Here is a 72,089-nt window from a genome sequence, read left to right as displayed (position 1 = left end):
GACTTGGTATAGGAGACTTGGTGGTTAAGTCTCTGAATTAGGATAGACTTAGGAGTCCTAGGGAGTAGGAAGCTGATTCCTTATCCCATGAGGTTCCTTGGAGGCCAATCTACAAGGATTTATATCCTCACTAGGACTTATCTTAATAGCTATTTTTCTCCATTATTTATTAATTACGAAATTAATAAATAATCAGGGTTTTTGGGCCTTCTTTGTTCCATCAGGCCTGATCTGGTCCATCAGGCCTGATCGACATGTTAACCTTTCTAGTCTTGAATGTCACACATCTTCTTATTGGGCCTTGCAGCCCAAACTATTATGTAATCAGGATTTATTTATCCCTATCATTTGCCCCCCAACTTTTGGGAAACATTGATTAGGTTTCGCAGAAGTTAAGTCTATTCATTCCCTTACAGGGATTCGTTTTTGCGTAAAGTGTGGAGCGACCTACACGTTTACAATGATTGTTCCTTTTGTTCAGGAATTATCTTAATTTCCAGGAACTTTTCCCTTAATTTCGGGATTTTTCTCTAACTTTCTGGATTTTTCCCTTAATTTCTAGGATTTATCCTTATTTTCCTGGATTTTTCCCTTAATTTCTGGGATTTATCCTTATTTTTCTGGATTTTTCCCTTAATTTCTGGGATTTATCCTTAATTTCCTGGATTTATTCCTTATTTCTGAAAATATTAGTATTTTTCAGAAAATATTTTAAGGAATTTCCTTATTTTTCTGTAATTTTCCAGGAATTTTTCCTTCTTTTTTCTTCTTTTTCTTTTTTTTATACAGATTTCGACCAGGAATCCATTCGACCAGGATCCTGGTCGAATTAACCTTCAGATTTCCGTGGTCGACAGGGTTTCGAGCAGGATGCTTTCGACCTCAATTCCTGGTCGAATTTCGGCCAGGATTTTCACCCCCTTTTTCTTTTCTTTTTTGTCGACTACGAATTTTCATCCCTTTCGGTCAGGATTCTTGTGTTTCTGACCGAATTAACCATCTTTCTTGCCTTGGTCGAAGCTATTTCGAGCAGGATTAGTTCGGCCAGGATTCCTTCGTGTTTCTTGGTCGAATGGATCTAAATCATGATCGAATTAAGTCTGGTTTTGAGCCTTGATCGAATTCTATTCGACCTCAAGCATTTCGATCAGGAATTCTTATGATTTCTGGTCGAGCTGGGTCAAGAAGCAGGGTTAAAAACTATTCCGGTATTTTCGACCAAGAAGTTTGGTCAGAATTCTTTTCTTGACTGAATTAGCCCCTTTTTTCAGCCTTGGTCGAAGGAAATTCGACCTCAATGCATTCGGCTAGGATCTTGGTGCTAGTCCTGATCGAATGGGGTCAAGAGTTCAGAATATATTTATTCTGACCTTGATCCATTTGACCTGGGCCCTTAATTTGGGCTGAATTTTCTGGGACCAACCCTTCAATGGGTTTTTAGCTAATTGGGCCCCTCCCTTATTGGGCTAACTTTTGTTTTTAACTGGGCCTTTTTTTTCACCCCTAAAATCATTTCGGCCTAATACAAAGGCCTTTTTACCTGGGCTTTTTAAACACTTGGGCCCTTAACTGGGCTTGATTTTTTCAAGGTTTTTCTAGAATTGGGCCTCATTTTTGAGCCCAAATTCCAAACTCTTCTAATATCTTTCTGGATTCTTCCAGAATCTTGAAAAAACCCAAGTTTTTCTTTTGATTTTTACTAGAATTCTCTGGATGTTTCTATATAAAGGTGGGGGGGGGAGTGTATCATTCACACTCTTTACTCCTCATTTCATACACTTCTCAAATTCTCCATCTTTCTCCTCTCTCAACTTTCCTCCCTTAGCTTCCATCCCTCTTTCCTTCAAAGTTTCGAAGCTTTTCCAGCTTTACTAATGGCTGACAAGAGTTCCGAGAGGGCGGCCAAGATAGCCTTGGCTTTAAAACGAGGTAAGGATATCGAGATTCGTTCTTCGTATATGTCTCTAATCGATATGATTAACACTAGGGGGGATGAATATCCCTCTACTGCACATCTCGATTGTTTTAATCATTATAATACTTGGCACAATATAGATTTCGATAAACTAAATGCACGTTATAATGTCCTTCCTCCTCTTAGATTAGTTCCAGTCTCTGGTGGTGACCGTACTTGCCATTGGAGACCCGACACTCTCTTCACTTACACAGATGCCCTTAATGCTGGGCTTAGGTTTCCTTTCCACCCTTTTATTCCTCATCTTTTAGCTGATTTACAAATCAACCCGTGTCAGCTTCCTCCAAACGTTTGGAGGAATATTTTATGTTTTATGGTCTGCTGCCTTAGGGAGGGTTTTCCCCTTTCCGTAGCTGTTTTTAGGAAGGTCTTTCAGTGCTATAATAGCTCTTCCAGTATTTGTGGTTGGGTCTATATTAATCAAAGGCCCAAAAGTAAACATATCTTTAACAGCGCCTCCATTCCTGATAACAACCAAAATTGGAGGAATAGTTTCGTTGGGTTACGTTGGGAGAATGGTGACTGGGGCACACTTTTTCGATCTTCCTTCGGGAAGGTCAGTGATGGTAGCCTCAAATCCATTCACTTAACTCATGAGGAAACTATTATTTATAATGGGCTTACTCAGGACGATGGCACTACTACCAGCTGGACTCTCTTAGAGGAGTTCTCCCTCATTCACGTGGGACTATCCTCTGTTTCTCAACAGGGTATTTTTCTTTTCATCTCAACTTTATTTCGTTTCATGCATTATTAACATCACTATTTTGTCTTTTTCTTTGTTTCGCAGCTGCTAAGGAGATTAAGGAGGACAATGTTCCTCTGGTTGAAGAGACTGCTAGGATGAAGAAAGCTCGGCTCGCAGGCCTAGACACCCGGGGAAAGGCGACAGAGCCTATCTTCTTGAGAAAGCACAAAGAGCCTATGGGGGAGGCTTCAACTGAAGGAGTTGAGGGCCATAGTGCTCCTATTATTATTCGATAAATAGCGTATTAGTTAATTGTATCGATTGATTATTTGAAAATAATCGATCTAATCGAGTAAGTGATAATAATTTGTAAATAATTGTAATAATTTGTAAATAATTATAATAATTTGTAATTAATCCTAATAATTAAGGATTAATTATTTTAAAATGCAATAAATATCAAATTATTATTTAAAAATATAATTAAGGATTATTTAATTATAATTAATTACTTATAATTGATTATTAATTAGTTAAATCTTGTTTAATTCGTAGTAATTAAACCGTTAATCCGATTTGAGCGAAACGAAGACCCTTAGACTCAGAAAAATGAAACGAATCCAATAAAAATAATTGTAAATCATAATTTCCTCTGAAAGAGAGTGGTCTTATGTTATTAAATGTTTATATGCCCTAATAGGGGTAGAATAGAGTCCAATAAATTCTGAAAAATTATAAATAAAACCAAATAGGGTTAATTATACAGGTATGAGTCTAGTATCGATTCTAAAAATATTTATAAGTCCAAAAAAATAAATCATGTGCTTTATGTGTGATGTGCTTTACATGATTATATGAAACTTATGTGCTATATAATTATATGTTTAGATATGCGAGTCAGATAGAAACGTATGGGTAGATAATTAAGGTTACGTGGTGATAGTGATAAATAAATCCTGATTGTATAATTAAATATTGCATTAATTGTACAAGGTATGGGCTCCTAGGCCCAATAAGAAGATGTATGACATTCAGGCCAGAAAGGTTAACATGTCGATCATGCCTGATGGACCAGATCAGGCCTGATGGAACAAAGAAGGCCCAAAAACCCTGATTATTTATTAATTTCGTAATTAATAAATAAGGGAGAAAAACAACTATTAAGATAAGTCCTAGTGAGGATATAAATCCTTGTAGATTGGCCTCCAAGGAACATCATGGGATAAGGAATCAGCTTCCTACTCCCTCAGACTCCTAAGTCTATCCTAATTCAGAGACTTGACCACCAAGTCTCCTATACCAAGTCCAATTCAAGGACTCCCACATCTATATAAGGGGCCTCACCCCACAGACCAAGAACTACGTTTTTTGACTTGATCCTTGGCAATCAGCAAGGTACGTAGGCATCTTGTTAAGGCAGATTGAGTCACGAAACACAAGAGCAGTCAAAATCGAGCCTTGAAGCTCACGTTCCTTATTATTAGATACAACAATTATATATATTAGTTTTAATCCATAACATTTGGCGCCGTCTGTGGGAACCACACAACAACCATGGCGAGAATGCGGAGAACAACTAGCGCTCTGGAGGAGGGAACACCATCAGGGACAACCCAGGTGATTTCGTCAACCGTGGAGATTCCTCCTCACTCAACTTATGCATCTACTCAAGCAGAAGCCCAGATAGGGGCAACTCAACCTCAGCCACAAGGGACGGCTCCCCCGACTATTCAAGGTACGAATCCTCAAGTTCAACAAGTACACATACCTATAAATTCTCGACCCGTCGGGTATGAATATTCAACTGTTGTTACTACTAACCCCCCTTATGGGATGCCCCTTTACCCCGAGGTTGGAGGAAGTAGATATGCTGGGCGAAGTGAAGCACGAGGGCAATCGCCCCCTATATATGAGGTTTGGCTCCTATCCCCGAGGATCGGGAATTTTCTGGTCCTTACACTGAGAGAGATTCCGAATCTTCGGATGGTGAAGTGGCCCCAAGAAGGAGACGTCCTGGCAAAAAGCCGATGACCGATGGAAGGCAACGCCCTCGAAGCACCCAAGGGGCGAATCCCCAGGAAGTGCAGGAAAGGATAAGGGCTCATGAGGCTGAGATCCAAAGGCTGAAACGTGACTTGGAAGCTCACCAGGCCACCAGACCACAGATGCCTCCTAGGGGGAGAAATCCTCCTCCTGTCATAGACCTGGATGGTCCGGTGCGAAGAAGGGCTGTCGTCCCAAGAACTGATCCAAGCAAACTCCTACCCCTTGGAGATCCTGATAATCCAACTCCACCCTTCACAGAAGAGATAATGAATGCCCACATATCCAGGAAATTCAAGATGCCCATTATCAAAGCCTATGATGGCACGGGAGACCCCGCTAATCATGTTAGGACATTCTCCAATGCACTGCTGCTACAACCCGTGAATGATGCTATAAAGTGTCGGGCCTTCTCTCAAACCATGTCGGGTATGGCTCAAAGATGGCACAGTCGCTTGCCCCCAAACTCTATTGGATCGTTCAGAGAGTTAAGTCAGGCTTTTATTAAGCAGTTCATCAGTGGAAGAGTCCATGAGAAAAGTTCAGCATCTCTTATGAGTATTGTGCAGGGAGCTAAGGAATCCTTGAGAGATTACCTGAATCGTTTCACAAAGGAGGCTTTAAAAGTCCCGGACCTTGATGATAAGGTAGCCATGATAGCACTGCAACAAGGAACTAGGGATGAGTTTTTCAAGATGTCCTTGGCCAAACGTCCCCCTGAAAGCATGTTCCAGCTCCAAGAGAGGGCAGGGAAGTATATCAAGGTTGAAGAAAGCATGAGGAAGACCGTAGTAAGTAATGAGCCCACTGGAGGCAAGAAGCGAAAAATTGATCTGGAGTATATCGCTAAGGACAAGTATCCTAGAACCGAACAAAACCCTGATTCAACCCCCAAGAAGGGAGGACCTGGGCAAAAGTTCACCGAATACGCTAAGCTGAATGCTCCTAGAAGCCAGATCTTGATGGAAATCGAGAAAGATCGAGATATTCGTTGGCCTAAGCCCTTGAAGGCTGATCCAGCCAAGCTAGATAAGAGCAAGTATTGCAGATTCCACAAAGATGTTGGCCATGACACCGATGAGTGTAGGCAATTGAAAGACGAAATTGAGTTTTTGATTCGAAAAGGAAGATTGAACAAGTATACAGGAGAAGGAGGGGATAGGAATAATAATGGAAGGAAGAACATTGAAGATCGTAGGAGGGACCAGGACGATCAGGGGCGGAATCCCCAACCTAGAGGGCCGGTTATAAATGCAATTTTTGGAGGGTCGCGACCCCGAGGGCCTGTGATAAACACGATCTTTGGAGGTCCAACTGCTGCTGGATTGTCCAAAAATTCCAGAAAGGCATATACTAGAGAGGTTATGCATATTGTTGGAGAAGCCCCGAAGAGGGCCAGGACAGAAGTAACATTGGCTTTTGATGATTCAGACCTAGAGGGTGTAAAGTTTCCTCATGATGACCTGCTGGTCATAACACCAATAATAGGAAATAGCCCGGTGAAGAGGGTTCTTGTGGATAATGGTGCTTCTGTGGATATATTGCTCCACGACGCCTTTCTAAGGATTGGGTATAATGCTCCCAGTTCACATCAACCGACATGCCAATATATGGATTTGCTGGAGTAGAATGTCCTGTGGAAGGGATAATCAAATTGCCAACCACCATAGGTACGGAACCAAGGCAAGCAACGCAGATGTTGGATTTCGTGGTGGTAAAAGCTAGTTTAACTTATAATGCTATCATGGGGAGAACAGGGATACATGCCTTCAAGGCAGTCCCCTCTTCCTACCATTCAGTTATGAAGTTTCCCACCCGAAACGGGATTGGAGAAGAGAGAGGAGATCAAAAAATGGCTAGAAGCTGTTATGTGGCCTCTTTGAGGGCAGATGGAGTCGGGGGGCAGGTTCTTCCTATTGAAGATATGGATGTCCGAGAAAATGACGAGAAGAGAGGAAAGCCAGCAGAAGACTTGGTTTCCATTCCTTTAGACCCCGAGAATCCTGAGAGGATGACTTTCATTGGAGCCACATTAGAGGAGCCCCTTAGAGGGAAGTTGGTGAAATTTTTGCAAGAAAATAGTGATGTGTTTACATGGTCAGCAGCTGATATGCCAGGCATAGACCCGGAATTAATTACTCACATGTTAAACGTGGATCCAAGCCGGAAGACAGTGAAACAAAAGAAAAGAAATTTTGCCCTGGAAAGATAAGAGGCTATAAAACAGGAAGTAGAAAAGCTCTTAGAGGCTGGTTTCATTGAGGAGATCCAATTTCCGGAGTGGTTAGAAAACCCTGTAATGGTGATGAAGGCTAATGGAAAGTGGAGGATGTGTATAGACTTTACTGATCTGAATGATGCATGCCCTAAAGACTATTTTCCGCTGCCAAGGATTGATACTTTGATTGATGCCACTGTTGGGCACGAGATGCTGAGTTTCATGGATGGATTTAGTGAATACAACCAGATCAAAATGCATAAGGATGACATTCCAAAGGTATCATTCATCACTAACTTTGGTGTTTATTGTTATCTTGTTATGGCATTTGGTCTCAAGAATGCAGGAGCCACCTATCAAAGGTTGGTGAATAAAATTTTTAAGGACTTTATTGGAAAAACTATGGAAGTCTATGTTGATGATATGTTAGTCAAAAGTCTAGTAAAGACTGATCATATAACCCATTTGAGGGAAGCTTTTGAGGTCCTGAGGTACCACAAGATGATGTTGAATCCTACGAAGTGTGCTTTCGGAGTAGGATCTGGGAAATTCTTGGGATTGATGGTCTCAAAGAGAGGAATTGAGGCTAACCCCGACAAAATAAAGGCGATCCTAGACATGGAACCACCAAAAACTGTCAAGGGTGTTCAGAAACTCACCGGAAGGGTTGCTGCGCTAGGACGATTCGTCTCCAAGTCAGGAGACAAGTGCCTATCATTCTTCAAGTCACTAAAGAACATCAAGGACTTTGTATGGAATGAGGAAAACCAGAAGGCATTCGAAGAGTTGAAGAAGTATATGGCTCAGGCCCCGTTGTTGGCCAAACCATCTTTGAATGAAGTTTTATTCTTGTACTTGGCTGTTTCAGAGAGCGCCTTGAGCGCGGTGTTGGTTAAGGAGGAATTGAAATTTCAGAAACCCGTATACTATGTCAACAAAATTTTGCATGGTGCTGAGTTGAATTATTCAACTATTGAGAAATTCGCTTTAGCCTTGGTAATGGCTTCGAAAAAGCTTTGTCCTTATTTTCAGGCTCACCAGGTTGAGGTCTTAACAAATCAGCCCCTGAGAAATATCATTCACAGTACCAAGGCAAATGGGAGATTGATTAAATGGGCAATAGAGCTGGGAGAGTTCGATCTCAAGTATAAGCCACGTACGACAAGAAAAGCCCAGGCACTAGCTGACTTCGTGGTGGAATGTACCATACCCAACCAAGAAGTCGGGGGGCAGGAAAATGCCATACCTCAAGACAGGGGAGTCGATAATAGGGGCAAAGAGAAGGATGATAAAGAATATTGGGTTCTCTATTTTGATAGAGTATCAAAAATAAACTCCAGTGGAGCAGGATTGGTTTTGCAAAGCCCTGATGGGTTCTTAATTGAGTATGCTATGAAGCTAGACTTCCCAACCACAAACAATGAGGCAGAATATGAAGCCCTGATAGCTGGCCTTGGTCTAGCTGGGACACTTAGAGTCAAAAACTTAAAGGTCCGTGGAGACTCGAAGCTGATCATATCCCAGGTAAAGGGAGAATTTGAGGAAAGGGATGATACGATGGCTAAGTATGTCCGCCTAGTAAGGGCTGTGATGACCCAATTTAATGAATGCCATGTTGAACACATTCCAAAGGAAGAAAATGCTAAGGCAGATGCGCTATCAAAGTTTGCTTCATCTGAGATAGAAGAAAGTTTGGGAAGTGTGTACTTCCGTGTTTTGAAGACGCGAAGCATAGATGTTAAGCTTGTGGCTCCCATAAGCCTGAGGATGTCATGGATTGATCCTATCAAGGCTCACATTCAAACCGGTTGGTTGCCAAGTGATGCAACTGAAGCACGGAAGTTAACTGTTCGCGCACTAAGGTACTCTTTGATAGATGGGATTCCTTACAAAAGATCTTTCGTGGTTCCCTACTTGAGGTGACTCAGGCCCGATCAGGCATGCTTGGCTCTTGAAGAAGTGCATAATGGTATTTGTGGACAACACTTGGGGGGCAGGGCCTTGGCTCATAAGATAACTCGTCTAGGCTTTTATTGGCCAGAAATGATGGCTGGTGCCAAAGAATATGTGAAGAAGTGTGACCGCTGTCAGAAGCATGCACCTGTTGTTAGACAACCTCCCGAGATGCTGACATCTATCAACTCGCCCATTCCCTTTGCTATGTGGGGGATGGATAATTTGGGGCCTTTCCCTATGGCCACAACACAAAGGAAGTTTCTGATTGTAGCCATTGATTATTTCACCAAGTGGATTGAAGCCAAACCCTTGGCCAAAATCACAACTAAGCAGGTTGCACCATTCCTGTGGGAAAATATTATTTGCCGATATGGAATTCCCCGTATCCTCATCACTGACAATGGAACGCAATTCAACAACGAGGAATTCAAGAAGTATTGTGAAGAAAATGAAATTGAGTTATGATTCACCTCTGTGGCTCACCCACAAGCTAATGGGCAAGCGGAAGTAGCAAATCGAATAATCCTGGATGGACTAAAGAAGAGGATCGAGAAGTCAAGAAATAATTGGGTGGATGAGATACTTCCCATATTATGGGCCTATAGGACTACCTGTAGAGTCACGACAGGAGCAACTCTTTTCATGTTGGCATATGGGGTAGAAGCAGTAGTTCCCGTGGAGATATCACATTCTTCTCTAGGATTCAGGCCTTTAATGCTGAGGAAAATGAGGAAGGACAAAGGTTAGCTCTGGACTTAATCGATGAAGTACGAGATGGGGCATATGCAAAGATAGTAGAATATCAGAAAAAGACTTCATTCTACTACAACCTAAGGGTTAAAGAAAGGTTTTTTAAACAAGGTGACTTAGTCTTGAGAAAGATAGAAGCTTCTGGTGTAGGACAGAAAGGAAAGCTTGCCCCGAATTGGGAAGGGCCGTATAGAGTCAAGAACGTTCAGGGTAGAGGAACCTACAAGCTAGAGACTATGGATGGTTTTGAAGTCCCGAGAACTTGGCATGCACAAAACCTGAAGGTTTACTATGTGTAAGGCAGCTGGATACAAAACTCACTCGTCAGGATGACGAGTAGGTTGAAAAGCACCTTGAAGCTTTGCTTGCTTAGGATTTATATGTTCTAGTTTTATTACGAAGTTTATTAAGACTTATGTAAGGGACGAATCCCAGACCATTTTATGAAATTCATGAGTTCTTCAAAAATGTTTATGGCCTAACAAGTAAAAACCAAATGCATGGATGCAAGCATAAAAGGTGATAAATAAAATAGATCTGATAAATATTACAAGAGTTCGATAAATAAAGTCTCGAAAATAGGATAAAAAACAAGCCATGTAGGGCTGAAAAAAGCTCTAAGAAGCTGAAGTACCCTCGGCATCCATATCATCGTCCTCTCCGCTTTTGCTGGATGTCTCTGTCGTCTCGGAGGAGGAGGAAGAGCTATCGTCCTCAGCAGGTCTGGAAGAAGACTCTGGAGGAGGAAGGAGTGGATCCTGAGGAACATGAAGCCTCGTCATCAGGGCAGACATAGTCCGCCAGGTTAATATCAGGACAAGCCTCGTTCACGGTCCCAAGGGCCGTGTCCCAACCAGTCCTAAAAAACCCGGGAAAGACTGAATCATCCCTAATCCTCGTGGATTGGGCAAACTCCTCCGAGTCCAGATAGTTGTCTATAGCTTTATCCTTCTCCGCCCGAAGTACCACTACCTCGGCATTGGACTCTCCGAGTTCTTCCTCCTTGCGCTTGAGCTTCTTCTCCAAGGTAGCATACTTCTTCTGTTGCCTCCTGAGGGCATTATCAGCCTTATCAGAAGCCCGCTTCCATGACTCAGCTTGCCTCACAGCGCCTTGAAAATAGGCGTTAGACTGAAACAAAGCAATCAACAAAGTATAAGACAAGAAAATGCTACAAGAATGAAAGATAAGTTTAAAAGAGAGAAGGCATACCAAAGCCAGAGATTGGGCTCCCATGAGCTTAATCCTCTCAAGGTCAGGGGTGGCCACTACGTCAGTAAAATCCTTGGGAGTCACGCTATGGTAGGACCAATCCCAAGCATGTTTCGTAGAACCAACCATGGTATCCCTACGGCGGAATCCCCAGAGAGGCTGGAAGGCGCCTGTGGCAGCAGCAGCAGGGGCAGCAGCAGTGATAGGAGCACTATGGCCCTCAACTCCTTCAGTTGAAGCCTCCCCAATAGGCTCTTTATGCTTTCTCAAGAAGATAGGCTCTGTCGCCTTTCCCCGGGTGTCTAGGCCTGCGAGCTGAGCTTTCTTCATCCTAGCAGTCTCTTCAACCAGAGGAACATTGTCCTCGTTAATCTCCTTAGCAGCTGCGAAACAAAGCAAAAGACAAAATAAGTGATGTTAATAATGCATGAAATGAAATAAAGTTGAGAAGGGAAGAAAAATACCCTGTTGAGAAACAGAGGATAGTCCCACATGAATGAGGGAGAACTCCTCTAAGAGAGTCCAGCTGGTGGTAGTGCCATCGTCCTGAGTAAGCCCATTATAAATAATAGTTTCCTTAGGAGTTAAGTGAATGGATTTGAGGCTACCATCACTGACCTTCCCAAAGGAAGATCGGAAAAGTGTGCCCCAGTCACCATTCTCCCAACGTAACCCAACGAAACTATTCCTCCAATTTTGGTTGTTATCAGGAATGGAGGCGCTGTTAAAGATATGTTTACTTTTGGGCCTTTGCTTGACATAGACCCAGCCACAAATACTGGAAGAGCTATTATAGCACTGAAAGACCTTCCTAAAAATAGCTACAGAAAGAGGAATGCCCTCCCTAAGGCAGCAGACCATAAAACATAAAATGTTCCTCCAGGCGTTTGGAGGAAGCTGACACGGGTTGATTTGTAAATCAGCTAAAAGATGAGGAATAAAAGGGTGGAAAGGAAACCTAAGCCCAACATTAAGGGCATCTGTGTAAATGAAGAGAGTGTCGGGTCTCCAGTGGCAAGTACGGTCACCACCAGAGACTGGAACTAATCTAAGAGGAGGAAGGACGTTATAACGTGCATTTAGTTTATCAAAATCTATGTCGTGCCAAGTATTACAATGATTAAAAGAATCGAGATGTGCAGCGGAGGGATATTCATCCCCCCTAGTGTTAATCATATCGATTAAAGACATATACGAAGAACGGATCTCGATATCCTTACCTCGTTTTGAAGCCGAGACTATCTTGGCCGCCCTCTCGGAACTCTTGTCAGCCATTAGTAAAGCTGGAAAAAGCCTGGAAACTTTGAAAGGAAGGAGGCTGGAAAGTAGAGGAGGAAGGTTGAGAGAGGAGGAAGTTGGAAAGTTTGAGAAATGAAAGAGTGAAGAATGAAGAGTGTGAGTGAGAGCACACTCCCCCCCACCTATATATAGGAGGAAAAAGAGGAAATTGGGCCTAACAAAGCCCATTCAGGCCCAAAAATAAGAAGGTTCTGGAAGCATCAGGAAATTCCTGGAAAATCCAAAGGAAAAAACTTGAGTTTTAAAAGATTCTGGAAGAATCCAGAACAATCTTAGAGTAATCTGGGATTTGGGCTTAGAAAACAAGCCCAGAAAAGGGCCCAGATATTTGAGGTTAAAGGCCCATGAGCCAAAGTCCAGTTAAAACAGCCCAAAAGAGTAAAAGCCCTGAAAAAGGGCCCAAAAATTGATTAGAAAGACCAAGATTGAGGCCTAAATATTTTCCAAAATACAAGCCTAGAAAAAGGCCCAGCTATCTAGGAGAAGGCCTAGTTCAGAAATCATGAGCCCAAATTTAGGGCCTAAATCAAATATGTGGAGTTACAAAAAATATATATATTCCTGACCCAATTCGATCAGGGTTCGTATTATATTCCTAGTCGAATGAATTGAGGACGAAATGACTGCGACCAGGGGTGAGAAAAGGGGATATTTCGACCAGAACTTGACCCTATTCGACCAGAAATTATATAGAAATTCTGGTCGAAATTCTTGAGGTCGAAATAGTTTCGATCAGGGCTATCTATGGAGGTTAATTCGGTCAAAATCTTGATTCCTGATCGAAAAGGTCAGGATCCCAATCAAAAATCTTATCCTTGAAAATACTGTCGACCAGAAAGCAAGGCAAGATCCTAGTCGAATGGACCCTGCCCGAATTTACGTCGACCTGGGCAATAAAAGAAGGTTAATTCGGTCAAAAGACAAGAATCCTGACTGAAAGGGAAGAAAATTCCTAGTCGAAAAAAAAGGAGGGGGGTGAAAATCCTGGCCGAAATTCGACCAGGAGTTGAGGTCGAAAGCATCCTGCTCGAAACCCTGTCGACCAGGGTAATCTGAAGGTTAATTCGACCAGGATCCTGGTCGAATGGATTCCGGGTCGAAATCTGTATAAAAAAAGAAGGAAATTCCTTAAAATATTTTCTGAAAAATACTAATATTTTCAGAAATAAGGAATAAATCCAGGAAATTAAGGATAAATCCCAGAAAATTAGGGAAAAATCCAGAAATTAAAGATAAATCCCAGAAATTAAGGGAAAAATCCAGAAAATTAAGGATAAATCCCAGAAATTAAGGAAAAAATCCAGAAAATTAAGGATAAATCCCAGAAAATCAGGGAAAAATCCAGAAAATGAGGGATAAATCCCAGAAATTAAGGGAAAAATCCAGAAAATTAAGGATAAATCCCAGAAAATCAGGGAAAAATCCAGAAAATGAGGGATAAATCCCATAAATTAAGGGAAAATCCAGAAAATTAGGGAAAAATCCAGAAATTAGGGAAAAATCCAGAAAATGAGGGAAAAATCCAGAAAATGAGGGAAAAGTTCCTGGAAATTAAGATAATTCCTGAATTAAAGGAAAAATCATTGTAAATGTGTAGGTCGCTCCACACTTTACGCAAAAACGAAACCCTGTAAGGGAATGAATAGACTTAATTTCTGCGAAACCTAATCAATGTTTCCCAAAAGTTAGGGGGCAAATGATAGGGATAAATAAATCCTGATTGTATAATGAAATATTGAATTAATTGTACAAGGTATGGGCTCCTAGGCCCAATAAGAAGATGTATGACATTCAGACCAGAAAGGTTAACATGTCGATCAGGCCTGATGGACCAGATCAGGCCTGATGGAACAAAGAAGACCCAAAAATCCTCATTATTTATTAATTTCGTAATTAATAAATAAGGGAGAAAAATAGCTATTAAGATAAGTCCTAGTGAGGATATAAATCCTTGTAGATTGGCCTCCAAGGAACCTTATGGGATAAGAAATCAGCTTCCTACTCCCTAGGACTCCTAAGTCTATCCTAATTCAGAGACTTGACCACCAAGTCTCCTATACCAAGTCTAATTCAAGGACTCCCACATCTATATAAGGGGCCTCACCCCACAGACCAAGAAATACATTTTTTGACTTGATCATTGGCAATCAGCAAGGTACGTAGGCATCTTGTTAAGGCAGATTGAGTCATGAAACACAAGAGCAGTCAAAATCGAGCCTTGAAGCTCACGTTCCTTATTATTAGATACAACAATTATATATATTAGTTTTAATCCATAACACATGGTATCAATTCGAGATACGCATATGAAGTAAGTTATCTAAACGACTATCTTTCCATGATTGATCCAGTATCAACAAGGCAGATCAAGCATGAGACAGAAGGTGGTGAGTTGAACCAGGTTAAGTACGTGCAAGGCAAGTTTTTCCCCTATTCTAAATTCATAACAGTGAAATATACCCCATTTTCCATATCAGTTAAACTTTGATAATCTTATTCCCAAATACTGTTACACAATTAATGATTCTTGTTTCTATTTCATTTCGATTCTTGATTTCTCCCAATTTATTGAATCCTCTATTCATATTGCAATACTTTTATCCTTGTAACATATACTATGATATATCCTGATGTTGGGATACATCAAAAGCATTCCGATTGTTCCAGATGCTAAGCTTTGGACTGGATGGTTACGATACGGGCTGGGTTTTTCCCGGACCTTTAATTAATAGGCCATAGTTTCCTGAGTACTCCTTATGTTGGTAGGGTCTATGCAGTTGGGTATAGATCCGCACTATATCCTGACTGATCAGCGGGTTATAGTGCATATGTTGGTTCTTATTTCCAGTCTTGCTCATTTGGCACTCGCCAGTATTGGCAAATTGTTATTCTTTACAGAAACAGATGGTTGTACAAACCAGCAGCTTACCGATTCATTTATTCTTCTCCTTTACACTATATATATATATTGTTGCAGGCTTGTTGAGCAATTTTGGCTCACCCTCTTTTATTGTTATTCCTATTGTTTTACAGTTAAGGTAGAGAATGAAACTCATCAGAACCCGCATAGCCAAGAAGCGAGTCAAGCGGCGGGACCCTCTTATACCAAGAGTGTTCATCCCTATCCCAGAAGAGAGTTTTGAGCTACCAGATTAGGTGTAACAGGATAAGTAATAGTGATGAGTTGAATAATAGTTGTTTAGTATGAGATGTAAATAGAATAAAGTTTTGTAATAAAGAGAGTTTTTGAGACAGATTGTTTTTCAGCTGGTTTGTAATAAAGTTAGTGTGTCGTTCTTGTTTTCAAATCTTAACCTTAAAAGATCCTGAGTAGTAGTAGTTCGGGATAATTATTTTATTTATATTCCGCTTGTGCATGATTAGTGAGTAGTTAATATTGGTAATGCCCCAAATCTATACCCCGGGTTTGGAGGGTGCTACAGTTGGCATCAGAGCATAGGTTTTGACCCTTGAAAATAAGAATATTAGGGTTAAGATAAGATAGGAAGATCATATAAGATAGAAGTAAGAATGTTAGGGTTGTTTGTTTATGTGATTAGAAGTTATGAGATTTAGGATTGTGATTTGATTGTTCTTGCGGTATTATTGTTGTGTATATTAGATGGCTTCTTCAGTGTCATCTGCGGAGCGGACTGAGTCAGACCCAGTAGCAGCACCAGTACTAGCCCCAGCATCACTGCAGGATTTTCCTCCATTACCACCACCTCCACCCCTACCACAGGGTCCAGCACCAGATCAGTTACCTGCCCCAGAGGTGTAATAACCCCAATTTTTGGAAATTTTTGAAACCCTTATGAATAGTGAATTTGCAGATTATGCTGAATAAGAAAACTTTTCATGCCACACTATGTAGGGGTTCTGTTATTGATATTCTGAGATTTTATTAGTACTCTATATGGTATATAAGTGTATGTAAAGATCGTCAGAATCCAAATCCGAACACTTTGATTTTTTCCCGAAAATCCACCAGATATCGAAAGAATTGAGTATGAGGTAATAGGATAAAAGGATTTAAGTTCAAGGATTTTATTAGAGGATCATAAAAAGGAATATAATGTATTGAGAAAGGTTAAGGGAACCTAAGTAATAGATTCCGGGTATGATCCCTCAAACGATAAACGAAAATGAAAGTTAAGCAAACCGTATAACAGATCAGCGGTCATTAGCCAAGTAATTAGAAGCTAATCAAAGGGATTAGAGGGGATGATGTCATCCAACCAATGAAAAGAGGACAAAGGAGGGAGGGTGACATCACATGATGACAAAAGCATGACATAAGGGAAGGAATTGTTGGATGATTGTGAGCCACACAATAATTACCATGGTAAAAAGGTAAGAAGCAAAACAAAACAAATCAAAATCAACCAAGCCAAAAAGAATTCATTTCATCAAAAAAAATAGAAGTTGACTCTCTTCTTCAAGAACAAGCTCTCGCCTTTTTCTTCTTAAACCAAGGAGGAAAATTTCAAAACCCTAGCTACACACCTTCAAAAATCAAGAGGTTTGTTTCCTTAGCTTCTATAATTCATAACTTAGATGAGCCATAAGTTTAAGCTCAAGATTCCATGATTTTCATAGCTAATTAATTCACCAAAGATTAGGGTGAATAGTGTTTTCAAATTTTAACTTTGTGTTTCTTGATTTCATTTGCAAGATCAAGGTTATATAAGGATATATCAAGGTTCTTTGAGGCTCCCTAGTAACTTTCCACCCTCCAAGAAAGGTATAAATATTCTCACCCTTTAGTAATAAGTTTGAATGTTGAAGTTTGGAGATGGTTTGGATGGATGAGTAGTAAATTGAATGATAAGCATGATTCGAGCTTAATTGTTAAGTAGTATTAGTTGAATTTGGAGATGTTATAATATATGATTGGATTGAGATCCTTAGGCTTATTATGACTAAAATCAGTAGCTTTGATGTGTATCTTGAGTTGTTATTGATTGGTAGTTGGATTGATGTGAATTGGAGTGTTTTAAATTTGGGAAATCACGTAAACATAGCCGTCGTAATGTCCGATTTACTTTAGACTGCTTTTGTTCATAACATTAGGACCCGAGAACTCCCTGCTAGGTTTTGACCATTGCCATGATTAGATTCATGTTACGAGCTTCGTTTTGATATGTGGTTCGTTTGATTCCGATGTACAGTTTAGGAGAAACGGCCGTTTTAAGTAATGACATTTCGCGAACGAACCATTACCCCTCGCCTTATTTTGAAACATAGGTTAAAGACCTTAAAGGAATAATTGGAGTATGAAACATTTATGTAAAGTGTAATAGGCAGTTGGCAAGGCACTCGCGAAAGAATTGCCTTAAAACTCGTAATGGTTAATTTATCAAAAATGGTGGAGCCGAGGGTACTCGAGCGACTTAAGAGAATCCGTAAGCACGAAGCGAGCGTTAGAGTCTAATTTGGTTAAAGTGTAGATTTACAAGTGACTTTGGTTTAATTCCAACTTATATGTTGTTTATAGGTTACCAGACTCGTCCCGAGCCATTTGCAACCCCCAGTCGCTCAGGCAAGTTTTCTACCCGTATAACTGTTGTTGTGATGTATATGTGTATATGCATGATCTTGTGATAAATGCATATTTGTTATTAGCAAATTCTTGCGATATATTGTAGCATGTGATATGGTATATATGCATGCCTGTTTCATATTCTTGATTTATATATCTATTGATTCAAATGCTTATTAGTTGCATAATACCTATGCTAGAGATAAGCGGTAATTGCGTATACCCTTAGTATAGGGGAGCAAAAGGTGAACTTTCTAAAACCGGGAGTCGAGGCTCCCGAGTATAATATATATATATATATATATATATATATATATGAATAGTTTTTTAAAACTATGAATCAAATAAGGTTTATTCGATAACTTTATTTTATTAATGAATATTATTTTGAATATTCATTCGAGGACATATGACTCCTTTTATTTTATTTATGAATATTATTTCGAATATTCATTCGAGGGCTTATGACTCAGTTTATTTTATTAATTGAATATTATTTCGAATATTAATTCGAGGGCTTATGACTCAGTTTATTTTATTAATTGAATATTATTTGAATATTCATTCGAGGGCTTATGACTCAGTTTATATTATTTAATGAATATTATTTGGATATTCATTTGAGGACCTATGTCTCCGATTATTTGCTGAGATATATTCTTTATTTTATTAAAGAATAAGGTGTCAATAATCAAACTTATTTTTGATTATTCTAAAGATAGTACTTTCGTACAAGTATATCTTTGGTTATTTAATACTCGTTTCAAGTATAAGTTTTACAACTTCTACTTCAATTATTTGTATAAAGATTATTCTTTATGGGAATATTATTTAAATAATAATATTCAGATATTTTCTAATATATTGGGACTGATTTACTTTATTAAATCAGCATTACTCCAAACACTCTTTAAAGTGTTTTCGAGTCCTTAAAATGATTTTCAAAAGTTAGAGCGGATCCCAAAACTCAATTTTTTTATATATTTAAGATCTTCCTTTTTAAAGGGGATTTAAATACTCGCTCAAAACCAGAGGGATCCGGCTCTGTGGTGTATTTTATATTCGCAACAAGGTTGTGGTTTTGGTAAATGAATTGATTACTTACCCAACGTTCGGGAAGTAAGTCCATCTATCGAGTCGGCATAAGCAACATGGGCTCAGTGGGCGTCCATGATAGTGTAAGTGGCTCAGTGGGAGTCCATCAAATGCGTAAGTGGCTGAGTGGCAGTCCAGCATAAGGTCCTATTGCGACCAGGGTGATGACCAGTGGGGAATTCGTCCATCTATTAGTAGAAAATGGTACTTATTGGTATCTTTGCCTGATCAGCAAGATATCAGGTTTATGCCAAGGTTTTCTCCTTTCCAAAATTCATTGGATGTTGCAACTCTGTTTATAATTTTCATAACAGAGGTTTTCAAGGAGTGTATGAAATGTATATATATATAGGTGTATATATATATCGGGACTTAATGAAGTATCTCGTAACTTCATTATTTATAATGATATTTCAAGGATTGAATCTATTCAAGTCTTATCTTGTAGTCTCATCTGGGTGATGAACTTTTGAAACTAATTATAACTTGAACGGTGGTAGTTCAAGTAGTATTCGGATATAAGTATATTGGAGTATCTTGTAACTTCATCTTTTAAACTTATATCTAGTAAATGATTATCTTGTGCATGTCAAAGATTTTCGAAAAACGTTGAGACAAGGTTAGATATATGAGATCACCTTGCCACGATATTTTATACAGTTATAAACGGGAACTCTGTGTATATTATACATGTCAGAGGATTTCAAAGATTGTGAAAAGTATATATATGTTCATTTCTTCTTGACCAAGACATTCATGAGTACTACGAGAATGCTCATATATTGTAAATCACTATACATATTATTTTGGTGGGCTTGTTGCTCACCCTTTCTTTCTTCTTTTATCACACAACATCAGATAGACAAGATGAACAGGACCAAGCTTCCAATTCGCAAGCGGTTAGAAAATGTTCCGCAGTTTTCTGGAAGCGTTGATGCCGCCGTAGCTGAGGTAGGAGCTACCAATAGGCTAGGTTTTCAACTATTGATGAACCAGATTTATGTATATTTATGAATTGTAATAATGACAAAGAAATGTAAATTTATTCAGAAACCCTTTTAAGGTGTATTGGCATATAATTTTGGAATAAAATGACTCGTGTTATTTTTGGATATTCATCTCTGAGACTATAACTTGTGGTGTGTGTGTTTATTGTGGGGTCACAGTACAGAGTAGTTGATTGTTTATTAAGATTGGGTGTTATTAAGGGATATGGAACTCGTGACAACCCGGATCCCCGACCCCGGATTTGGGGGTGTTACAGAAATGGTATCAGAGCTAAGCGTTATAAACCTCAGAGATGATGTGACGTTAAGATAATAAGTTCACTAAGATAATAAGAACTCTTGCCAAGTTCATAGTCGGGCTACCTAACGTAGTACTGACAGTTAAAACCCTTATGGGAACCCTTATAAATATCATGATAGTAGCGTAGTTCATTATCGTATATGGTAGCGGGACTCCGAACCCTGAGGTTGAGGAGCAACAACGCGATAATGTTTATTACTTTTTGGAGATCAGATTGTGGATCCGATAGAACGTCCTAACGAGGGACCAAATGGTGTTCATATTGAGGATGTAGCGGTTGAGAATGTTGTCCGAGAAGGGATTGTTGCTGAGAAGAATCCCGTGGAGGATCCTGACAAGAATGAATAAAGGACCACTGAGGAATTGATGATTATGGTTAGGGTGACTACCAGAGGTAGGATTGGCCGGTTACTACCGGAGGTTCGTTCAAGTTCGTAAAGATAGTAGCCCATTTAACGCGCTTACTCGTAAGACTGAGAAGTTCGAATGGACAGAGAAATATGAGAACAACTTTCAAGAACTGAAGCAAAGATTGGTGACGGCCCCTATGATGGCGTTGCCGGATGGAAAAGGAGATTTTGTGATGTGTAGTGACGCTTCGCATAAGGAATTAGGGTGCTTCTTCTACAGCACAACAAGGTAATCGCGTACGCATCAAGACAATTAAGGGAATATAAAATTCGATATCCCCACCCATGAGCCTGGGCTCGTGGCAATAGTTTTTCCCTAAAGATTGGAGGCACTACTTGTATGGAGAGAAGTGCGAGAATTACGTAAGCCATAAGTGCTCTAGTACATTTTCACGCAGAAAGAACTCAACATGCGCCAGAGGAGGTGATTAGAGCTAATCAAGGATTACGATTATGAGATTCTTTATCATCCAGGGAAAGCCAAAATGGTGACTAATGCCCTTAGTATAAAGGAGAGACTGAAGATGATAATGTCTTTGGGAAAGTTGATAAGAGATTTTGAGAAAATGGAAATAGATATGAAGGTAACCGGAGCCGGTACCGAAAAGCTGTTTGAGATTGCAATACAGCCTGAATTATTGGAAAAGAACATATTGTGCCAGAAAAAGTGATGAATGAAGGCAGAGAGCCAACAAATAGATAAGAGATTAATATCGAGAAAGATGATAAGGGAATAATGAGATATTCCTACAGAATTTGGGTTCCAAATGTTCAAGAGTTAAAGATGAGATCTTACATGAAGCTAGTTTGAGGAATAAGATTTAGAGCAAATGTAATAACCCCAATTTTGGGAAATTTTGGAAACCCTTATGAATAGTGATTTTGCAGATTATGTTGAATAAGAAAACTTTTCATGCCACGCTATGTAGGGGTTCTGTTATTGATATTTTGAGATTTTATTAGTACTCAATCTGGTATATAAATGTATGTAAAGATCGTCAGAATCCAATTCCGAACACTTTGATTTTTCCCGAAAAACTACCAGATACAAAAAGAATTGAGTATAAGGTAACAGAATAAAAAGGATTTAAATTCAAGGATTATACGAGAGGATTATAAAAGGAATATAATGTATTGAGAAAGGGTAAGGAAACCTAAGTAATGAGATTCCGGGTATGATCCCTCAAACGATAAACGAGAACGAAAGTTAAGCGAACCGTATAACAGATCAGCGGTCATTAGCCAAGTGATTAAGAGTTAAGCAAAGGGTTAGAGGGGAGTGATGTCACCTCACCAACAAGAAGAGGACAAGTGTGGGAGGATGACATCACAGGATGACCTAAGCATGCCATAAGGGAAGAAGGTGTGGTTGATTAATAACCACACAAATTTCATGGTTAAAAAGGTAATTTACCAAAATTAAAGGCTAGTAACCAAGCAAACAACTCACAAAACACAAAGATATTTCATTTCTTCATCTTGCTCTCGGCTTTCAAGGAAAAAGCAAGAAAGAAAATTTCAAAATCAAGATCCAACCATTGTTAAATCACAAGGTAATTATCCAAGGTCCCTCATGATTAGTTATAGCTATCCTATAAGTTTGAGCTTCTAATTCATCCACAATCTCTTCCTAAAAATCATGGAAGAAGATGGTGAATAGTGTTTTTCAAGAACTAAAATTTTTGTTCTTGAAGTTTTGTTTAGTTTAAGCTTGGATAAGGACTTTAAGGGTGATTCCAAGCCATTCTCTTGATTCTCCACTCTCCAAGGAAGGTATAAACTCCAAACCCTAGCTTTAGTTTTGAGTAATTAGGAATGAATATGATTGATATAGTATATGTGAAGCATTATGCTTGATTGTTTAAAGTTTGGTTGAGTTTGTAGAGATTATTTGGTTTTGTGGTATTTTTGGGGTTGTAAATCTTGATAATTAGTTAAGGAAACTAAGTAAAGCTTTTAGTTCATGTGGGGAATAAGTATAAATTGTTAATGTGGAGTTGTTGGGGCTGTTATGATGTAGGATGGATGGAGTTTTGATTGGGTTGTGAATTGGGATTGGTTGGTGGTTGTTTTGGAATGGTTTAAATTTGGGAAATCGCGTAAACATAGCCGTCGTAATGCCCGATTTACCGTAGACTGTTTTTGTTCTTAACATCAGAACCCTTGAACTCACTGCTAGGTTTTGACCATTTCCATGTTTAGATAGTTCAAGTTATGAGCTTCATTTTGATATGTGGTTCGTTTGATTCCGATGAACGGTTTAGGAGAAACGGCCATTTTAAGTAACGACGTTTCGCGAACGAACCCTTACCCCTCGCCTTACTTTGAAACATAGGTTAAAGACCTTAAAGACTAGTTGAAGTATGAAACATTTATGTAAGGTGTAATAGGCAGTTGGTAAGACACCCGCGAAGGAATCGCCTTAAAACTCGTAATGGTTAAATTATTAAAAATGGTGGAGCTGAGGGTACTCGAGTGACTTAAGAGAATCAGTAAGCGCAAAGCGAGCGTTAGAGTCTAAGTTGGTTAATGTATAGATTTACAAGTGACTTTGGTTTAATTCCAACTTACTTGTTGTTTATAGGTTACCAGACTCGTCCCGAGCCATTCGTAACCCCCAGTCGCTCAGGCAAGTTTTCTATCCGTTATACTGTTGTTGTGATGTATACACTTGTATATGCATTATCTTGTAATAGATGCATGACGGTTATATTAGCAAATTCTTGCAATATAATGTAGCATGTGATATGGTACATATGCATGCCTGTTTCGTATTCTTGCCATATATATCTGTTGGTTCAGTTGATAATACCTATGCTAGAGAATAGCGGTAAATTGCATATACCCTTAGTATAGGGACCCAAAGGTGAAAACATTTTCTAAAACCGGGAGTCGAGGATCCCGAGTAGATTTTATATATATATATATTTATATATATATGGTTATAGTTTTCAAAACTATTAATCGAATAAGGTTTATACGATAATTTTATTTTATTATTGAATATTATTTCGAATATTCATCCGAGGACTTATGACTCCTTTATTTTATTATTGAATATTATTTCGAATATTCATCCGAGGACTTATAACTCCTTTATTTTATTATTGAATATTATTTCGAATATTCATTCGAGGGCTTATGACTCAGCTTAATTTATTTATTGAATATTCATTTGAGGATCTATGACTCCGATTATTTGCTGAGATATATTCTTTATTTTATTAAAGAATAATGTTTCGATAATCAAACTTATTTTCGATTATTCAAATAAAGATAGTACTTTTGTATAAGTATATCTTTGATTATTTAATTTTCATTCAAGTAAGAGTTTTAAAACTTCTACTTCAATTATTTTTATAAAGATTATTCTTTATGGGAATATTATTTAAATAATAATATTCAGATATTTTCTAATATATTGGGACTGATTTATTTTACTAAATCAACATCACTCCGAACATTCTTAAAAATGTTTCGCGAGCCTTCAAAATGATTTTTAAAAGTTAGAGCGGATCCCAAAACTCATTTTTATATTTAAGATCCTCCTTTCGAAGGGGATTTAAATACTCGCTCAAAACCTGAGGGATCCGACTCTGTGGTGTGTTTTATATTCGCAACAAGGTTGCTGTTTTGATAAATGAATTGATTACTTACCCAACACTCGGGAAGTAAAATTCTTGGAACAAGTTAATCCATTAACAGGCATCGCTTGGGATATATCGGTGAGTTTTCCTTTCCAACTAGATACGACTTCTTGGTGGAGCCATATCAACAAGTTTCTACTTGGGGAAAGGGGGAACGAACTTTATGTTTCAGAGTCATGGATTTCATCTGAACTAGGAGTGGCGTAAGTGGTCGAGTGGCGCCGGCCCAGCCTTATTATATTGGCCCAAATGGCCTGGAAGTTCCGCTAAGGCGGTCCATTCCTTAGGAGTTCAGTGTTCGGTTGACAAGTAAATCCGACAGGTTCTCCTCTACATGTAGAAAATGGTGGGGTTGCACTACTACGACTGATCATCGTAAGTGGTCTTCCTGGAGCGGCAAACTCCCGTAATGAGTTCATCATCCAATTGGATATTTCTGCAACACTACCCAGAGCACTTCGATAGAAAGGCTACGGTTGGGCGATTGTTGAGTGTTGGCAGGGTCAAGTTTTCAAAATGATGTTTGCATCAAATGAAGTATCTCATAACTTCATTTTATTTTGATGATATTTTAAAGGTTGAATCTATTCAAGTATTATCTTGTAGTCTCATCTATGTGATGAACTTTTGAACTAATTATAACTTGAACGGTGGTAGTTCAAGTAGTATTTGGAAAGGATATAAGTATATTGGAGTATCCTGTAACTTCATCTTTTAAACTTATATCTAGTAAATGATTATCTTATGCATGACAAAGATTTTCAGAAAAATGTTGAGACAAGGTTAGATATATGAGATCACCTTGCAACGGTATTTTTATACAGTTATACACTGGAACTCTGTGTGTATTATACATGGAAGAGGACTTCCAATATTTTGAAAAGTATATATGTATATATATATATACTGAATATTTTGTGACTTCATCGCATTAAGATATCAACTTGGTTCATTTCTTCTTAACCAAGACTTTCTTGAGTACTATGAGAATGCTCATATATTGTAAATTATTATACATATTATTTCGGTGGGCTTGTTGCTCACCCTTGCTTTCTTCTTTCATCACATAACATCAGATAGATAAGATGAACAGGACCAAGCTCCCAATTTGCAAGCGGATAGGAAACGTTCCGCAGCTTTCTGGAAGCGTTGAGGCCACTGTAGCTGAGGTAGAAATTACCAATAGGCTAAGTTTTCAACTATTGATGTACCAGATTTATGTATATTATGAGTTGTAATAATGGCAGAGAAATGTAAATTTATTCAGAAACCTGTTTAAGGTGTATTGGCATATAATTATGGAATAAAATGACTTGTGATTATTTTTGGATGTTGATCTCTGAGACTATAACTTGTGGTGTGAGTGTTTATTGTGGGGTCACAGTACAGAGTAGTTGATTAATTATTAAGATTGGGTGTTATTAAGGGAAATGGAACTCGTGACAACCCGGATCCCCGACCCCGGATTTGGGGATGTTACAGAAGTGGTATCAGAGCTAAGCGTTATAAACCTCAGAGATGATGTGACGTTAAGATAATAAGTTCACTAAGATAATAAGAACTCTTGCCAAGTTCATAGTCGGGCTACCTAACGTAGTACTGATAGTTAAAACCCTTACGGGAATCCTTATAAATATTCAGATAGTAACATCCTTATAGTTCGTTCTCGTATAGGGCAGCGGGGCACCGAACCCTGAGGTTCAGGAGCATCAGCATGAGGATGTTTTATTACAAGCTGGAGATCAAATTGTGAATCCGATGGAGTACCCTAATGAGGGACCGGATGAGATTCATATTGTGAATGTTGCGGTTGAGGATGTTATTCCGGAAAGGATTGTGGCTGAGGAGGATCTCATGGAGGATCCTGATGAGAATGAAGAGAGGACCGCTGAGGAATTGATGACCGTAGTCAGGGCGACTACCAGAGCAAGAATGGCCGCGAGGGTGGCACTAGAGGATGAAGAGTTACCAAGGGCATAAAGGTTAATGAGGGCAGAAGGGGTGGGGCCTTCCACGACACCAATTATACCAGTATCAGACCCTCTTGCAGAGGTTCCTGTAGACATCCATGAGGTTCCACCAATTCCTGTTCCATCCCCGGTACAGAGCCCAGTACCTACTGAGGAAATGCCACCTTTATCTCCTGCACCATTGTCACCTGATACCGTGCTTGGTTATCCGTTTGGATCTCCTGGGTCTGCTCCACCTGCACCCCATGGACTTCTAGATGCTACCACTCAGGCTTCTCTTATCGCCAATTATCATATGACTTTGGGTGGCCTGTCTGAGGCCCGTAATGTTAGGAGTGATCTGTTGGATCGACTTACTGCACCGAGGATTGAGGGTGGGGTACTTCCGGCAGGATTAGCTCATAGCATGGAAAGGATTGAGGCTACCACCCGTGTTACAGCTAGAGGCCATCTTGAGGGTCAGATTGATCCAGCTCTACTTGCAACTATCCTAGACGTCATCACCGCTTTAATGGAGCAGGTTAGGGATGTCGTGCGTGCCCGCATTTCTTGATCCATAATGGTGTGCAGAGTCTGAACAATCTGACAAGAATTTCATGCAGCACCGCTTTTGGAGGATTAGCCTAAGTTATGGATGATTAGTTTTAATGACTAGATGATTATCTATGGTAGTACTTTCGGGATAGAAGCGATCAGATCAAATGATGTAATTCTCTTTAATGTGTTCAGTTGTTGTACCCTCGAACAAATGGTTATGTATATATTCGTTAATTTTAGTTCAGATTAGTTTGTTTGTGATAAGATCACATTGTTAATTGCTCTATTAACACGTAAGAGAGTGTCATGAAGTTTATCGAACTTAAGAATTCATGATTTGCAATCGTGCAAGGACTGAACGAGGGGAAAACTTAAGCAAAGTAAGTAAGACAAATATCCGGAGATTCTCAAAATTTTCCAAGTAATATGCCCCCACAAGGAATAAGATTAGGGGAAAACCTTGAATGTGATAATCAGGGAGGTCGCAATTAAGATATAAAGAACCCGTAATATAATAAAGTGGAAAATGAGGATTTAAATTAAAAGATGACCCCAATAATGGGGAGTAGGAAGAAATATTTAGACTAAGAAAACAAAAGTCGAGCGAGATAAGGAGACCCGAGATGGTACTCCTATACGAAAATTCATGGACCTGTCTAAACAGAACTTATACTTTTACCCCTAACCACCACCTTGAGGAAACAATGTAGTGGAAAATTCTTTCAGGACCTTTAAATCGCTAAGCTCTCAGTGTTCCAAGGAACAAGTTGACCCAGTCGAGGCAAGAGCCTGGCTAATGGAAATATAGGAATCATTTGAGATTCTAAATGATTGACGAATCACAAAAGACTATTTTTGTCACTTACCCTCCTAAGAGAGAGACCATCCACTGGTGAAAGACCAAGAAAGGCGGAGCAAGATGTTATGATAAACTGATTTAAGTTCAGTCAATTGTTTTCGGGAAAGTAATTCCCAAAGATAAGGAGATAGTGTAAAAGCTTTGGAGCTAGAACAAAAGCGGATAAGTATGATGAATTATGAATCTAAGTTGTAAAAGTTGTCAAGATTCGTTCTGAGGACACGAATCCAGAATGACATGATGTTTGAAATCAATACTTATGTTGTGTTGGTTCATGAAATAATGATAAGAGAAAGGAAAATAAAAAAAAAGAAACTGGAGTGGAAAGGAATATAAAGGCAATAGAGTTTGTGGAATGATAAGGGAGTTGGGTATGAGGAAACCCTAAAGACTCGTAGTAATAGAAATAGAAAAGTATGTAATCGTCAGGATGAGGGTGATTCACCATGAGTTAAATTGATGGGTGAAGGTATAAGAGATACATATATTTTATCCCCTGTAAGTTGGGAGGATTCGAGGAAACCTTGAGATAGTTCGAAGGATAAATAATGAGACGAGGATAGACTGAGGAGACAAGAAAGTAAGAAATTAGGAAAAATTGGATGAAGGAAGTGACCTTCAAGAATGTGAAGTGTAAGACCGGTGGCTTGATACCCAGAAAGGGAGATGCCATGTATGAAAGATATCCCAACATTGAGGTGACTGTTGAGATAAACAACAAAAGTAAATAAGGAATTATTAAGAAGAAGTTCACGTTGAACACGACCAATATCTTCCAGAACATCCTTGTTATCGTTACCAAATTAGGCAAGAAAAGAGGATAACCGTTGTTATCTTTTGGAGGCCATATTGATTGACCTTAGTTTGAATAAGGATGCTATTGTGAAATTGGTATATACTATCGAGGTGGGAATGATTGAATAAGATAATCTATCAAGGATATATGACTTGATTTATCCATGGAAGGATGCAAGTACCTTTTTAAAGGTGGAATTAAGGATAGAACATCGGTAACTTAAAACGAATCCTAGGGGAATGCATAAAGGCTGGCATTTCACCCTTAATAGGGATAGTATGAGTTTTGACAGTATGAATTGGAAAGGATTAAGGTAATAACAACCTTTAAGAATCAGAGGAGAAATTTTTTTCAGAAGTATGTAGACAATGATTCTGGTATTAATAAATGGTATCTTGATATGCCCTGTATCTAGGGAATACAAGAGGAACGATTCAAGGATAACCTTAGAGGTTTTACAAGGAGAAAGGTAATATTCAAAATTCTCAAAAATAGAAATGTTGATAAAGGAAATATGACGTAATTATAATGATGCCAAGTGGGGCACGTGTTAAACCACGAGAAAGTATGGATCGAACTAGTAAAGGTCGAAATTGTTCAGGGCAATTAGGACCTAAGATAAAAGATGTTCTAAGTATGATTGAGAGTCAGTCGTGACAGTGATTAACCTCTAAAGACTGAGGCAATAACTTATGGAGAAATGGTGATATTTTTTTTTTACTCATCAGATTTTAAGGAAAACATCTTCACATAAGCAGTGATTGAAATGAGGTAGAAAATTTATTTGGAGGTGGTTAAAATGACATTGACTGTAAGGAAATTTTACTATCAGGAAAGGCCAAAGAGGTGGCCGATACTTTAAAGGTAAGAGGATAATTATAGGCGCTTGTGCCAAAAGAATGCAGTGACGATGGTTAAAGCTATGAAGGTTGTATTATGGTTTGGAAGATTGACATTCCTTCTGATGACTGTGCAATACCCAACCGTAATAGTAGTTGGTAAAGGTTTAATTCGTGTAATCGCCATGAGCGGGCTATCTATCTCAGGAAATACTATCTTGAGATAAGCCAGGACCATGTTTCAAAAAGGACTAGACGAACCCTTGAGTTAAGTCTTCTATTTAAGGCATACGAGTAAGAATGGTATTAACCTGCTATCGTTGCTTTGATTGAAACTCTTCTGCAATTTTATCTGCTTCATGTCATGTATGTATGTCAGGATCAGGAGTGTTCTTCATGAATCATGAATGGTGATTATGTTACCTCCTTAGAAGAATTTTATACGACATATATGGACTCCGTATGGTTAGATATTAAGATTTCATGGAAAGTGAATGATGACAGTAGGTCAGTGGTGGACCATAGTAAGGCAGCAATGATTCTGCGAGTAATGAGCTGATCACAACCATGAGAGTTGTATTGGAATGGATGTTGAGATTAAGTACCACTAATCGGGTCGTGGTAGTGTATAAATTATCATTGATAGACTAAGTAAGTAGAGTATCTACCTATTGAATATTTATTCCTTCTTATCAATAGAGAGTCGTATTATTATACGAGGAAGGTTGCGATACAAGCATAGAATTCTAGTAACGATGATGTCTAGAATGAGATCCCAGATTCGATTTTCAATGTCGAGGGAGTTTCAAAGGTAATTGTGTATAAGCTCGAGGAAGAGCATGGGTTCATAGAATGATGGATGGAATAGCAAACATATTTAGGCATGTGAAATACGATGCTATAATACTTGATGTTGATATATATAGATATATGTTTTGTTCTCCTATGACAAACCTCTATAGTTCAGAGGTAGGTTCCAAGCCAGATATTTTGTGGCAGTATATTTTTTTTTCAAATATACAATTCTCTTCAATTCGTTCTTTTCTCTTCTTTTCATTTCATGTAAGCTGAGAAGAACAACCCTTCCAGAAGGGGAGGTATTGCCGAATGACTATCTATCTGTGTGATAGAAGCCTAGTAGGATACCATCTATTGTTTAATTGCTTGTCAAGTACTAAAGGCTGGCCACCTTCTGTAATAACTATGCGATATAACAAGTGTTCATGATCATAGTGATCTCTCAACAAATTCATTTACTTTTATATGATTGATCAAACTTTGGGAAATAGAAACAGCTGAAAAAGGAGTAATAAAGTTGTGGTAGTATTCGGAATGGAAACACATTCATGATACTAAGGTTGACGTGGTTATTAAAAGGTTATAGAACGCTAACGAGCAAAAGTATAACCAGTATAATATTAGGAACGGAAGGTAGTAGTGATTACGAACTGGAAAAGAATGGGTATTGAGATGCCAAAGCTATAGTGCTAGAAGCTGTGATAAAATTCCATGCAATAGACTTGAAAGAATTTGGAATGATCACTTAACGCAGATTGAGTTATCTTATGACAATAGATCATATGTCATTATCGAGATATCGCCTTATGAGATCCTTGAAGGAAGACAATGTCGATCCCCCTTATGTTAGGATGAAGTTGTAGAGCGCAAGATACTCGGACCAGCAGTGTTCCAAAGGACCAAGGATATAATATATCTAATCAGAGGACGGCTGTTAGTAACCCAAGATGGACATAAGAGGTATGTTGATTTGACATGAAAGGACAAGGAATAGGAAGTAGGGGACCTAGTGCTGTTATAGGTATTCCCTTGGAAAGGATGGATGAGGATCGGAAAGAAAGGAAAGCTAAGTCCACAAATTGTTGGACCCTTGGATATATTAAGACGTTTTGGGAAGTTAGCATATGATCTAGCCCTACCCCAGAATATGTAGCAAGTCATAACATGTTTCACGTATCAATGTTAAGGAAGTGTAATTCGGATGCCAGACAAATAGGGGCATATGAGCACATAGACACGCAACCCGACGTAACCTATATGGAGCAACCAGAAAGGGGCTATAGATCGAAAAGGAACAAGTGCTTAGGAGAAGGGTTATCAAACTAGGCAGAGTTTGGTGGTAGGACCACAATGTGGGAAAATTTACTCGAGAGTTAGAAAGTGCAATGCTAAGAGAGTATCCCTATTCATTTTCTATCTGATTCCGGGACGGAATCTTTTTAAGGAGGGGAGACTGTAATAACCCCAATTTTTGGAAATTTTTGAAACCCTTATGAATAGTGATTTTGCAGATTATGTTGAATAAGAAAACTTTTCATGCCACGCTATGTAGGGGTTCTGTTATTGATATTCTGAGATTTTATTAGTACTCTATATGGTATATAAGTGTATGTAAAGATCGTCAGAATCCAATTCCGAACACTTTGATTTTTCCCGGAAAACTACCAGATACAAAAACAATTGAGTATAAGGTAACAGAATAAAAAGGATTTAAATTCAAGGATTATACGAGAGGATCATAAAAGGAATATAATGTATTGAGAAAGGTTAAGGAAACCTAAGTAATGAGATTCCGGGTATGATCCCTCAAACGATAAACGAGAACGAAAGATAAGCGAACCGTATAACAGATCAGCGATCATTAGCCAAGTGATTAAGAGTTAAGCAAAGGGTTAGAGGGGAGTGATGTCACCTCACCAACAAGAAGAGGACAAGTGTGGGAGGATGACATCACAAGATGACCTAAGCATGACATAAGGGAAGGAGGTGTGGTTGATTAATAACCACACAAATTTCATGGTTAAAAAGGTAATTTACCAAAATTAAAGGCTAGTAACCAAGCAAACAACTCACAAAACACAAAGATATTTCATTTCTTCATCTTGCTCTCGGCTTTCAATGAAAAAGCAAGAAAGAAAATTTCAAAATCAAGATCCAACCATTGTTAAATCACAAGGTAATTATCCAAGGTCCCTCATGATTAGTTATAGCTATCCTATAAGTTTGAGCTTCTAATTCATCCACAATCTCTTCCTAAAAATCATGGAAGAAGATGGTGAATAGTGTTTTTCAAGAACTAAAATTTTTGTTCTTGAAGTTTTGTTTAGTTTAAGCTTGGATAAGGACTTTAAGGGTGATTCCAAGCCATTCTCTTGATTCTCCACTCTCCAAGGAAGGTATAAACTCCAAACCCTAGCTTTAGTTTTGAGTAATTAGGAATGAATATGATTGATATAGTATATGTGAAGCATTATGCTTGATTGTTTAAAGTTTGGTTGAGTTTGTAGAGATTATTTGGTTTTGTGGTATTTTTGGGGTTGTAAATCTTGATAATTAGTTAAGGAAACTAAGTAAAGCTTTTAGTTCATGTGGGGAATAAGTATAAATTGTTAATGTGGAGTTGTTGGGGCTGTTATGATGTAGGATGGATGGAGTTTTGATTGGGTTGTGAATTGGGATTGGTTGGTGGTTGTTTTGGAATGGTTTAAATTTGGGAAATCGCGTAAACATAGCCGTCATAATGCCCGATTTACCGTAGACTGTTTTTGTTCTTAACATCAGAACCCTTGAACTCACTGCTAGGTTTTGACCATTTCCATTTTTAGATAGTTCAAGTTATGAGCTTCATTTTGATATGTGGTTCGTTTGATTCCGATGAACGGTTTAGGAGAAACGGCCATTTTAAGTAACGACATTTCGCGAACGAACCCTTACCCCTCGCCTTACTTTGAAACATAGGTTAAAGACCTTAAAGACTAGTTGAAGTATGAAACATTTATGTAAGGTGTAATAGGCCGTTGGTAAGACACCCGCGAAGGAATCGCCTTAAAACTCGTAATGGTTAAATTATTAAAAATGGTGGAGCCGAGGGTACTCGAGTGACTTAAGAGAATCAGTAAGCGCAAAGCGAGCGTTAGAGTCTAAGTTGGTTAATGTATAGATTTACAAGTGACTTTGGTTTAATTCCAACTTACTTGTTGTTTATAGGTTACTAGACTCGTCCCGAGCCATTCGTAACCCTAAGTCGCTCAGGCAAGTTTTCTATCCGTTATACTGTTGTTGTGATGTATACACTTGTATATGCATTATCTTGTAATAGATGCATGACGGTTATATTAGCAAATTCTTGCGATATATTGTAGCATGTGATATGGTACATATGCATGCCTGTTTCGTATTCTTGCCATATATATCTGTTGGTTCAGTTGATAATACCTATGCTAGAGAATAGCGGTAAATTGCATATACCCTTAGTATAGGGACCCAAAGGTGAAAACATTTTCTAAAACCGGGAGTCGAGGATCCCGAGTAGATTTTATATATATATATTTATATATATATGGTTATAGTTTTCAAAACTATTAATCGAATAAGGTTTATTCGATAATTTTATTTTAGTATTGAACATTATTTCGAATATTCATCCGAGGACTTATGACTCCTTTATTTTATTATTGAATATTATTTCGAATATTCATCCGAGGACTTATGACTCCTCTATTTTATTATTGAATATTATTTCGAATATTCATTCGAGGGCTTATGACTCAGCTTAATTTATTTATTGAATATTATTTGAATATTCATTTGAGGATCTATGACTCCGATTATTTGCTGAGATATATTCTTTATTTTATTAAAGAATAATGTTTCGATAATCAAACTTATATTCGATTATTCAAATAAAGATAGTACTTTTGTATAAGTATATCTTTGATTATTTAATTTTCATTCCAGTAAGAGTTTTAAAACTTCTACTTCAATTATTTTTATAAAGATTATTCTTTATGGGAATATTATTTAAATAATAATATTTAGATATTTTCTAATATATTGGGACTGATTTATTTTACTAAATCAACATCACTCCGAACATTCTTAAAAATGTTTCGCGAGCCTTCAAAATGATTTTTAAAAGTTAGAGCGGATCCCAAAACTCATTTTTATATTTAAGATCCTCCTTTCGAAGGGGATTTAAATACTCGCTCAAAATCTGAGGGATCCGGCTCTGTGGTGTGTTTTATATTCGCAACAAGGTTGCTGTTTTGATAAATGAATTGATTACTTACCCAACACTCGGGAAGTAAAATTCTTGGAACAAGTTAATCCATTAACAGGCATCGCCTGGGAAATATCGGTGAGTTTTCCTTTCCAACTAGATATGACTTCTTGGTGGAGCCGTATCAACAAGTTTCTACTTGGGGAACGGGGGAATGAGCTTTACGTTTCAGAGTCATGGATTTCATCTGAACTAGGAGTGGCGTAAGTGGTTGAGTGGCGCCGGCCCAGCCTTATTATATTGGCCCAAATGGCCTAGAAGTTCCGCTAAGGCGGTCCATTCTTTAGGAGTTCAGTGTTCGGTTGACAAGTAAATCCGACAGGTTCTCCTCTACATGTAGAAAATGGCGGGGTTGCACTACTACGACTGATCATCGTAAGTGGTCTTCCTGGCGCGGCAAACTCCCGTAATGAGTTCATCATCCAATTGGATATTTCTGCAACACTACCCAGAGCACTTCGATAGAAAGGCTACGGTTGGGCGATTGTTGAGTGTTGGCAGGGTCAAGTTTTCAAAATGATGTTTGCATCAAATGAAGTATCTCATAACTTCATTTTATTTTGATGATATTTTAAAGGTTGAATCTATTCAAGTATTATCTTGTAGTCTCATCTATGTGATGAACTTTTGAACTAATTATAACTTGAACGGTGGTAGTTCAAGTAGTATTTGGAAAGGATATAAGTATATTGGAGTATCTTGTAACTTCATCTTTTAAACTTATATCTAGTAAATGATTATCTTATGCATGACAAAAATTTTCAGAAAAACATTGAGATAAGGTTAGATATATGAGATCACCTTGCAACGGTATTTTTATACAGTTATACACTGGAACTCTGTGTGTATTATGCATGGAAGAGGACTTCCAATATTTTGAAAAGTATATATGTATATATATATACTGAATATTTTGCGACTTCATCGCATTAAGATATCAACTTGGTTCATTTCTTCTTAACCAAGACTTTCTTGAGTACTATGAGAATGCTCATATATTGTAAATTATTATACATATTATTTCGGTGGGCTTGTTGCTCACCCTTGCTTTCTTCTTTCATCACACAACATCAGATAGATAAGATGAACATGACCAAGCTCCCAATTCGCAAGCGGATAGGAAACGTTCCGCAGCTTTCTGGAAGCATTGAGGCCGCTGTAGCTGAGGTAGAAATTACCAATAGGCTAAGTTTTCAACTAATGATGTACCAGACTTATGTATATTATGAGTTGTAATAATGGCAGAGAAATGTAAATTTATTCAGAAACCTGTTTAAGGTGTATTGGCATATAATTGTGGAATAAAACAACTTGTGATTATTTTTGGATGTTCGTCTCTGAGACTATAACTTGTGGTGTGTGTGTTTATTGTGGGGTCACAGTACAGAGTAGTTGATTAATTATTAAGATTGGGTGTTATTAAGGGAAATGGAACTTATGACAACCCGGATCCCCGATCCCGGATTTGGGGGTGTTACAGCAAACCCTGAACGTGATAGTCAGGGAGGTCGCCATCAAGATAGAAGGAACCCATAACATAATGAAGTGGAAAATGAGGATTTACAATATTTAGGATGACCCCGATTATGGGGAGGAGGAGGGAATGTTCAGACTAAGGAAACAGAAGTCGAGTAAGGAAAGGAGACCCGAGACGGTATTCCTATACAAAAATTTATGGACCTGTCTAGACAGAACTTAGACTATTATCCCCAACCACCACCCTGAGGAAACAATGCGGTGAGAAATTCTCTCAGGACCTTTAAGTCGCTAAGCTCTCAGAGTTCCAATGAACAAGCTGACCCAGTCGAGGCAAGAGCCTGGCTAAAGGAAATATAGGAATCATTTGAGATTCTAAATGATTGACGAATCACAAAAGACTGTTTTGTCACTTACCCTCCTAAGAGATAGGCCACCCGCTGGTGAAAGGCCAAGAAAGACACGGGGACAGAGGTTATAATAAACCGATTAAAGTTTAGTCAATTGTTTTCGAGAAAGTACTTCCCAAGGTTATAGAGATAGTGTAAAAGCTTTAGAGCCAGAACAAAGGAAGACGAGTATGATGAATTATGAATCTAAGTTGTAAAAGTTGTCAAGATACGTTCTGAGGACAAGAATCCCAGAACGACGTGATGTTTGAAGTCAATGATTAGTGGGTTCATGAAATGATTGTAAGAGAAAGGAAAATAAAAAGAAACTGAAGTGGAAAGGAATATAAATGCAATAGAGTTTGAGGAATGATAAGGGAGTTGGGTATGAGGAAACCCTAAAGACTCATAGTAATAGAAATAGAAAAGTATATGATCGTCAGGATGAGGGTGATTAACCATGATTTAAAGTTGACGGTTGAAGGCATAAGAGATACATATATTTTATCCCCTTTAATTTGGGAGGATTCGAGGAAACCTTGAGATAGACTGAGGAGACAAGAAAGTAAGAAATTAGGAAATTAGATGAAGGAAGTGACCTTCAAGAATGTGAAGTGTAAGTAACGCATGTGAATTGATACCCAAAAAGGGGGACGCCAGGTATAAAAGATATCCCAATATTAAGATGACTGTTGACATAAATAAAGAGGTAAATGAGTAGTTAGAACTAAAAAGTTCACGTTGAACACGACCAATATCTTCTAGAACATCCCTGTTATCATTACTAAATCAGGCAAGAAAAGTGGATAACCGTTGTTATCTTTTGGAGGCCATATTGAATGACCTCATTTTGAATAAAGATGCTATTGTGAAATTTGGTATAGACTATCGAGATGGGAATGATTGAATAAGATAATCTATCAAGGATATATGACTTGATTTATCCATGGAAGAGTGTAAGTATCTTTTAAAGGTGGAATCCTAGGGGAATGCATAAAGGTTGGCATTTCACCCTAAATAGGGAAAGCATGAGTTTTGACAATATGAATTGGAAAGGATTAAGGTAGCAACAACCTTTAAGAATCAGTTGAGAAATTTTTTTTTTCAGAAGTATATAGACAATGATTCTGGTATTAATAAATGGTATCTTGATATGCCCTGTATCTAGGGAATACAGGAGGAACGATTCAAGGATAACCTTAGAGGTTTTACAAGGAGAAAGGTAATATTCAAAATTCTCAAGAATAGAAATGTTGATAAAGAAAATATGACGCAATTATAATGATGCCAAGTGGGGCACGTGTTAAACCACGAGAAAGTATGGATCGAACCGGTAAAGGTCGAAATTGTTCAGGGCAATTAGGACCTAAGATAAAAGATGTTCTAAGTATGATTGAGAGTCAGTCGTGGCAGTGATTAACCTCTAAAGACTGAGGCAATAACTTATGGAAAAATGGTGATATTTTTTTACTCATCAGATTTTAAGGAAAACATCTTCACATAAGCAGTGATTGAAATGAGGTAGAAAATTTATTTGGAGGTGGTTAAAATGACATTGACTGTAAGGAAATTTTACTATCAGGAAAGGCCAAAGAGGTGGCCGACACCTTAAAGGTAAGAGGATAATTATAGGTGCTTGTTCCAAAGGAATACAATGATGATGGTTAAAGTTGTGAAGGTTGTATTATGGTTTGGAAGATTGACATTCCTTCTGATGACTGTGCAATACCCAACCGTAATAGTAGTTGGTAAAGGTTTAATTCGTGTAATCGCCATGAGCGGGATATCTATCTCAGAAGGTACTATCTTGAGATAAGCCAGGACCATGTTTCAAAAAGGACTAGACGAACCTTTGAGTTAAGTCTTCTATTTAAGGCATATGATTAAGAATGTTATTAACCTGCTATCGTTACTTTGATTTAAACTCTTCTGCAATTTTATCTACTTCATGTCATGAAAGTACGTCAGAATTTGGAGTGTTCTTCATGAATTATGAATGGTGATTATGTTAACTCCTTAGAAGAATTATATACGACATGTATGGACTCCATATGGGTAGATATTAAGATTTCATGGAAAGTGAATGACGACAGTAGGTCAGTGGTGGACCATAGTAATGCATCAATGATTCTGCGAGTAATGAGCTGATTACAACCGTGAGAGTTGTATTGGAATGGATGTTGAGATTGAGTACCACTAATCGAGTCGTGTTGACGTATAAGTTATCTTTGATAGAAAAACTAGGTCGATTATTTACCTATTGAATATTTATTCCCTCTTATGAAAAGAGAGTCGTATTACTATATGAGGAAGGTTGCGGTGCAAGCATAGAATTCTAGTAACGATGATGTCTAGAATGAGATCCCAGATTCGATTTTCGATATTGAGGGAGTTTCAAAGGTGATTGTGTATAAGCTCGAGGAAGAGCATGGGTCCATAGAATGTTGGACGGAATAGCAAAAATATTTAGGCATGTGAAATACGATGCTATAATACTTGATGTTGATATAAATATATATATGTTTTGTTCTCCTATGACAAACCTCTATAGTTCAGAGGTAGATTCCAAGCCAGATATTTTATGGCAATAAAATTTTTTTTTACGAATATACAATTCTCTTCAGTTCGTTCTTTTCTCTTCTTTTCATTTCATGTAAGCTGAGAAGAACAACCCTTCCAGAAGGGGAGGTATTGCCGAATGACTATCTATCTGTGTGATAGAAGCCTAGTAGGATACCATCTATTGTTTAATTGCTTGTCAAGTACTAAAGGTTGGCCACCTTCTGTACTAACTATGCGATATAACAAGTGTTCATGATCATAGTGATCTCTCAACAAATTTTTTTACTTCTATATGATTGATCAACTTTGGGAAATAGAAACAGCTGAAAAAGGAGTAGTAAAGTTGTGGTGGTATTCGGAATGGAAACACATTCATGATATTAAGGTTGATGTGGTTAATAAAAGGTTATAGAACGCTAACGAGCAATAGTATAACCAGTATAATATTAGGAACGGAAGGTAGTAGCGATTACGAACTGGAAAAGAATGGGTATTGAGAAGCAAAAGCTCTAATGCTAAAAGCTATAATGAGAGTCTGTGCAATAGACTTGAAAGAAATTGGAATGATCACTTAACACGGATTGAGTTTTCTTGCGACAATAGATCATATGTCATTATCGAGATGTCACCTTATGAGATCCTTGAGGAAAGACAATGTCGATCTCCCTTATGTTAGGATGAAGTTGTAGAGCGCAAGATGCTCGGACCCGCAGTAGTCCAAAGGACCAAGGATATAATAGATCTAATCAGAGGACAGCTGGTAGTAGCCCAAGATGGACATAAGAAGTATGTTGATTTGACATGAAAGGACAAAGAATAGGAAGTAGGGGACCTAGTGTTTTTAAAGGTATCCCCTTGGAAACCCTTGGAAAGGATTGATGAGATTCGGAAAGAAAGGAAAGCTAAGTCCACAATTTGTCGGACCCTTGGATATACTAAAACATATTGGGAAGTTAGCATACGAGCTAGCCCTACCCCCGAACCTGTAGCAAGTTCATAACGTGTTTCACGTATCAATGTTAAGGAAGTGTAATTCGGATGCCAGATAAATAGGGGCATATGAGCGCATAGACATGCAACCCGACGTAACCTATATGGAGCAACCAGGAAGGGTTATAGAGTGAAAAGGAACAAGTGCTTAGGAGTAGGGTTATCAAACTAGGCAGAGTTTGGTTGTAGGACCACAATGTGGGAAAATTTACTCGAGAGTTAGAAAGTGCAATGCTAAGAGAATATCCCTATTCATTTTCTATCTGATTCCGGGACGGAATCCTTTTAAGGAGGGGAGACTGTAATAACCCCAATTTTTGGAAATTTTTGAAACCCTTATGAATAGTGATTTTACATATTATGCTGAATAAGAAAACTTTTCATGCCACACTATGTAGGGGTTTTGTTATTGATATTCTGAGATTTTATTAGTACTCTATATGGTATATAAGTGTATGTAAAGATCGTCGGAATCCAAATCCGAACACTTTGATTCTTTCCCAAAAATCCACCAGATATCGAAAGAATTGAGTATGAGGTAACAGGATAAAGGGATTTAAATTCAAGGATTTTATTAGAGGATCATAAAAAGGAATATAATGTATTGAGAAAGGTTAAGGGAACCTAAGTAATAGATTCCGGGTATGATCCCTCAAATGATAAACGAAAACGAAAGTTAAGCGAACCGTATAACAGATCAGCGGTCATTAGCCAAGTAATTAAAAGCTAATCAAAGGGATTAGAGGGGATGATGTCATCCAACCAATGAGAAGAGGACAAAGGAAGGAGGGTGACATCACATGATGACAAAAGCATGACATAAGGGAAGGAATTGTTGGATAATTGTGAGCCACACAATAATTATCATGGTAAAAAGGTAAGAAGCAAAACAAAACAAATCAAAATCAACCAAGCCAAAAAGAATTCATATCATCAAAAAAAATAGAAGTTGACTCTCTTCTTCAAGAACAAGCTCTCGGCTTTTTCTTCTTAAACCAAGGAGGAAAATTTCAAAACCCTAGCTACACACCTTCAAAAATCAAGAGGTTTGTTTCCTTAGCTTCTATAATTCATAACTTAGATGAGCCATAAGTTTAAGCTCAAGATTCCATGATTTTCATAGCTAATTAATTCACCAAAGATTAGGGTGAATAGTGTTTTTAAATTTTAACTTTGTGTTTCTTGATTTCATTTGCAAGATCAAGGTTATATAAGGATAGATCAAGGTTCTTTGAGGCTCCCTAGTAACTTTCCACCCTCCAAGAAAGGTATAAATATTCTCACCCTTTAGTAATAAGTTTGAATGTTGAAGTTTGGAGATGGTTTGGATGGATGAGTAGTAAATTGAATGATAAGCATGATTTGAGCTTAATTGTTAAGTAGTATTAGTTAAATTTGGAGATGTTATAATATAAGATTGGATTGAGATCCTTGAGCTTATTATGACTAAAATCAGTAGCTTTGATGTGTATCTTGAGTTGTTATTGATTGGTAGTTGGATTGATGTGAATTGGAGTGTTTTAAATTTGGCAAATCGCGTAAACATAGCCGTCGTAATGTCCGATTTACTTTATACTACTTTTATTCATAACATTAGGACCCGAGAACTCCCTTCTAGGTTTTGATCATTTCCATGATTAGATAGTTCATGTTTCGAGCTTCGTTTTGATATGTGGTTCGTTTGATTACGATGTACGGTTTAGGAGAAACGGCCGTTTTAAGTAACGACATTTCGCGAACGAACCATTACCCCTCGCCTTACTTTGAAACATAGGTTAAAGACCTTAAAGGACTAATTGGAGTATGAAACATTTATGTAAAGTGTAATAGGCAGTTGGCAAGGCACTCGCCAAAGAATCGCCTTAAAACTCGCAATGGTTAATTTATTAAAAATGGTGGAGCCGAGGGTACTCGAGCTACTTAAGAGAATCAGTAAGCGCGAAGCGAGCATTAAAGTCTAATTTGGTTAAAGTATAGATTCACAAGTGACTTTGGTTTAATTCCAACTTATATGTTGTGTATAGGTTACCAGACTCGTCCCGAGCCATTTGTAACCCCCAGTCGCTCAGGCAAGTTTTCTACCCGTATAACTGTTGTTGTGATGTATATGTGTATATGCATGATCTTGTGATAAATGCATATTTGTTATTAGCAAATTCTTGCGATATATTGTAGCATGTGATATGGTATATATGCATGTCTATTTCATATTCTTGATTTATATATGTGTTGGTTCAAATGCTTATTAGTTGCACAATACCTATGCTAGAGATAAGCGGTAATTGCGTATACCCTTAGTATAGGGGAGCAAAAGGTGAACTTTTTCTAAAACCGGGAGTCGAGGCTCCCGAGTATAATATATATATATATACATATATGAATAGTTTTTAAAACTATGAATCAAATAAGGTTTATTCGATAACTTTATTTTATTAATGAATATTATTTTGAATATTTATTCGAGGACATATGACTCCTTTTATTTTATTTATGAATATTATTTCGAATATTCATTCGAGGGCTTATGACTCAGTTTATTTTATTAATTGAATATTATTTCGAATATTCATTCGAGGGCTTATGACTCAGTTTATTTTATTAATTGAATATTATTTGAATATTCATTCGAGGGCTTATGACTCAGTTTATATTATTTAATGAATATTATTTGGATATTCATTTGAGGACCTATGACTCCGATTATTTGCTGAGATATATTCTTTATTTTATTCAACAATAAGGTGTCAATAATCAAACTTATTTTTGATTATTCTAAAGATAGTACTTTCGTACAAGTATATCTTTGGTTATTTAATACTCGTTTCAAGTATAAGTTTTACAACTTCTACTTCAATTATTTGTATAAAGATTATTCTTTATTGGAATATTATTTAAATAATAATATTCAGATATTTTCTAATATATTGGGACTGATTTACTTTATTAAATCAGCATTACTCCAAACACTCTTTAAAGTGTTTTCGAGTCCTTAAAATGATTTTCAAAAGTTAGAGCGGATCCCAAAACTCAATTTTTTTATATATTTAAGATCTTCCTTTTTAAAGGGGATTTAAATACTCACTCAAAACCAGAGGGATCCGGCTCTGTGGTGTATTTTATATTCGCAACAAGGTTGCGGTTTTGGTAAATGAATTGATTACTTACCCAACGTTCGGGAAGTAAGTCCATCTATCGAGTCGGCATAAGCAACATGGGCTCAGTGGGCGTCCATGATAGTGTAAGTGGCTCAGTGGGAGTTCATCAAATGCGTAAGTGGCTGAGTGGCAGTCCAACATAAGGTCCTATTGCGACCAGGGTGATGACCAGTGGGGAATTCGTCCATGTACTAGTAGAAAATGTTACTTATTGGTATCTTTGCCTGATCAGCAAGATATCAGGTTTATGCCAAGGTTTTCTCCTTTCCAAAATTCATTGGATATTGCAACTCTGTTTATAATTTTCATAACAGAGGTTTTCAAGGAGTGTATGAAATGTATATATATATAGGTGTGTATATATCTCGGGACTTAATGAAGTATCTCGTAACTTCATTATTTATAATAGTATTTCAAGGATTGAATCTATTCAAGTCTTATCTTGTAGTCTCATCTGGGTGATGAACTTTTGAAACTAATTATAACTTGAACGGTGGTAGTTCAAGTAGTATTCGGATATAAGTATATTGGAGTATCTTGTAACTTCATCTTTTAAACTTATATCTAGTAAATGATTATCTTGTGCATGTCAAAGATTTTTGGAAAAATGTTGAGACAAGGTTAGATATATAAGATCCCCTTGCAACGATATTTTATACAGTTATAAACGGGAACTCTGTGTATATTATACATGTCAGAGGATTTCAAAGATTATGAAAAGTATATATATATGTACATATATACTGAATATTTTGCGACTTGGTCGCGGTAAGATATCAAACTTGGTTCATTTCTTCTTGACCAAGACTTTCATGAGTACTATGAGAATGCTCATATATTGTAAATCACTATACATATTATTTTGGTGGGCTTGTTGCTCACCCTTGCTTTCTTCTTTCATCACACAACATCAGATAGACAAGATGAACTGGACCAAGCTTCCAATTCGCAAGCGGTTAGAAAATGTTCCGCAGTTTTCTGGAAGCGTTGATGTCGCCGTAGCTGAGGTAGGAGCTACCAATAGGCTAGGTTTTCAACTATTGATGAACCAGATTTATGTATATTTATGAATTATAATAATGGCAAAGAAATGTAAATTTATTCAGAAACCCTTTTAAGGTGTATTGGCATATAATTTTGGAATAAAATGACTCGTGTTATTTTTGGATATTCATCTCTGAGACTATAACTTGTGGTGTGTGTGTTTATTGTGGGGTCACAGTACAGAGTAGTTGATTGTTTATTAAGATTGGGTGTTATTAAGGGAAATGGAATTCGTAACAACCCGGATCCCCGACCCCGGATTTGGGTGTGTTACAAGAGGTACCAGATTTTATTGATTACTTACCGTATTTTGAGCCGGAGATACCTGACTTTCCACCTTTGGAGTTTTCGATGTTTGATGTTCCTGATATGGTTGACATTCCACAGTGGGAGGACTTGGAGCCACAGGTTCCTTTGCCACCGGTTGAGATTCCAGAGATTCCCCAGATGGAGCCAGAGTTAGAGCCACCTGTATATACACCCTAGGAGCAGCCTGTTTTGTTTCCTACACCGCTAGCTATTTATGCCCCTATGCCCGGGGTATACCAGTTTTCGCAGCCAGAGTTTATGGATGAGGTAGTGGTGGATCATCCATTACCATTGCCTTCTCGAGGTTCCCATAAAGATCTTCACAAACATCGCACGGTTACATATCAGCGGTATCAGTCAGAGAGGGAGGAGAGGGTCAGATGGCAGGATCGGTGTAGGGAGATTCTTGGGTTATTCAAGACACAGGAGGACGGTCTAGTGCGAGCACTCCGACCAGATTACATCTTGAGAGAGAGACTACGCCAGATCCATAGGGTTGGTTCTCAGGAGCTTACTGACTTGAGGCAGCAGGATAGACGTACAGAGGCAGTGTATCGCAGGGCGATGAGACTTACAGAGGCAGTGTTAGAGGCTTTGCAGGAGGAGCTTAGCCGTGTGCCACCTGGATTCTGTTCTCAGCAGATATTGGAGTGTTGTATCTTGTATATTATCTGTAGATAGATCCAGCATGGTATTGTATGACTAGTTTGTATGAGTGTAGCTACTAGTTTTGACTAATAGCAGTATCAGTACGACTGACATATTATAGACTTTTGTATCAAGCATTGACACCTGCAGCTGTGTCCTACCTATATATATATAAGATGAACCTTTTCATGTTTTCTTTATTTTATTTTTCCAGTCATTTAAGCATTTACATTTATTTTATCGTTTTACCCGTTGCATATTTTAAAAATGTTGTATTCATTCACAATCATGTTGTACCCTTTATTTTTCAAAATTTTTAATTATTTCAAAATGATTTATTGTAAACATCACACTATTTTTACTCACTTATTTTAGATATTTGATAAATTATTTTCTTCCCCATATCAACTATTTTATAGGTTGTTTTAATATTATAGAGACTGTTTCTATTCCATAACACCTGTTTAGTAAATTGTTATTAAAAGAACCAATTGTTTTATTATCAGAAATAAGGCACCTAAAAGAAAAGCGAGACCTGACACATCTAACGGAAATAACGAGGGCCAGAATGATAATAATCATATGGATCAGATGTTTCATCTCATACAACACCAGATGCTGATGATGCAGCAACAGATACAGCAGCAACAACATCAGTTTCAACAACAAATGCTATAACAAGCTGCTCATCCAGAACATCAAGTACCACCAGCAGCACCTGTAGTTACTTTCAAGCAATTGCAGTCGGTGAAGCCTCCGGAATTTGCCGGTTCCATAAATCCTACAAAGGCAAGAGCTTGGTTGAAGGAGATAGAAAAGGCTTTTGTGTTGGTTAAGGTTGAGGAAGAACAGAAGACGGATTTTGCTAGCTACTTTCTGAAGGGCGAAGCTAATTACTGGTGGGAATCAAAGAAAGCTTTGGAAGGAGAAGGTGTGGTGACCTGGGATAGATTCACTGAACTTTTCCTGGAGAAATATTTTCCTCGCTACATGAAGAATCAGATGGAGATTAAGTTCCTGGAACTGAAGCAAGACAACTTATCGGTCACGGATTATGAGACCAAGTTCACTGAATTAGCCAGATTTGTTCCTGAGCAAGTGGATACGGATGAAAAGTGGGCCAAGAGATTCCAGCAGGGACTGAAGCCCTGGATTTGTAGCAGAGTAGCAATATTTGAGCTGACGACTTATACGGCTATTGTTCAGAAGGCCATGATCATTGAAGGTGAGAGTGAAGCAGCTCAGAAAGAGAAGGGACCAGGAAATTCCCATAACCGTTTCAATAGAAGGTCAGGATTTCAAGCCCGGGGAAAGGTTAACTTCAGGAGACTAGAACAGGGCAACCAGAGGACAGGTAATCGACTTCCAACCCCGAACCAGCAAAGACTTAGCCGACCGCCTATACCTGATTGCAGAACATGTGGTAAAAAGCATACTGGGATTTGCAACAAGCCAAATGTCACGTGTTTCAAGTGCAAGCAGAGGGAACACTACTCTGGAGAATGTCCGATGGGAAAGGCCGAAGTTACTTGTTTCCAGTGCGGAAGAAAAGGACATATTGCCAAGGACTGCAAAGGAGTTGCAATGGCCGCTAGCATTCCAAGGGTTTTAGCATTACCTCCACCTCCACTACCACCACAAAATCAGCCCAGGGCAAGGACTTTCAACATGTCAATGAAGGAAGCTATGCAGAGTCCGAATGTGGTTGCAGGTACGCTCCCTGTAAATTCCATAAATGCTCAAGTATTGATTGATTCAGGAGCTACGAGATCTTTCTGAAGGTTTTATTACTAAGATAGACTTTGAGGTTCAGTGGTTAGATGAAGTGCTAGTCATAAAATTAGCAAATGATGATCAGGTTACGGTAGATCGAGTAAGCCCAGGTTGTGATATTAAAATAGGGAGATGTCATTTCTCAGTTGACTTGATACCTTTTAGGTTAGGAGAATTTGAATTAATTTTAGGAAGGGATTGGCTAGCTAGTAATAATGCTCAGAATGATTGCGCAAATAAGAATTTGAAATTACAAACCGAAGAAAATACAACTGTAAAATTTAAAGGTGAAAAGAAAAAGCAAAGATTCTTAACAATAATGCAGACGAAACAATTGCTACGTCAAGGATGTCAAGCCTATTTAGCCTATGTGTTGGACACCGAAAAAGAAAGCCCGGAGATTGAAGATATTCCTGTAGTTTGTGAGTTTCCCGACGTCTTTCCAGATGAACTTCCAGGACTACCTCCGGATCGAGAAATCGAGTTTACTATTGATTTGGCACCAGGGAATGAACCAATTTCGAAAGCTCCATATCGAAAGGCACCTGTTGAAATGAAGAAATTAGAAAAGCAATTACAGGATCTTCTTGACAAAGTAAATCATAAGGCCAAGTGTATCCCTTTGGGGTGCACCAGCATTGTTCGTGAAAAAAAAGGACGGTAGCATGCGACCGTGTATTGATTATCGTGAGCTGAACAAGTTAACTATCAAGAATAAATATCCTTTGCCTCACATCGATGACTTATTTGATCAACTGAAAGGAGCAGCATGGTTTTCGAAAATCGACTTACGATCAGGCTATCATCAGTTAAAGATCAAGGCAGAAGATATTCCAAAGACTGCGTTCAGAACGAGGTATAGGTTAACTTCAGGAGACTAAAACATGGCTTTTGGATTAACTAATGCATCTGCAGCATTTATGGATTTGATGAATCGAGTATTCAAGAAGTATTTAGATAAGTTTATCATTGTATATACTGATGACATCTTGATTTATTCGAAGACGGAAGAAGAACATGCAACGCACTTAAGAACGACATTGGAGACATTACGAAAGGAACAGCTTTATGCGACATTTTCAAAATGTGAATTTTGGTTGAAAGAAGTACAATTTCTAGGACACATCACCAGTATTGAAGGAATTCAAGTGGATCCAGCGAAGATTGAAGCTATTTTAAATTGGGAAAGACCGAAGACTCCAATGGAAGTCAAAAGTTTCTTCGGATTAGCATGTTATTACAGAAGATTCGTTAAAGATTTTGCAAAGATAGCCACACCATTGACGAAGTTGACATGAAAGAATGAAAAGTTCGAATGGAACGAGAAATGCGAAGTAAGTTTCCAAGAATTGAAGAATCGATTGGTAATCGCACATGTGCTTGTTTTACCTGATGATCAAGGAGACTTTGTCATATACAGCGACGCTTCATATCGAGGACTTGGATGTGTTCTGATGCAACATGGCAACGTGATCGCATACACTTCTAGACAGCTAAAGCCACATGAACAGAAATATCCGACGCACGATCTCGAACTAGCAGCAATTGTATTCGCACTGAAACTTTGAAGACACTATCTATACGGCGAAAGATGTGAGATTTACACGGACCATAAAAGCTTGAAATATATTTTCACACAGAAGGAACTCAACATGCGACAACGACGCTAGCTAGAGTTAATCAAGAATTACGATATTTCAATCAATTATCATCCAGGCAAAGCTAACGTAGTAGCAGATGCGCTAAGTCGAAAGGAACGATTAAACCCGTTAACATCTTCAGAAGACTTGATCAAGGAATTCATGTAATATCCGGGATATATCGTGTAATTATTTTTGCTAATAAATAATTATTATATGTGTTCAGTATTTATTCTGTGAATTATTTGTTAAGTGTTAAATGTGTTTGGATGTTTAAAAATAATATTAATTGAGTATTTTAATTTTAATATGTCCAAAATAAAATATAGATAATTATCATATCTTCCTAATTATTTTTATGATGATTTATGATTTTATAGTAAATGTATGGATTTTATAAAATCTTTTTCCGAGTCTTTAAAAAACTATTTTATACAATCGGGAACCAACCAACATCATCGTTTTTTACATTTTTATAACCTGAAACTCTTCCGAAAACTACTTCCTAACCTAATTGTAATATTCCGAGCATTTTCCATGTTTCGACTTTTTCGATCCGGCGTACGGTTTGTCCTGCGCGGGTCCCGGCGCAACATTTTCGATACATTATTCGTTTCGGTAAACCAATAAAACTCGTATTTTTGATAAACGGGATCTTATTATTAAACTATCACAATTATCACCTCGTAATACGTGTAACCAGGCGCTGAGACCAAGACCGCAGTACAAATTGTACTGATTTGGATAATTATCCCGAAAACCATTACCGTTTGGATCAGTTTTTATAAATAAACGTACCATTTTATATCCGGAATGATCAAACGGGATACTAATTTTCCGTAATTATAAATAGCATATACCGTATTTTATTTCTTACCAGAAATCATTTGCAAACTATATTTACGGAGTTTTACAGAGAAAATACTATAATTATAAATTGTTCTTTGTAATCAAACACAAATTCGGAGGCGTTATCGATATCGGATTTTGGCGTGCTTATACTTAAAACGAAGTTGTTGATTTGTACTTTCAGAATCTTTCATCAAAACCACTGCAGAATCAAGTGGTAATTCTCTACAAACTGTTTTTAATTCGAATTATTAATGATTTAAATTAGGAATTTTTGTTCGGATGATTTGATGCTTGCATGTTGTAGACTTTTTGATGCTGATCATTTTGGTATATTATACTTCAAATTTGGAGTTCAATAACATGGTTAAATTTGAGTTTGATCTTCGGATTATATAAATTAGTGTTTTTGATTATTTTGAATGTTCTTAATCAATTTTGGGGATTTCTGTACTGTTGATTCTGGAAAGATTTGAAGGTTATCAGCATGTTTATCTTGTTGAGAGGGATCGATTCATGATTTTTAGTTGATTTTAGGAACCGTAGTTTAGCAGATCGGAAAAAATGAAGCTCGGCAGCGAAAATTTCCGTCGAGTTTTCCAGCTGAGTTACAGATGTTCTAGTGATTTAAGATGCATTTTTGCGTTCCTGGAAGCTTATACTCTATTCCCTGTTAATCTGTCGTGTTTCTGGGTGGTTTTGCAGTTGCCGGAAAAGCTTATGGACGACGTCCATGGCTTCCAGCGAGCTTGGGGAAGGTGACTGTAAAATTTACAGTTTAATCCCCCAAGTTTTGCAACCTTTGCATTATTCATACTTCTGTTTTAAAAACTTTCAAAAATCGAATTTCAGTTTTAAAAATACTCAAAAGTCAGATTTCTGTTTTGGTTATTTGCAAAAATTATATTATCCTTTTTATAAAATTTTCAGAAATTGATTTTATTATTTTTAATACTTCAAAAATTTATTATTCCTTTTCTGAAAATTAATTATTTAATTAGTCAATTAATTTAAATATTAATTGATTAATTAATTTAATTAGTTAATAATTAATTTTAATTAAGTATTTAATTGGATTTAATTATTTTAAATTGATTTAAAAATTCTAAAAAATAGTTTCGAGCTTTAAAATATTATTTTAAATTGTTTTCAATGCTCGATAATTATTATACAAATTTTTTGAAGCCAGATTTGGCCAACCGAACCCTGTTTATTACTTTAAAATTGATCCAACGACCCGTTTTAATTCCGAAAAATGCTTTAAAAATCATTTTGAATACCCAAAAGCCTGTTTATAATCCGAGACTCCTTTATAAATGATATGTCATTGATTATTTGATGTGTTATGTGTTATATGTGATTTGTTGATTGACTATCGGTTTATATGTTCGGTGTTTATTTGTTTATAGCATAACTTTCAATCCGTTAATCGGATTTGGGTGAAACGAAGGGTAGTTGAAACCTTATGACGTCCATGTGACGACTAGAACAATGTGAGATGAATATTGATAGATGCTTATGATGCCTAGCAGAGTAAGCAAGGCGTAGGAAAGGAAAACAGGTGAACAGAAAATAGAATTGGCATGTAGAAAATACAACAAGTGATCAGAGGATAGAAGCGAGGCATAGGAGAAGCAGATGAGTGGTTGTTGAATAGAGTCGTTAGACGAGTACAAGTGAAGTTGAAATCAATTATGATAAGGCAGGTACTTCTAAACCTTTCTCGAGATATATTGCAAATATTTCTAAATTCTCTTGTGACATATTGTTAATATTCAAAATAGCTCTGTTTTATATTGGAAATACTTTGAATCCTTCCGCCTTGAACCCGAGCCACATCATTTGATCTTTGAGCCGTAAGTCTTATTCTTTGTGAACCATTTCTTGTTGATTTACCAGATATTAAACCACACAAATACGATACTACTCCACAAATATATAACCATCATATACCAAACACTGGAACAAAATTGTTTAAACATATAGAAACTTTTATACTCAACCATACCTTGTGACATCAAAGTATTAAAACCCTGTAAAAACATTATTCATCTAATACCCGATTATCCTACAGGCTGGAGGCCACTTCTTTTATATACTTTGACATACCCTTTTTGGTACCCTTGAATTTTCACCATGCTCTTATACAAATGTTTTATTACTATTGATTATGATCTGGTTTTATTGAATTATACAGTTTATCATATTGAACTGCTTTAGAATTGGATAGTTTTCTTTATGTGGACCAGATTCGTGGTCAGACCATATCGATGGTCAAGTTAGGCCAATGTGTGCCTTGGATCCAGTAGTTAGAGCAGTGATGTGTGCTTTGCTCGGGGTTAGTGCGTGACTGATCAGCAGCCTAACATTGGTTTTAAAAATTTAAAATGAATATCCAATTATATTGGTTGTTTACCAAGAAACTTGATTCCTTTAAATCATCCCGTTTGATCATTGTTTAACCTCAGTTATTGCTATTATGACTTGCTGAGCTAGTTAGCTCACTCTTGCGAATCTTTTTATATATTTTACAGTTAGGAATGATACGGTTGATAGCGAGGTTTCCTAGTTCAATGTACGAGCTAGGATTCCAGATTATGTTGGATCGAGCTAGCAGGAGCCTATTACAGTAATGAGATCATAAGGTTGTAAGAATAATTTCATTATCAGTTATAAATTAAATTAGTTGGAATTTGGTACGTTGTAATAAAAGTTAAGGTGGTGGCTTGTTTTCATACTTTAACCTGTTGCTATCCGTGATTATGTAAAACGGGGTCATTGCAAATAATATTTCATATACAGGTTTATATATTGTGTATGTGTTATAGTCCCCAAACTTCTGACCCGGGTTTGGAGGGCATCATAATTCGATAAACTGGAGATTGAAGTTCGTGTTTCAAAAAGCTCTACTGAAATGATTTACGCTATGACCTTTCAGCCAGAACTATTAGAGAAAAGAAGAAGGTGTCAAGAAAAAGTAATGGATCAAGAGATCAACAATTTGACAGGAGAAGAGATTACCAGTCAGAAGGATGCCAAGGGAATTTTTTGAGTTGCTTCGAGGATCTGGATACCTAATGTACCGGAATTGAAAGCGGAAATTTTACAAGACGCTCATAGCTCAAGATATTCGATTCATCCTGAAAGCACGAAGATGTACAGAGACCTGAAGGAAAACTTTTGGTGGCCAAACATGAAGAAAGAAATAGCGGAATGGGTTAGTAAGTGTTATACATGCCAAAGGGTTAAATCTGAACATCAACGCCTGAGCGGATTACTACAACCACTAGATATTCCAGAATGGAAATGGGAGCATTTAGCCATGGATTTTGTAGTGGGACTTCCAAGGAAGAAAGCAAATCATGATGCAATTTGGGTTATTATTGATCGTTTAACTAAGTCAGCATATTTCCTTCCGATCAATGAAAGGTTTTCACTGGACAAGTTAGTACACTTATATCTCAAGGAAATCGTGATGCGTCATGGAGTACCTGTATCTATTGTATCAGATCGAGATCCCCATTTCAATTCAAGATTTTGGAGATAATTCCAAGAATGTCTAGGAACCAAGTTGAACATGAGTACTGCTTATCATCAACAAATGGACGGGCAAAGTGAAAGAACTATTTAGACAATTGAAGATATGCTACGAGTGTGTACAATAGACTTTGAAAGTAATTGGGAAGAACACTTAACACTAGTGAAATTTTCTTACAATAACAGCTATCAAGCAAGTATCGGGATGCCACCTTATGAAGCTTTATACGGAAGAAGATGCAGATCACCTACCTGCTGGGATGAAGTAGGAGAGCGCAAGATTCTAAGTCCAGAACTGATTCAGCAGACCAAGGAAAAAGTAGAACTTATCCGAAAGCGACTTGAAGCAGTGCATGTTAGGTCACACACACTGTAGAGGGGGTGAATACAGTGTATAATACAATCAAATCGAACTTTAATATATTAAGTAACAAAAAATAAAATTTATTGAAACAATAAACTCTGTTACAGTATGGAACTTTTACCTCTCAGTGATGAACAAATATCACGAGAGCTGCTAGGGTTACAATAAATCATCTTCTCGAATATGATAACACTTATAGTGTAAACCCTATGTCTGTGTTTATATACTACACAGTTACAAGATAATCGCTAATTGATATGGAATATAATTCTGCTTCCTAAAATATATCAATCAGATATCTTTTCATCCAAGTGTTCCATTCTTCACGGAACTCCTTCTTCATGCATATCTCTTCTTATGTTTATCTCGATCTTCTTTCCTTTAATCAGCTACTGTCCTTATCTGATCGTCCTTAAGCACTTAAGTTCGGATATCTAACTTCTGATGATTATCTCCTGATAATATAAGTACTGATATCCTTAAGTCCTGACTTCCAGTATAAGTACTGATCAACAGTTAAGTACTAATTTGTCCTGTTAAGGAAGATCTGAAATCTAAACATAAATTATACTAGCCATGACATTATCAAATATATCTAACAATCTCCCCCAACTTGTAAATTAGCATAATATACAAGTTTAACAGATATTTGATGATGTCAAAAATATTAAGTACAAATGCATGAGAATTAGACTAGATAACTACAACTTACAGTCCTTAAAACTTTACCAATATTTAACTTCTGATAACAACTTCAGTCTGTACAAATATCAGAATTTAAGCAGTTGTAGATCTTCGACTTGACTTCATCATCTGATCTCTCTAATGTCAGGAGTTGTTCATAAATAGTTCTTCAACAAACATTTCTTAGCATATCTGAGTTCATCAATCATTCTCCTTTTGGCATCTTTAAGCTCTGCAGTATCTTCACCAGTTTGAAAGATTGCAGCTCTGAGATCATTGATCTTTGCTTTTCTCAACTCTTGATCTAGTCTTATGACATAGGCTTTGTCAGACTCCAGATTGAATTCAAGTCCCTTAATACCAAGATATGTTCAGATCTGTGCAGTATTAGGTTTCATATCAACAATATCACCACTGTGATCTCTGTACTTTGGAACATATGTGCTGTCAGACTTAACAGAATAAAGCCTTTTCTGTCTCTGAATCTGTTCTTTTAAATAGTTTGCAGCAGTCCCTGTTATTCTGTCATCCACTTGAAGTAAGAAAAGTACATGCTCCAATTCTTCAAAATACTTCAATGGAATGGCATTTTGTCTTATATGATAAACCCTACCATCTGTCATGAAATACAACATGATGTATTCTTTCAAGTAGGTATGATAAACCATCTGTACAGATTCCAGTTGATTCAATGTAACACCCCCAGATCCGGGGTCGGGGATCCGGGTCGTCACGGTCTTTCTTTCCATAATATCACTTCACTTAATTAATAATAAATAACCTTATGCTGTGACCCCACACTAACACACACCACAACCCGTTATAGTCTCAGAGATGAAATTGAAATAAGTACAAGTCTTTGAATCAACAATTTAAAAGTTATTACAACCCAAAATGATTACTTGATAATTTACAGTTAATTGCCATTATCTGCCACAAGTTATAATTATACATAATTTGATTCTCAAAAGTAGAATGCCTGATCTACCAATAGATCTACCTCTGCAGCTATAGCAGCCAACAACATCATCGGGAAGACGCGGGACGCTTCCCACGCGCTTGCGCTGGGTCTGCTGGAGTCTGGCCATCTTTCCTAACTGTTGTTGTATGATGAAGAAATAAAGCAAGAGTGAGCCTTACAGCTCGCAAGATAGTATAAAGTGATAACAATAATATAAGTATCTAAATGGATACTTACTAGAATTTTTTATCAAGTGTAAGATAATTACTTACTAGATATAAGTAAACACAAGGGATGAAGTTACCAAATACTTCACTACACTTATATCATTTATAAAGCTACTTGAACTACCACTGTTCCAGTATAATGAGCTTTTACCAGTTCATCACATAGATGAGACTACAAGACAATATTTGAATAGATTAAATCTTTGAAATATTATTAAAGGAAATGAAGTTATGATATACTTCATTAAGTTCTGATATGTATATATATCCACATATACATCTTCTTTATACATTTCCTGAAAACCTCTGTCATGTAAAGTATGAACAGAGTTTGAAACATCCAATAAATTTTGGAAAAAGGAAAAGAATTTTGGCATAAACCAGGTATCTTGCTGATCAGGCAAGGATACCAATAAGTAACCTTTTCTACTAGTAGATGGACGAATTCCCCACTGGTCATCACCCTGGTCTCAATAGGACCTTATGCTGGACTGCCACTCAGCCACTTATGCATTTGATGGACTCCCACTGAGCCACTTACACTATCATGGACGCCCACTGAGCCCATGTTGCTTATGCCGACTCAATAGATGGACTTACTTCCCGAACGTTGGGTAAGTAATCAATTCATTTACCAAAACTGCAACCTTGTTGCGAATATAAAATACGCCACAGAGCCGGATCCCTCAGGTTTTGAGCGAGTATTTAAATTCCCTTAAAAAGGAAGATCTTAAATATAAAAATGAGTTTTGGGATCCGCTCTAACTTTTAAAAATCATTTTGAAGACTCGAAAATACTTTAAAGAGTGTTTGGAGTAAAGCTGATTTAATGAAGTAAATCAGTCCCCAGTATATTTAGAAAATGTCTGAATATTATTATTTAAATAATATTCCCATAAAGAATAATCTTTATAAAAATAATTGAAGTAGAAGTATTAAAACTTATACTTGAAACGAGTATTAAATAACCAAAGATATACTTATACGAAAGTACTATCTTTATTTGAATAATCGAAAATAAGTTTGATTATTGACACCTTATTCTTTAATAAAATAAAGAATATATTGCAGTAATAAGCAGAGTCATAATACCTCGAATGAATATTATAAATAATATTCATAAAATAAAGGAGTCATACATCCTCAAATGAATATCCAAGTAATATCCAATAATAATATAAAAGAGTCATAAGCCCTCGAATAATATTCGAAATAATATTCAATAAATAATATAAAGTTATCGAATAACCCTTATTCGATTAATAGTTTTGAAAACTATAACCATATATATATTTATGAATATATATATATACATATATACAAAATCTACTCGGGATCCTCGACTCCCGGTTTTAGAAAATGTTTTCACCTTTGGGTCCTTATAATAAGGGTATATGCAAAATACTGTTAACCTCTAGCAAAGGTATTATCAACTGAACCAACAGATATATATATATGGCAAGAATACGAAACAGGCATGCATATGTACCATATAACATGCTACAATATATCGCAAGAATCTGCTATAACAAATATGCATTTAACGCAAGATCATGCATATACACAAATACATCACAACAACAGTATAACAGATAGAAAATTTGCCTGAGTGACTTGGGGTGATAAAAGGCTCGGGACGAGTTTGGTAACCTATAAACAACAAGTAAGTTGGAATTAAACCAAAGTCACTTGTAAATCTATACTTTAACTAACTTAGACTATAACGCTTGTTTTGCGCTTATTGATTCTCTTAAGTCACTCGAGTACCCTTGGCTCCACCATTTTTAATAATTTAACCTTTACGAGTTTTAAGGCGATTCCTTCGCGAGTGTCTTACTAACTGCCTCACACACTTACCATAAATGTTTCATAATTTAATTAACCCTTTTTGGTCTTTAACCTATGTTTCAAAGTAAGGCGAGGGGAAAAGTTTCGTTCGCGAAACGCCGTTACTTGAAACGGTCGTTTCTCCTAAACCGTGCATCGGAATCGAACGAACTACATATCAAAATGAAGCTCGTAACACGAGCTATCTAGACATAGCAATGGTCAAAATCTAGCAGGGGGTTCTCAGGTCCTAATGTTATGCACAAAAGCAGTCCAAAGAAAATCGGACGTTACGACGGCTATGTTTACGCGATTTCCCAATTTAAAACCATTCAAAACCAACCCAATTCAACCTCAAATCAAACATACAACCAACATCCATCCTTATCACATCATATCAGCCCCAACCAATTCAATTTTAACATTCATACTTATGCCTAAGCTTGAATTTAACTATACTACAATCTTTTAACCAAAACAACAACATTCACCATTCCATTTCAATACCATTTCAATCCCAAACTCTAAATCACAATCATTAAGCTACAATATCACCCTACTAATCAAAATCATCTTATAATACATAGGAATCTAGGGTTTGGAGATGATATACCTTCCTCTAAGTGGTGGGAGGAGCTAGGAAGCCTTAAGAAGCCTTGAGAAGTCTTAGGAATGCTTGGATCTTCAAGGAAATCAAGAAAAATTTCAAGGTAAAAACTTGAAAACACTATTCATTGTCTTCTTCATTGATTAAATGAAGAAGATTGAGAAGGAATTGATGGCTTAAATTCATGATATAGCCCTAACTAAGCATAAGGATGATTAGGGAATTAACTCACCAATTTAGGAAGCTTGGATCTTGAGTTTTGAATTTCCTTGCCTTTAAAATGTCAAAAAGCCGAGAGCATGAAGAACAATGCCTTGGTTTCTTTTTTTGATTTTGATGAAAAATGATTTGCTTGGCTTGGTTGGTTTGATTTTGTGTTTTTTTTAGTAAATTACCTAGTTGCCCTTGATTTTGTGTGGTTAAAAAGCCACCACATCTCCTTCATTCCCATGTCATGCCTATGTCATGTGGTGATGTCATCTTTCCCTCCTTGTCCTCTTCTCATTGGTTGGGTGACATCACTCTCTCTAATCCCTTTGATTAACTTCCTAATTGTTTGCCTAATGACCGCTGATCTGTTATACGGTTCGCTTAACTTTCGTTTTCGTTTATCGTTTGAAGGATCATACACGGGATCTTATTACTTAGGTTCCCTTAACCTTTCTCAATACATTATATTCCTTTTTATGATCCTCTCTTATAATCCTTTAATTTAAATCCTTCATATCCTGTTACCTTATATTCAATTCTTTCCGTATCTAGTGGATTTCCGAGAAAAATCAAAGTGTTTGAATTTGGATTCTGACGATCTTTACATACACTTATATCCCATATAAAGTACTAATAAAATCTCAGAATATCCATATCAGAACCCCTACATAGTGTGGCATGAAAAGTTTTCTCATTCAGCAAAAACACTATTCATAAGGGTTTCAAAATTTCCAAAAATTGGGGTTATTACAGTCTCCCCTCCTTAAAAGGATTCCGTCCCGGAATCAGATAGAAAATGAATAGGGGTACTCTCTTAGCATTACACTTTCTAATTCTCAAGGAAATTATCCCACATTGTGGTTCTTCCATCAAACTCTAAATAGTTTGATAATCCTTCTCCTAAGCACTTGTTCCTCTTTCAATCTATAACCTTTCCTGGTTACTCCATATAGGTTACGTCGGGTTGCATGTTTATGTGCTCATATGCCCCTATTTGTCTGGCATCCGAATTACACTTCCTTAAGATTGATACGCGAAACATGTTATGACTTGCTACAGGTTCGGGGGTAGGTCTAGCTCGTAAGCTAACTTTCCAATCCGTCTTAATATATCCAAGGGTCCAACAAATTGTAGACTTAGCTTTCCTTTCTTTCCGAATCTCATTAACCCCTTCCAAGGGAATGCCTATAACAACACTAGGTCCCCTACTTCCCATTCCTTATCCTTTCGTGTCAAATCAGCATACCTCTTATGTCCATCTTGGGTTACTACCAGCCGTCCTCTGATTAGATCTATCATATCCTTGGTCCTTTGGACCACTGCTGGTCCGAGCATCTTGCGCTCTACAACTTCATCCTAACATAAGGGAGATCGACATTGTCTTCCCTCAAGGATCTCATAAGGCGATATCTCGATAATGACATATGATCTATTGTCGTAAGATAACTCAATCCGCATTAAGTGATCATTCCAAATTCTTTCAAGTCTATTGCATGGAATTTTATCACAGCTTCTAGCACTATAGCTTTGGCGTCTCAATACCTATTCTTTTCCAGTTCGTAATCGCTACTACCTTCCATTCCTAATATTATACTGGTTATACCTTTGCTCGTTAGCGTTCTATAACCTTTTAATATACGCGTCAACCTTAGTATCACGAATGTGTTTCCATTCCGAATACTACCACAACTTTATTACTCCTTTTTCAGTTGTTTCTGTTTCCCAAAGTTTGATCAATCATATAGAAGTAAATGAATTTGTTGAGAGATCACTATGATCATGAACACTTGTTATATCGCATAGTTAGTACAGAAGGTGGCCAGCCTTTAGTACTTGACAAGCAATTAAACAATAGCTGGTATCCTACTCGGCTTCTATCACACAGATAGATAGTCATTCGGCAATACCTCCCCTTCTGGAAGGGTTGTTCTTCTCAGCTTATATGAAATGAAAAGGAGAGAAAAGAACGAACTGAAGAGAATTGTATATTCATAAAAATTTTATTGCCATAAAATATCTGGCTTGGAATCTACCTCTGAACTATAGAGGTTTGTCATAGGAGAACAAAACATATATGTTTATATCAACATCAAGTGTTATAGCATCGTATTTCACATGCCTAAATATTTTTGTTATTCCGTCCATCATTCTATGGACCCATGCTCTTCCTCGAGCTTATACACAATCACCTTTGAAACTCCCTTGATATCGAAAATCGAATCTGGGATCTCATTCTAGACATCATCGTTACTAGAATTCTATGCTTGCACCGCAACCTTCCTCATATAGTAATACGACTTTCTATTGATAAGAAAGAATAAATATTCACTAAGTAGATACTCTACTTAATTAGTCTATCAATGATAACTTATACACTACCACGACCCGATTAGTGGTACTCAATCTCAACAACCATTCAAATACAACTCTCATGGTTGTAATCAGCTCACCACTCGCAGAATCATTGCTGCCTTACTATGGCCCACCACTGACCCACTGTAGTCATTCATTTTCCCTGAAGTCTTAATAGCTAACCATACAGAGTCCATACATCTCGTATCAAATCCTTCTAAGGAGGTAACATAATCACCATTCATGATTCATGAAGAACACTCCTGATCCTGACAAACATACATGACATGAAGCAGATAAAATTGCAGAAGAGTTTCAATCATGGCAACGATAGCAGGTTAATACCATTCTTAATCATATGCCTTCAATAGAAGACTTAACTCAAAGGTTCGTCTAGTCCTTTTTGAAACATGGTCCTGGATTATCTCAAGATAGGACCTTCTAAGATAGATAGCCCGTTCATGACGATTACACGAATTAAACCTTTACCAACTACTATTACGGTTGGGTATTGCACAGTCATCAGAAGGAATGTCAATCTTCCAAACCATAATACAATCTTCACAGCTTTAACCATCATCACTGTATTCTTTTGGCACAACCGCCTATAATTATCCTCTTACCTTTAAAGTGTCGGCCACCTCTTTGGCCTTTCCTGATAGTAAAATTTCCTTACAGTCAATGTCATTTTAACCACCTCCAATAATTTTCTACCCCATTTCAATCACAGCTTATGTGAAGATGTTTTCCTTAAAATCTGATAAGTAAAAAAAATATCACCATTTTTCCATAAGTTATTGCCTCAGTCTTTAGAGGTTAATCACTGTCACGACTGACTCTCAATCATACTTAGAACATCTTTTATCTTAAGTCCTAATTGCCCTGAACAATTTCGACCATTACGGGTTCGATCCATACTTTCTCGTGGTGTAACACATGCCCCACTTGGCATCATTATAATTACGACACATTTCCTTTATCAACATTTCTATTCTTGAGAATTTTGAATATTACCTTTCTCCTTGTAAAACCTCTAAGGTTATCCTTGAATCGTTCCTCCTGTATTCCCTAGATACAGGGCATATCAAAATACCATTTACTAATACTAAAACCATTGTCTATATACTCTGAAAAATTTCTCCACTGATCCTTAAAGGTCGTTATTACCTTAATCCTTTCCAAATCATACTGTCAAAACTCATACTGTCCCTATTAAGGGTGACATGCCAACCTTTATGCATTCCCCTAGGATTCATTTTAAGTTACCGATGTTCTATCCTTAATTCCACCTTTAAAAGGTACCTGCATCCTTCCATGGATAAATCAAGTCATATATCCCTGATAAGGGTGTCTTATTCAATCATTCCCACCTCAATAGTACATGTATAATTTCACAATAACATCTGTATTCAAAACGGGGTCAATCAATATGGCCTCCAAAAGATAACAACGGTTATCCGCTTGTCTTGCCTAATTTGGTAACGATAACAAGGATGTTCTGGAAGATATTGGTCGTGTTCAACGTGAACCTCTTCTTAATAATTTTTTATTTACTTTTGTTGTTTATCTCAACAGTCACCTCAATGTTGGGATATCTTTCATATCTGGCGTCTTCTTTTCTGGGTATCATGCCACCGGTCTTACACTTCACCTTCTTGAAGGTCATTTCCTTCATCCAATTTTCTTAATTTCTTACTTTCTTGTCTCCTCAGTCTATCCGTGTCTCATTATTTATTCTTCGAATTATCTCAAGGTTTCCTCGAATCCTCCCAACTTACAGGGGATAAAATATATGTATCTCTTATGCCCTCAACCATCAATTTTAACTCATGGTGAATCACCCTCATCCTGACGAATGCATACTTTTCTATTTCTATTGCTACGAGTCTTTAGGGTTTCCTCATACCCAACTCCCTTATCATACCTCAAACTCTATTGCCTTTATATTCCTTTCCACTTCAGTTTCTTTTTATTTTCCTTTCTCTTATCCTTATTTCATGAACCAACACAATATAAGTATTAATTTCAAACATCCCGTCATTCTGGATTCGTGTCCTCAAAACGAATCTTGACAACTTTTACAACTTAGATTCATAATTCATCATACTCATCCGCTTTTGTTCTAGCTCCTAAGCTTTTACACTATCTCCTTATCTTTGGGAATTACTTTCCCGAAACAATTGACTGAACTTAAATCTGTTTATTATAATCTCTTGCTTCGTGCCTTCCTTGCCCTTTCACCAGCGGGTGGTCTCTCTCTTAGGAGGGTAAGTGACAAAAACAGTCTTTTGTGATTCGTCAATCATTTAGAATCTCAAATGATTCCTATATTTCCTTTAGCCAGGCTCTTGCCTCGACTGGGTCAGCTTGTTACTTGGAACTCTGAGAGCTTAGCGACTTAAAGGTCCTGAAAGAATTTCACACCACATTGTTTCCTCAAGGTGGTGGTTGGGAATAAAATATAAGTTCTGTTTAGACAGGTCCATGAATTTCCGTATAGGAGTACCGTCTCAGGTCTCCTTATCTCGCTTGACTTTTGCTTTCTTAGTCTAAATATTTCTTCCTACTCCCCATAATTGGGGTCATCTTTTAATTTAAATCTTCATTTTCCACTTTATTATATTCCGAGTTCTTTATATCTTAATTGCGACCTCCCTGATTATCACATTCAAGGTTTGCCCCTAATCTTATTCCTTGTGGGGGCATATTATTTGGAAAAATTTTGAGAATCTCTGGATATTTGTCTTACTTACTTTGCTTAAGTTTTTCCCTCGTTTAGTCCTTGCATGATTGCAAATTATGAATTCTCAAGTTCGATAAACTTCCTGACACTCTCTTACGTGTTAATAGTGCAATTGACAATATGAACTTATCACCACGAACTGATCTGAACTGAAATTAACGAATATATACATAACATTGGTTCGAGGGTAAAAAAACTGAACATATTAAAGAGAATTACATCATTCGAACTTATCGCTCCTATCCCAAAAGTACTACCATAGATAGTCATCTCGTCATTAAAACTAATCATTCATAACTTAGGCTAATCCTCCAAAAGCGGTGCCGCATGAAATTCTTGTCTGATTGCTCTGGCTCTGCACACTACCATGGATCAAGAAATGCGAGCATGCACGACATCCCTAACCTGCTCCATTAAAGCGGTGATGAGGTCTAGGATAGTTGCAAGTAGAGCTGGATCAATCTGACCCTCAAGATGGCCTCTAGCTGTAACACGGGTGGTAGCCTCAATCCTTTCCATGCTATGACTTAATCCCGCCGGAAGTACCCCGCCCTCAATCCTTGGTGCAGTAAGTCTATCCAACAGATCACTCCTAACATTACGGGCCTCGGACAGGCCGCCCAAAGTCATGTGATAATCGGCGATAAGAGAAACCTGAGTGGTAGCATCTAGCAGTCCATGGGGTGCCGGTGGCGCAGACCCAGGAGATCCAAATGGATAACCAAGCACGGTATCAGGTGACAATGGTGCAGGAGATAAAGGTGGCATTTCCTCAGTAGGTGCTGGGCTCTGTACCGGGGATGGGACAGGAATTGGTAGGACCTCATGGATGTCTACAGGAACCTCTGGAAGAGGGTCTAATATTGGTATAATTGGTGTCGTGGAAGGCCCCACTCCTTCTGCCCTCATTAACCTTTGTGCCCTTGGTAACTCTTCATCCTCTAGTGCCACCCTCGCGGCCATTCTTGCTCTGGTAGTCGCCCTGACTACGGTCATCAATTCCTCAGCGGTCCTCTCTTCATTCTCATCAGGATCCTCCATGAGATCCTCCTCAGCCACAATCCTTTCCGGAATAACATCTTCAACCGCAACATTCTCTATCTGAAACTCATCCGGTCCCTCATTAGGGTACTTCATCGGATTCACAATTTGATCTCCGACTTGTAATAAAACATCCTCATGCTGATGCTCCTGAACCTCAAGGTTCGGTGCCCCGCTGCCCTATACGAGAACGAACTATGTTACTATCACGATATTTTTAAGGGTTCCCGTAAGGGTTTTAACTGTCGGTGCTACGTTAGGTAGCCCAACTATGAACTTGGCAAGAGTTCTTATTATCTTAGTGAACTTATTATCTTAACATCACATCATCTCTGAGGTTTATAACGCTTGGCTCTGATACCATTTCTGTAACACCCCCAGATCCGGGGTCGGGGATCCGGGTCGTCACGGTCTTTCTTTCCACAATATCACTTCACTTAATTAATAATAAATAACCTTATGTTGTGACCCCACACTAACACACACCACAACCCGTTATAGTCTCAGAGATGAAATTGAAATAAGTACAAGTCTTTGAATCCACAATTTAAAATTTATTACAACCCAAAATGATTACTTGATAATTTACAGTTAATTGCCATTATCTGCCACAAGTTATAATTATACATAATTTGATTCTCAAAAGTAGAATGCCTGATCTACCAATAGATCTACCTCTGCAGCTATAGCAGCCACAACATCATCGGGAAGACGCGGAACGCTTCTCACGCGCTTGCGCTGGGTCTGCTGGAGTCTGGCCATCTTTCCTAACTGTTGTTGTGTGATGAAGAAATAAAGCAAGAGTGAGCCTTACAGCTCGCAAGATAGTATAAAGTGATAACAATAATATAAGTATCTAAATGGATACTTACTAGAATCTTTTATCAAGTGTAAGATAATTACTTACTAGATATAAGTAAAAACAAGGGATGAAGTTACCAAATACTTCACTACACGTATATCATTTATAAAGCTACTTGAACTACCACTGTTCCAGTATAATGAGCTTTTACCAGTTCATCACATAGATGAGACTACAAGACAAGATTTGAATAGATTAAATCTTTGAAATATTATTAAAGGAAATGAAGTTATGATATACTTTATTAAGTTCTGATATGTATATATATATCCACATATACATCTTCTTTATACATTTCCTGAAAACCTCTGTCATGTAAAGTATGAACAGAGTTTGAAACATCCAATAAATTTGGGAAAAAGGAAAAGAATTTTGGCATAAACCAGGTATCTTGCTGATCAGGCAAGGATACCAATAAGTAACCTTTTCTACTAGTAGATGGACGAATTCCCCACTGGTCATCACCCTGGTCTCAATAGGACCTTATGCTGGACTGCCACTCAGCCACTTATGCATTTGATGGACTCCCACTGAGCCACTTACACTATCATGGACGCCCACTGAGCCCTTGTTGCTTATGCCGACTCAATAGATGGACTTACTTCCCGATGGGTAAGTAATCAATTCATTTACCAAAACTGCAACCTTGTTGCGAATATAAAATACACCACAGAGCCGAATCCCTCAGGTTTTGAGCGAGTATTTAAATCCCCTTAAAAAGGATGATCTTAAATATAAAAATGAGTTTTGGGATCCGCTCTAACTTTTAAAAATCATTTTGAAGACTCGAAAACACTTTAAAGAGTGTTTGGAGTAAAGCTGATTTAATGAAGTAAATTAGTCCCCAGTATATTTAGAAAATGTCTGAATATTATTATTTAAATAATATTCCCATAAAGAATAATCTTTATAAAAATAATTAAAGTAGAAGTATTAAAACTTATACTTGAAACGAGTATTAAATAACCAAAGATATACTTATACGAAAGTACTATCTTTATTTGAATAATCGAAAATAAGTTTGATTATTGACACCTTATTCTTTAATAAAATAAAGAATATATTGCAGTAATAAGCGGAGTCATAATACCTCGAATGAATATTATAAATAATATTCATAAAATAAAGGAGTCATACATCCTCAAATGAATATCCAAGTAATATCCAATAATAATATAAAAGAGTCATAAGCCCTCGAATAATATTCGAAATAATATTCAATAAATAATATAAAGTTATCGAATAACCCTTATTCGATTAATAGTTTTGAAAACTATAACCATATATATATATGAATATATATATATATATATATACATATATACAAAATCTACTCGGGATCCTCGACTCCCGGTTCTAGAAAATATTTTCACCTTTGGGTCCTTATAATAAGGGTATATGCAAAATACTGCTAACCTTTAGCATAGGTATTATCAACTGAACCAACAGATATATATATATGGCAAGAATACAAAACAGGCATGCATATGTACCATATAACATGCTACAATATATCGCAAGAATCTGCTATAACAAATATGCATTTAACGCAAGATCATGCATATACACAAATATATCATAACAACAGTATAACGGATAGAAAATTTGCCTGAGCGACTTGGGGTGATAAAAGGCTCGGGACGAGTTTGGTAACCTATAAACAACAAGTAAGTTGGAATTAAACCAAAGTCACTTGTAAATCTATACTTTAACTAACTTAGACTCTAACGCTTGTTTTGCGCTTATTGATTCTCTTAAGTCACTCGAGTACCCTTGGCTCCACCATTTTTAATAATTTAACCTTTACGAGTTTTAAGGCGATTCCTTAGCGAGTGTCTTACTAACTGTCTAACACACTTACCATAAATGTTTCATACATTAATTAACCCCTTTTGGTCTTTAACCTATGTCTCAAAGTAAGGCGAGGGGAAAAGTTTCGTTCACGAAATGCCGTTACTTGAAACAGTCGTTTCTCCTAAACCGTGCATCGGAATCGAATGAACTACATATCAAAACAAAGCTCGTAACATGAGCTATCTAGACATGGCAATGGTCAAAATCTAGCAGGGGGTTCTCGGGTCCTAATGTTATGCACAAAAGCAGTCCAAAGAAAATTGGACGTTACGACGGCTATGTTTACGCGATTTCCCAATTTAAAACCATTCAAAACCAACCCAATTCAACCTCAAATCAAACATACAACCAACATCCATCCTTATCACATCATATCAGCCCCAACCAATTCAATTTTAACATTCATACTTATGCCTAAGCTTGAATTTAACTATACTACAATCTTTTAACCAAAACAACAACATTCACCATTCCATTTCAATACCATTTCAATCCCAAACTCTAAATCACAATCATTAAGCTACAATATCACCCTACTAATCAAAATCATCTTATAATACATAGGAATCTAGGGTTTGGAGATGATATACCTTCCTCTAAGTGGTGGGAGGAGCTAGGAAGCCTTAAGAAGCCTTGAGAAGTCTTAGGAATGCTTGGATCTTCAAGGAAATCAAGAAAAATTTCAAGTTAAAAACTTGAAAACACTATTCATTGTCTTCTTCATTGATTAAATGAAGAAGATTGAGAAGGAATTGATGGCTTAAACTCATGATATAGCCCTAACTAAGCATAAGGATGATTAGGGAATTAACTCACCAATTTAGGAAGCTTGGATCTTGAGTTTTGAATTTCCTTGCCTTTAAAATGTCAAAAAGCCGAGAGCATGAAGAACAATGCCTTGGTTTCTTTTTTTGATTTTGATGAAAAATGATTTTCTTGGCTTGGTTGGTTTGATTTTGTGTTTTTTTAGTAAATTACCTACTTGCCCTTGATTTTGTGTGGTTAAAAAGCCACCACATCTCCTTCATTCCCATGTCATGCCTATGTCATGTGGTGATGTCATCTTTCCCTCCTTGTCCTCTTCTCATTGGTTGGGTGACATCACTCTCTCTAATCCCTTTGATTAACTTCCTAATTGTTTGCCTAATGACCGTTGATCTGTTATACGGTTCGCTTAACTTTCGTTTTCATTTATCGTTTGAAGGATCATACCCGGGATCTTATTACTTAGGTTCCCTTAATCTTTCTCAATACATTATATTCCTTTTTATGATCCTCTCTTATAATCCTTTAATTTAAATCCTTCGTATCTTGTTACCTTATATTCAATTCTTTCCGTATCTAGTGGATTTCCGAGAAAAATCAAAGTGTTTGAATTTGGATTCTGACGATCTTTACATACACTTATATCCCATATAAAGTACTAATAAAATCTCAGAATATCCATATCAGAACCCCTACATAGTGTGGCATGAAAAGTTTTCTCATTCAGCAAAAACACTATTCATAAGGGTTTCAAAATTTCCAAAAATTGGGGTTATTACATTCAATCTCTCAAGAGTTGCTCCAATACCTGGTTCACTCAAGGAAGTTGGATCATTGGTAGTGTTATGTATTCTCCTTTCATCAACACTTCCCAATCCAGTTTTATCTCTTGCTTCCTTTCCAGTAACTACTCTTGCTTCAAAACCACTTGCAGTAGTCTTTAAAGGTTGAGTCTGTTTTGCTTTAGTGAATCCTGGTAGGAGTGTCTTTGGTCTATCTTCTGATATCAAGTTAACTTGAGCTATGTCAGAGGTTACTTGCTTCTTCTGAATATCAGAACTTACAATTTCTTGACTCTGAACAACTTGAGCCATGTCAGAGGTTGTTTTAAGAACTTTTCTTGAAGTCAGAGCAAGATTATCCTTTTCATCAGTAATTTCTTCATCCTCAGGAGGCACATAAACCTTGATAGGTTCACCAACTTTTTCTTTACCCTTGGATCTTGGATCTATCTGCGGTTGTGATCTAGCCAATGTTGCTTCAGTAAGTGTCCTTTCTTTGATCACAATGCCTTTGAGTTTTGGAAGTGGCTTTTTACCAGAAGCTTCAGATTTAGATGTGACTTTCTCTGATTTAAGCCTGGCTTCTTCTTTCATTAAACTCTCCAAGTCCATTCCTGGATTTTCCTGAAGAAATAACTGTCTTAACATTTCCTCATCAAGATCTAAAAGTTCATCAGAACTTATCCTTTTACCAGTAGCAGAACTTATTCTCTTCCCAGTATCAGAACTTGTCCTGTGACTAGCTTGTCTTGATGTGAATCCTCTACCTTGACTATGACCTCTTCCCATTCCAGAGTTTCCTTGATCATCTTTTTCATTATCCTTTCCTGTCAGTGTCTTGTCAGTCTTGCATTTGGACTTAATTACTTTCTCCCCCTTTTTGGCATCAGCAGGTAGTAGAAGAGAGATAAGCAATTCCACTGAGGATTGGATTTCAGTTAATTGTGATTGCTGAGAAGCTTGATTTTTCAGAATTTCATCAATCTGAGCTTGTTGATGATCTTGAGTCTTCTCAATAGAAGCAATCCTGTCAATGGTAGGTTGGAAGAACTTTTTCTTATCAATTTTCCAAACTTGTTCCTGTTTGATAAAGTTCTCCTGAATCTTGTGGAGCTCTGCATGAGTAGTTGAATGAAGACCTTGTAGATGTTTAGTACTCAATGCAGTGACTCTAAGCTGGGTTTTGAAATCATCAGAATTTAACATTGCATCGGCTTTAGTCAAGTGCTCAGCAAGATGCTTTTCAGTTGGAACACATGAAACTGAGTTCCATTCCTTAGTCCACTCCTGACCTGCAGGAGTTTCACTCCAAGGTACTGGTGCTTCTACGGTAACAAACTTCTTAACCAGTTCAGACTTTAGAATAGTCTGTTGAGTAGCATATCCTGAAGGACCTGCTGTATCAGCATCTGCAGTTGGAGCAGCATCACCAGTATCTCCAGAATTTGCAGCATCAGAACTTAAAGAATCAGTATCTTCGGATAAGACAACAGTGTGAGTAGCAATAGAGGCTTCAGCATCCTCTAATTGCTGATCTTGTTCTAAGTTCTGATCAACAGCCAAATCCTGATGCTCACCGAAAGTCTGATCATCATCATCATGATTCAGAGAAGATGGTGTTGATAACTCTGGAGTTTGAACAACATCAGGAACAGGTGTTGTAGAAGGATTAGTTGCTGGTGGAGCTTCTAAGAAAAGTATTTCAGGCACAACCAGGTTCTGAATATCAATTTCAGCACTTAGGCCTGGATCAACAGGAGAGACAGACTTTTGAACAGGAGACACTGATGGTGTGTTGGCCTTTTCAGTAGCAGCTTCCTTATATGGAGTTGATGGAGAAGAAGTGACTGGAGCAAATTCCTTGTCTTGTGAGATTAGAGATTCCTGATCCCCTTCCTTAGCTGCTTCCTCTTCATCATCTGAAACTGGCCTTTTTGCCCTCTGTTTTTGATATCTCTTTGTTGATTTGGATTCCTTGGGAGTTTCAGGAACTGTCATTCTTCTAAGCCTTTTGAGAAGCCTAGATCCCCCAATTCCAGAATCCTTCTGAGAAGTCTTTTTCTCAGCTTCACTTACAACAGGTTCTGAAGAAGGAACCTGTTCCTCAGTATCAGATTCATCTCTCAAGGTAATCCTCCTTCTCTTTTGAGGTGTTTGAGGAACAGTTTTTGTCCTCTTTGTCTTGGAGGAAGAAGGCTTCACAGTAGGTACTGAGGCTGAGGGTTGTTCAGTCTGTGAAGTGGAGAGATAGGATTTGAGATATGTTCTGAGGGTAGGTTGAGTAGAATGAGTGGTAGGTGCTGAGGATGATGGTTTTTGGGTGTTTGTGGTTGGTTGGACATCAGAGTAAACAGATCTATAAGTATGAGGATCAGCATTTACTAAGATCTGTTTTACAGACTGAGGAATCTGTAATGGTCTAACCACTGATTTCTTAGTATCAGCATTTACCAGGTCATTAAAGTATCGTTTTGCAACTCTAAAAGGTGGGGTTGAGGAACTTATTAATTGAGGTTCATCAGTATAAAAAGTATATATAAGTTGACAGAATCTAGCAAAATAGACAACATTCCTATCCTCTGTCATCCTATCCCCAATAAAACCAATTATTCCAGTTGCAAAATCAAAATGAGTTTGATGCATAATAGCATACCCTATGTGCTGACTCAGAATTGGGATAACATCAAAATTCGAACATTTGTTCCCAAAAGCTTTGGTGATGCAGTCGAAGAAGAAGCTCCATTCTCTTCTGATATGAGCCTGTTTCAACTGCCCAAGTTTTGCCAAACTCCGTTCATACCCCAAATTTGTCATTAACTCCTGAAGAGCTGATTCTACTGGAATTGAAAAAGTACAACCTTCTGGGAGATGTAGAGCTTTGCGTATTATACCAGGAGTGACTGCATAAGATGAATCACCCACTTTGAAAACAATACTGGGAGTGCCATGTTTACCACCATCATCAAAATGCCCAGTCCGCCAAAATGTCAGAACTTGTTGGCTCGAAAAGACTGAAGGCTGGGTCAGTGCATACCCAATCTCACTGTGTGCAAGAAGATCTTGCATAAAATGCAATTCAGATGGAGCTTCAGCATGATCAAGAATTGCAGCATAGTTGTTTGGAACAAACTTAGCTCCATCAATGATTAAATCCTTAGATGCCATGTGAAAAATTGAGATTTAAAAGTGCCTGTTAGGTGTTTGATAAAATGTCTGTATGAAAAACCAACGTGAGAGAAAGAGAGAGTAAAAGTAAGTAGAGAGAAAAAGTATGAAGGAAATAAAAGATTAAAGAAATCCTTTCTCTGTCGTACTTATACTCTAAAAAAAATGTTACCGTTGGACACCTGTTAGACATGCAGTAATAACGGATAGTTACTGAGCACGAGAAAACAGGAATCATTACTTGCCCACTTGCCTGTTTTCAAGGAAAAATCATTCCATTTACCCAGATATCCCATTAATCAAGGTGAAACAGTTTTAATTCAAAATTGAAACCGTTCCCACTGATTTAATTATTTTTCACTGCATCATTAATATTCTGAAAAGAAATCAAGTTAAAATGACCAAGATAAATCAAATGAGTAAGTACTGATAAAGGAAAGTCAGAACTTAAATTAAAACAGAATTTATATGGTCATCAGAATATCAATCAGGATTTATCAATGCATTACAAAATAACTTAGAGACAAAATCTTGAAATAAAGACATATTTCATTAATATATCAAGAGAATACATTCATGAAATGGAAATTACATCAGTACTTATACAAGATTTCCCTAAGCTACGAAACCTAACATCAACAGCTTTAGTCCTAGCTAAGAAGCCTGACAAAGCTGATGATGAAGAAAAACAGGAAGAAGACGAGATTAAATCATTTCTTCTTCCTACTCTCGATAAACAGAATGGCGAGTCGGATGATTCGCTCTTGCTGGCGGAGAGCTTCCAGCCTTTCCTCCTCCAATCGCTCTAGATGGCGATGGTAGTCCATATAGAAGAACAGGAGGTGGGTCAGTACCTCCTGTGGGACAGAGTCCCATATCTCCTCAGGAATGGCCGTGACGTGCCATTCCTGCTTCCAGTCGGCACAGCTTAGCTCCATATTGAAGTTTTGGTAGTTCAAAAACATGTTGTATCAAACCATTGTGTTTTTGAAAGAAAAAGTATGAAGGTAAGTTTGTGAGAAAGAATTTGATGGGAAGGCTGATGTGAAGAG

The sequence above is a fragment of the Apium graveolens genome, chromosome 10, assembly GCF_009905375.1.
Source record: "Apium graveolens cultivar Ventura chromosome 10, ASM990537v1, whole genome shotgun sequence".
NCBI classification, from domain to species: domain Eukaryota; kingdom Viridiplantae; phylum Streptophyta; class Magnoliopsida; order Apiales; family Apiaceae; genus Apium; species Apium graveolens.
The sequence above is the reverse complement of the archived record's forward strand: the minus strand, read 5'-3'. Positions refer to the sequence as shown.